At 41.3% G+C, this 72,089-nt stretch overlaps 1 pseudogene; it reads left to right on the top strand.

Moving 5' to 3' along the window:
- Positions 1-13,051: 13,051 nt before the first annotated feature.
- LOC120874076 lies at positions 13,052-59,739 on the top strand (annotated as a pseudogene).
- The last annotated feature ends 12,350 nt before the right edge of the window (positions 59,740-72,089 follow it).

The following is a 72,089-nucleotide window of genomic DNA, read 5'->3' as shown; positions in this document are numbered from 1 at the left end:
CTGTGCATTCTTGCCACCTCTTCTTAATCTCATCTGCTTCTATTAAGTCTTTGACATTTCTGTCCTTTATTGTGCCATCCTTGCATGAAGTGTTCCTCTGGTAGCTCCAATTTTCCTGAAGTGATCTATACTCTTTACAATTCTATTATTTTCCTCTAATTCTTGCAGTGTTTACTAATGAAGACTTTCTTATATCCCCTTGCTGTTCTCTGGAAGTCAACATTCCATGAGGTATATCTTTCCCTTTCTCCTTTGCCTTTCACTTCTCTTATTTTCTCAACTGTTTTTTAGGCCTCCTCAGGCAACCCCTTTTCCTTCTCACATTTGTTTTTCTTGGGGATGGTTTTGGTGACCACCTTTCATACATTGTTAAAAACCTCCATCCATAGTTCTTCAGGCTTCAAGACCTAATCCCTTGAATCTATTTTTCATCTCCACTATAAAATCATAATGGATTTGATTTAGGTCATAGCTGAATGTTCTAGTGGTTTTCCTTACTTACTTCAATTTAAGGCTGAATATTGCTTGCCTAAACATTGTTGCCAGATCACCATCCAACATTTCCAGTCGGTGTGGAGCAAAAACACACAATTTGAGGACTGTTACCCTTGGTTTGAGGCTTTTCACATGCTTAGCTGGATGACCTTGATCAAGTACTTTAACCTCAGTATTCTCATCTGATCAATGGGTACGATGATGATAATTCCATCTCTAGATGCACGTGTGCCCGCTAAGAACAATTGGCCCTGAGAGGGCTTTCTGGGTTCCTGAGTCTGGAAAAAAATATGAATTACTCTGCCACCTGGGGAGAAGGAAGTCTTCTGTTTAGAGGTAATGGGTGCCATCCCCAAGGCTAAATATTGATTGAAGCCAAATGACATCTATCTCTGAACACTGACCCAGAACTCTGACTGAGCCAATGCTTCTGTTTTCTGGGCACCGACAAGATCTAATGATTACAGGCTCAGATTGCTCCCTTCCCAGCCTTACCAGTCAGCCTTTCCTTGTCAACTACTTCTATCCTGAAATCACACTGCAAGGAGAGTTTTAAGGCTTTTCGTCTCTTTTTGGTTTCCCACATCTCCAGTGTAGCAAGAAGTAGCTGTTATGGCTACTTGTCATCGCAACAGCTATGACAACCTGTACAGTCCCATCTCAGCCTGTTAAATGAAACTGTCCCCATTTGGCCCTTCATGTTTAAATTACCTATAGTTGCCTTAGAAACCTTCCTATGCTTGCTGTTTAATGACCAAATATGTGTGAACTGGATCTAGTTTTCTTTCCCAAGCATAATTCAAGCCATGCAATGAAGTAACCAAACATTTAGTCATCTAACTACCCACAGGAATTGACAAAAGCAAACCACCCATCTGTTTCTTGCTTGTTCCAAAACAACATAGAAGTGATCTGATGAAACAATGTGATAGATTGGCATGTACATGCCAGAAGGGACACTTTTTCTGGGTTCGTTTTCCACCTAGTGCAGAATGTCTACCACAAACTTCTCCCTGCAGCGGCTGGTCACTTGATATTTGCAGACTCATCCGACTCCAGATCCATTCGACATCCCTCAATAAAATCTAGAGAACAAATTCAGTCAAAGCTCTCTTTCCTGCAGAAAAGAAATTTTGTTTTTTAGAAAACAATACTTGGTAACACATTCAAAATTTTGTGCTCCTTGACTTGCATTCAAGGACCTGCACCAGATATTTGGAAGCCTCCCCTTGCAACTAAGTCTTTCTCCACTCCAACCAGGACCAGAGCCTTCACTGGACCCTGTGTCCTCACTGGTATCATTCAGTTGCTAAGTCATGTCTGACTCTTTATGATTACATGTTTGGCAACAAAACAGGCCTCCCTGTCTTTCACTATTTCGTGTAGTTTCCTCAAATTCATGTCCTTTGAGTAGGTGTTGCCATCTCACAATCTCATCCTTTCATTCCCTCTCTTTCTGCCCAATTTTTTTTCCCAGCTTCAAGGTCTCTTCCAAAGAGCTGGGTCTTGACATCTTTGGCCTAAGTGTTGGAGCTTCATCTTGATCATCAGTCTTTCCACTGAATGTTGCTCTACCACTTAAAAACAATTCTCATGTTTCCAATCACCTAACAATATTGACCATAAAAAAGTTTAATAGAAGTGGGATCTAGTCATCTGGGAAATCCCAGCACTGCCACCCTGCTTTTCTTTTACCATTCTCTCCACCTGGCATTGAAATGCTTCCCTAAAACTTCTCCAGCTTGAAATGGCCTACTGACCCAAATTTTTCAGCTATCCAGGAATTGTTCTTTCCTCCTTCCTTAAAGACTTTTGCCTGCTCCCTGATTGTCCTCTGTACATCAGTTCAGTTCAATCTCTCAGTCATTTCCAACTCCTTGATATATATATCATGGGGTGCAGCATGCCAGGCTTCCCTGTCCATCACCAACTCCCAGACCTTGCTCAAACTCATGTTCATCAAGTTGATGATGCCACCAACAATTTCGTCTTCTGTCTTCACCTTTGTCTTCTGCCTTTAATCTTTCCCAGCATCGAGGTCTTTTAAAATGAGTCATTTCTACCCACCAATTGGCCAAAGTAATGGAGGTTCAGCTTCAGCATCGGTCATTCCAGTGAATATTCAGGACTGATTTCCTTTAGGATGGACTGGTTGGATCTCCTTGCAGTCTAACAGACTCTCAATAGTCTTGCCCAACACAGTTCAAAAGCATCAATTCTTTGGTGCTTAGCTTTCTTTATGGTCCAAATCTCACATCTGCTCATGACTTCTGTAAAAGCCATATCTTTGACTCTACAGACCTTTGCTGGTAAAGTAATGTTTCTGCTTTTTAGTATGCTGTCAATTTTTTCATAGCTTTTTTTCCAAGGACCAAGTGTCTTTTGTTATTTTTTCACAGCTGCAGTCACTATTTACAGTGATTTTGGAGCCCAGGGACATGAAGTCTGTCACTGCTTTCATTGTTTCTCCATGTATTTGCCATGAAATAATGGAACTCGATGCAATTATCTTCGTTTTTTGATCTGTATGTACTCACCAAGACCATCCCCAAGAAAATGAAATGCAAAAAGGTAAAATGGTTGTCTGAGGATGCCTTAGAAATAACTTAGAAAAGAAGAGACACAAACGGCAAAAAATAAAAGAAACACATACCAATCTGAATGCAGATTTCCATAGATAGCAAGAACAGATTTTTAAAAAGCCTTCTTAAGTGATCAGTGCAAAGATATAGAGGAAAAAATAGAATGGGAAATACCAGAGATCTGCTCAAAAAAATTAGATGTAGGGAAGGATCATTTCATGCAAAGATGGGCCAAATAAAAGACAGAAAAGGCATGGACCTAAGAGAAGTAGAATATATTGAGACGAGGTTGAAACAATATATAGAAGAACTATACAAAAAGGATATTAATGACCAAGATAACACCAACATGATGGTGTGATCACTCACGTAGAGCTGGACCTCCTGAAATGTGTAGTCAAGAAGGTCTTAAGAAGCATCATTACGAGTAAAGCTAGTGGAGGTGATGGAATTGCAGTTGAGCTATTTCAAATCCTATAAGATGATGCTGTCAAAGTGCTGCACTTAATATGCTAGCAAATTTGGAAAACTCAGCAGTGGACACAGGATTGGAAAGGTCATTTTCATTGCAATTTCAAAGAATGGCGATTTCAAAGAATCTTCAACTACCACACAGTTGCACTAATCTCACATGCTACCAAAGTAATTTCTCCAATCAAATCTTCAACAGTACATGAGCTGTGAATTTCCATATGTTCAAGTTGGATTTAGGAAAGGCAGAAGAACCAGTGATCAAATTGCCATCATCCATTGGATCATAGAAAAAACAAGATAATTCCAGAAATATACCTACTTCTGCTTTATTGACCATGCAAAAGCCTTTGACAGTGTGGATCACAACTGTGGAAAACTTACTGAGACTGGAATTCCAGACTATCTTACCTGCCTTCTGAGAAATCTTTTTTCTTTTTTCTTTTTTTGTTTGTTTTGTTTTTATTCTCATCATTCTAGATTGAAAAAGGAGATTGATTAAAAAAGAACTTGATGCAATTTATGTCAGAGTGATTTGCCTATGTTTTCTTCCAACAGTTTTATAGTATCTGGACTTATATTTAGGTTTTTAATGCATTTTGAATTTATTTTTGTGTATGGTGTCAGGGAGTGTTCTAATTTCATTCATTTACATATAACAGTCCAGTTTTCACAGCACCACTGTCTTTTCTGCATTGTATATTCTTGCCTCCTTTGTTATATAATGGGTGACCATAGCTGCATGAGTTTATCTCCAGGCTTTCTACCCTGTTCCATTGATCTATACTGTTTTTGTTTCCGTACCATACTTATTTGATGACTGTAGATTCTTAGTATAGTCTGAAGTCAGAGAGCCTTACTCCCCCAGCTCCTTTTTTCTTTCTAAAGATTGCTTTGGTTATTCAGGGTCTCTTGTATTTACCTATAAATTGTAAAAATTTTTGGTTCTAATTCTGTGAAAAAATACCATTGGAATTTGATAGGAATTTGATAGGAATGTATAAATTGCTTTGTGTAGTATGGTCATTTTCATATTTTTTATTCCAGTCTAAGAACAGGATATATATCTCTATCTGTTTGTATAATCTTTGATTTCTTTCTTTAGTATCTTATGGTTTTCTGAGTACAAGTATTTTGCCTCCTTGGGTAGTTGTATTCCCAGATAATGCAGGTCAAGAAGTAACAGTTAGAAGTGAACATGGAACAGCAGACTGGTTCCAAATCGGGAAAGGAGTATGTAAAGGCTGTATATTGCCACGCTGCTTATTTAAATTATATGCTGAGTACACCATATGAAATGCCGAACTGGATGAAGCACAAGCTGGAATCACGTTTGCTGGTAGAAATATCAATAACCTCATATATACAGAAGTCACCACTCTCATGGCAGAACATGAATAGTAACTAAAGAGCCTCTTGATGAAAATGAAAGAGAAGAGTAAAATATCTGGCTTAAACTCCATGTTTAGAAAATGAAGATCATGGCATTTCATCCCATCACTTCATGACAAATAGATGGGGAAACAATGGAAACAATGAAAGACTTTATTTGGGGGAGCTCCAAAATCACTGCAGATGATTACTGCAGCCATGAAACTAAATGATGCTTGCTTGTTTGAAGAAAAGCTAACAAGTCTAGCAGCGTTTTTAAAAGCAGGGACATTACTTTGATGAAAAACTTCAGTATAATCAAAGCTATGTTGTTTCCAGTTGTCATGTATGGATGTGACAGTTAGAATGGTAAGTAATGAAGAATTGAAAGTTTTGAGCTGTGGTGTTGGAAAGACTCTTGAGAGTCCCTTGTACTACAAGGAGATCCAAACAGTCAATGCTAAAGGAAATCAGTCCTGAATATTCATTGGAAGGACTGATGCTGAAGCTGAAACTCCAATACTTTGGCCAACTGATGTGAAGAACTTACTCATTAGAAAAGACCCTATTACTGGGAAAGATTGAAGGCAGGAGGAGAAGAAGATGACAGAGGATGAGATGATTGGATGGCATCGCCAACTCGATGACATGAGTTTGAGCAAGATCCAGGAGCTGGTGAAGGACAGAGAAGCCTGGCATGCTGCAGTCCATTGGGTTGCAGAGTCGGACATGACTGAGCAACTGAACTGAACTGAACATACCCCATAGCAAATGCTAGTTGTAATTGTCATGTTTCTCCAACAAGACGGGCCTCCCCAAATCCCCAACACATATCCCTAGTTAGTCTGCACCCATGCACAGAAGTCACTGCCTAGAATTCATAAGGCATACAGAGGGTTCTGATTGTAGGGGAACCACCATGTTGGTCGACATAGAGGAGCAAAGAACACATTTATCCTCCTGTCTCAAACAATTTGAAAGTAGAAGAGATAAATGAAAGAGCAGTTTTATACATCAAATGTCAGGAAGCAGAAGATGGCAGAGGAATAGGAGGGGGAGACCACTTTCTCCCTCAAAAATTCATCAAAAGAACATTAAAGCTGAGTAAATTCCACAAAACAACTTCTGAATGCTGGCAGAGGACATCAGGCACCCAGCAAAGCAGATCTTTGGCTTCAAAAACAGATTTTTAATCTTTGCTTTTTGGTATTTGTTGTCAATTTTGTACATGTAAAAACCCAATCTTCAGTATCCAATTTTACCTGAGAGCCAGATTACTGCCTTGACCACTCCCCCCTCCTTTGGACTCTCCTTTTTATCCACCAGGTGGCCTCTGTCTCCTCCCTCCCCCTTCTCTTCTCTACCCAACCCTGTGAATCTCTGTGTGTTCCAGATGGTGGAGAACACTCAGGGAATGGGTTACTGGCCGGATCTCTCTCTCTCCCTTTCATTTCCCTCTTGTATCCTCCTGGCCACCTCTGTCTACTTCCTCCCTCTCCTCTTCCCTGTATAACTCCGTGAACACCTCTGAGTGGTCCAGACTGTGGAGCGTACATAAGGAAGTGATTACTGGCTAGCTTGCTATCTCCTTTTTTCATCCCACCTCATCTCATTCCAGTCACCTCTAACTACCTCCCCCCTTCTCTTCTCCGTGTAACTCAGTGAACCTCTATGGGTGACCCTCAATGTGGAGAAGCCTTTCATCTTTAACCTAGATGCTTTATCATCAGTGCTGTATAGTTGGAGAAGTCCTGAGGCTAGCGTAAAAATAAAACTGAAAACCAGAAACAGGAGGCTTAAGTCCAAATCCTAAGAACATCAGAGAAATCCTGAATCCAGGGAACATTAATCAATAGCAGCTCATCAAACACCTCCATACCTACACTGAAAGCAAGCACCACCCAAGGGCCAACAAGTCCCAGAGCAAGACGTACCATGCAAATTCTCCAGCAACACAAGAACACACCCCTGAGCTTCAATATACAGGCAGCTCAAAACTACTCCAAAACCATTGATGCCTCACAACCCATTACTGGACAATTCATAGCACTCCAGAGAGAAGAAATCCAGCTCCACCCACCAGAACTCCAACACAAGCCTCCCTAACCAGGAAACCTTGACAAGCCACTGATACAACCCCACCCACAGTGAGGAAACTCCATAATAAAGAGAACCCCACAAATTCCCAGAATATAGAAAGGCCACCCCAAACGCAGCAATATAACCAAGATGAAGAGACAGAGGAATACCAAGCAGGTAAAGGAACAGGAGAAATGCTTACAAAACCAACCCAAAGAGGAGGAGATAGGGAATCTACCTGAGAAAGAATTCCGAATATTGATAGTGAAAATGATCCAAAATCTTGAAATCAAAATGGAATCACAGATAAATAGCTTGGAGACAAGGATTGAGAAGATGCAAGAAAGGTTTAACAAGGACCTAGAAGAAATAAAAAAGAGTCAATATATAATGAATAATGCAGTAAATGAGATCAGAAACACTATGGAGGCATCAAATAGTAGAATAACGGAGGCAGAAGATAGGATTAGTGAAATAGAAGATAGAATGGTAGAAATAAATGAATCTGCAAGGAAAAAAGAAAAACGAATTAAAAGAAATGAGGACAACTTCAGAGACCTCCAGGACAATATGAAACACTCCAACATTCGAATTATAGGAGTCCCAGAAGAAGAAGACAAAAAGAAAGACCATGAGAAAATTCTCGAGGAGATAATAGTTGAAAACGTCCCTAAAATGGGGAAGGAAATAATCACCCAAGTCCAAGAAACCCAGAGACTTCCAAATAGGATAAACCCAAGGCGAAACACCCCAAGGCATATATTAATCAAATTAACAAAGACCAAACACAACGAACAACTATTAAAAGCAGCAAGGGAAAAACAACAAATAACACACAAGGGAATTCCCATAAAGATAACTGCAGATCTTTCAATAGAAACTCTTCAGGCCAGGAGGGAATGACAAGACAAACTTAAAGTGATGAAAGAAAATAACCTACAGCCCAGATTACTGTATGTAGCAAGGATCTCATTCAAATATGAAGGAGAAATAAAAAGCTTTACAGACAAGCAAAAGCTGAGAGATTTCAGCACCACCAAACCAGCTCTCCAACAAATACTAAAAGATATTCTCTAGACAGGAAACAGAAAAAGGGCACATAAACCCGAACCCCAAACAATAAAGTAAATGGCAACGGGATCACATTTATCAATAATTACCTTAAATGAAAATGCGTTGAATGCCCCAACCAAAAGGCAAAGACTGGCTGAATGGATACAAAAACAAGATCCCTATATATCCTGCCTACAAGAGACCCACCTCAAAACAACGGACACATACAGACTGAAAGTGAAGGGCTGGAAAAAGATATTCCATGCAAATAGAGACCAAAAGAAAGCAGGAGTAGCAATACTCATATCTGATAAAATAGACTTTAAAACATTGGCTGTGAAAAGAGACAAAGAAGGCCACTACATAATGATCAAAGGATCAATCCAAGAAGAAGATATAACAATTATAAATATATATGCACCCAACATAGGAACACCACAGTATGTAAGACAAATGCTAACAAGCATGAAAGGGGAAATTAACAATAACACAATAATAGTGGGAGACTTTAATACCCCACTCACACCTATGGACAGATCAACTAAATAGAAAATTAACAAAGAAACGCAAACTTTAAATGATACAATAGACCAGCTAGACCTAATTGATATCTATAGGACATTTCACCCCAAAACAATGAATTTCATCTTTTCTCAAGTGCTCATGGAACCTTTTCCAGGATATATCACATTCTGGGCCATAAATCTAACCTTGATAAATTCAAAAAAAAAATCGAAATCATTCCAAACATCTTTTCTGACCATAATGCACTAAGATTAGATCTCAATTACAGGAGAAAAACTATTAAAAATTCTAACATATGGAGGCTGAACAACAACACGCTTCTGAATAACCAACAAATCACAGAAGAAATCAAAAAAGAAATCAGATTATGCATAGAAACGAATGAAAATGAAAACACAACAACCCACACCCGTGGGACACTATAAAAGCAGTGCTTAGAGGAAAGTTCATAGCAATACAGGCATACCTCAAGAAACAAGAAAATAGTCAAATAAATAACCTAACTCTACACCTAAAACAACTAGAAAAGGAAGAACTGGAGAACCCCAGAATTAGTAGAAGGAAAGAAATCTTAAAAAATTAGGGCAGAAATAAATGCAAAAGAAACAAAAGAGACCATAGCAAAAACCAACAAAGCAAAAAGTTGGTTCTTTGAGAGGATAAATAAAATTGACAAACCATTAGCTAGACTCATCAAGAAACAAAGGGAGAAGAATAAAATCAATAAAATTAGAAATGAAAATGGAGAGATCACAACAGACAACACAGAAATACAAAGGATCATAAGAGACTACTATCAGCAATTATATGCCAATAAAATGGACAACCTGGAAGAAATGGACAAATTCTTAGAAAAGTACAACTTTCCAAAACTGAACCAGAAAGAAATAGAAAATCTTAACAGACCCATCACAAGCATGGATATTGAAACTGTAATCAGAAATCTTCCAGCAAACAAAGGCCCAGGTCCAGACGGCTTCACAGCTGAATTCTACCAAAAATTTAGAGAAGAGCTAACACCTATCCTACTCAAACTCTTCCAGAAAATTGCAGAGGAAGGTAAACTTCCAAACTCATTCTATGAGGCCACCATCACCCTAATACCAGAACCTGACAAAGATGCCACAAAAAAAGAAAACTACAAGCCAATATCACTGATGAACATAGATGCAAAAATCCTCAACAAATTTCTAGCAATCAGAATCCAACAACACATTAAAAAGATCATACACCATGACCAAGTGGGCTTTATCCCAGGGATGCAAGGATTCTTCAATATCCACAAATCAATCAATGTAATTCACCTCATTAAAAAATTGAAAAATAAAAGCCATATGATTATCTCAATAGATGCAAAGAAGGCCTTTGACAAAATTCAACATCCATTTATGATTAAAAAAAAAAAAAAAAAACTCTCCAGAAAGCAGGAATAGAAGGAACATACCTCAACATAATAAAAGCTATATATGGCAAACACACAGCAAACATTATCCTCAATGGGGAAAAATTGAAAGCATTTCCCCTAAAGTCAGGAACAAGACAAGGGTGCCCACTTTCACCATTACTATTCAACATAGTTCTGGAAGTTTTGTCCACAGCAATCGGAGCAGAAAAAGAAATAAAAGGAATCCAAATTGGAAAAGAAGAAATAAAACTCTCATTGTTTGCAGATGACATGATCCTCTCCATAGAAAATCCTAAAGACTCCACCAGAAAATTACTAGAGCTAATGAATGAATATAGTAAAGTTGCAGGATATAAAATTAACACTCAGAAATCCCTTGCATTCCTATACACTAATAATGAGAAAGTAGAAAAAGAAATTAAGGAAACAATTCCATTCACCATTGCAATGAAAAGAATAAAATACTTAGGAATATACATACCTAAAGAAACTAAAGACTTATATATAGAAAACTATAAAACACTGATGAAAGAAATCAAAGAGGACACTAATAGATGGAAAAATATACCATGTTCATGGATTGGAAGAATCAATATAGTGAAAATGAGTATACTATCCAAAGCAATCTACAGATTCAATGCAATCCCTATCAAGCTACCAGCGGTATTTTTCACAGAGCTAAAACAAATAATTTCAAGATTTGTATGGAAATACAAAAAACCCCAAATAGACAAAGCAATCTTGAGAAAGAAGAATGGAACTGGAGGAATCAACTTGCCTGACTTCAAGCTCTACTACAAAGCCACAGTCATTAAGGCAGTATGGTATTGGCACAAAGACAGAAATATAGATCAATGGAACAAAGTGGAAAGCCCAGAGATAAATCCACATACCTATGGACACCTTATCTTCGACAAAGGAGGCAAGAATATACAGTGGAGTAAAGACAATCTCTTTAACAAGTGGTGCTGGGAAAACTGGTCAACCACTTGTAAAAGAATGAAATTAGATCACTTTCTAACACCACACACAAAAATAAACTCAAAATGGATTAAAGATCTAAACGTAAGACCAGAAACTATAAAACTCCTAGAGGAGAACATAGGCAAAACACTCTCCGACATAAATCACAGCAGGATCCTCTATCACCCACCTCCCAGAATATGGGAAATAAAAGCAAAAATAAACAAATGGGACCTAATTAAAATTAAAAGCTTCTCCACAACAAAGGAAACTATAAGTAAGGTGAAAAGACAGCCTTCTGAATGGGAGAAAACAATAGCAAATGAAGCAACTGACAAACAACTAATCTCAAAAATATACAAGCAACTAATGCAGCTCAACTCCAGAAAAATAAACGACCCAATCAAAAAATGGGCCAAAGAACTAAATAGGCACTTCTCCAAAGAAGACATATGGATGGCTAACAAACACATGAAAAGATGCTCAACATCACTCATTATCAGAGAAATGCAAATCAAGACCACAAAGAGGTACCATTTCACATCAGTCAGAATGGCTGCAATCCAAAAGTCTACAAGCAATAAATGCTGGAGAGGATGTGAAGAAAAGGGAACCCTCTTACACTGTTGGTGGGAATGCAAACTAGTACAGCCACTATGGAAAACAGTGTGGAGATTCCTTTAAAAATTGCATAGAGCTGCCTTATGACCCAGCAATCCCACTGCTGAGCATACACACAAAGGAAACCAGAATTGAAAGAGACACATGTACCCCAATGTTCATTACAGCAATGTTTATAATAGCCAGGACATGGAAACAACCTAGATGTCCATCAGCAGATGAATGGATAAGAAAGCTGTGGTACATATACACAATGGAGTATTACTCAGCCATTAAAAAGAATACATTTGAATCAGTTCTAATGAGATGGATGAAACTCGAGCTGATTATACAGAGTGATGTAAGCCAGAAAGAAAAACACCAATACAGTATACTGACACATATATACGGAATTTAGAAAGATGGTAATGATGACCCTGTATGTGAGACAGCAAAAGAGACACAGATGTATAGAACGGACTTTTGGACTCTGACGGAGAGGGAGAGGGTGGAATGGTTTGGGAGAATGGCATTGAAACATGTATACTATCATGTAACAAACGAAGCGCCAGTCTATGTTCGATAAAGGATACAGGATGCTTGGGGCTGGTGCATGGGGATGATCCAGAGAGATGATATGGGGTGGGAGGTGAGAGGGGGATTCAGGATTGGGAGGTGTATACAACCGTGGTGGATTCATGTCAATGTATGGCAAAACCAATACAGTATTGTAAAGTAAAATAAAGTAAAAATAAAATTAAAAAAAAATAAAGACTACTTTTGTTTTGATCAACTTTTACTTTGAAGCATTTAACCCAGAACCCAAAACACCCTTCTTCCTTATCCGTTTTTTGGATGATATAAAATATCTTGTGGATGCATATGACATATCTTCCAATACTGAAACCATGCAATTGAAGTATTGCTCTGCCATAAATCTTCGATGCAGCCTGGCATCATAGGTGCCCCTGACATCTGCCATTAGCCCCACTACCTAAAGCCAGTTGTATGTCCCTGGGCTGTCCCTGAAGTCTTCACTTTGCCACTTGACAACTTGTCTTCCTAGCAATCTCCTCTCCAATGAAGACAGCAACACATTTCTCATGAAGTGGCTAGGAAGATGACATGAAACCAAAAATATTGAGCATTGCCCTTAGTGTTAATTTTCATGATGTTCTGAGCAGTTTTTTTCTCTAGGTATGCAAGGTTCTCCATCTTCTTGGATGTCCATACAGATCAGTTTGATTTTCCAACCAAGCTTCAAGGAAGAGATTACAGTTCAATTCTCTGTATTCTGAGAAGCTTCAAAGTCCACTCGCCAAGGACACTGATGAAAGTAAACATTTTATCGAGACCTTTTTTTGTTGTTTGTTTGTTCTTTCACACCTGTTATTGGCCTAAAGGGCTAAACTAGGACATGTCAGAGCATATATAACTAGGGGCTCCTGGTCACCACTACATGATAAGAACCTGAACTTCCCTGAGTCCTTGGATACAGGAAAGAAGCATGAAGTGGCTTGTGCTCCTCGAGCTGGTGGCCTTCTCAGAGTGCATAGTTAAGTAAGTATATGGGGACTGTAAGTCTCATCATATTCCTTTCTCAGATTTTTTTAATCTGATTATTCTTCCACCCATCAGGTTTAGAAGCGAATGGAATATTTCCCAGACAATCTTAAGGTTCAACCCTTACTCATTGATAAGTACGTTGCTATAGGAACTGTGGGTCCCAAGGGACTTGGTGTAGATTTGCATAGCTGTACAACTCTTTGGGTCCAGTCATGTCATGGGCTATTGAAATTGGAACTCCTTGCAATTGTTCAGAGCACAGTCAATGCAGATGTAGGTGTAGTCCTGTGGAATAGTACTTTTCTACATTTTATTTAGCATGTTCTCTTTGTTCCCTCTCTACTTCAGTGTGTATATGTCAATGTCTGCATCTCTGTATCACTGTAATTTATCTCTCCATCTCTTTGGAAGGCTTTGAGTGTATTTCTCTGTGTGCTGTTTTCTTTTAATTTTTCATTTGACTCATCCTTCCTTCTTGAGCCTCTATATTTCCCTAACTTTTCCCTATCTCCTGGATTCTTTTTTCAGCTATCTCTTCTCTTTCAAATTGGAGAAAGATTGGGAGAACTAATTATACACTGTTTTATATCTGACAAGCAGTGTGACCACAGCCAATTCACAAGCCTCTTGCATTTCTAACTCCTCCCTTGTAAAAGAAGACAGGAATCCCCCTTCTACCTCTTTCCCTGAGCTTCTATGAGAAGGCTACAATGGAGTGGCAATGGCAATGTTAGTGGCTGTCATGTTGAGACTTCCTATTTATCAGGCACCTTATATCCATCACTTCACTATCCCCAGGATATCCTATTTGGAGGGTTTGAATCGTTACATTCCACCATTTTACCAAAGGTCCACATGGTCATATGGCTTATCCAACATTACAGAACAGAATCTTTATTCAAACCTATGTCTTTCCCATAGAATATGCATAAAATTCTTACAATAAGATGACTCATAAAAATGATTATCAAATACACAGTGACATTACAATGATAGTTATACCTTAACATGGACAGCTAATTTTAGCATCTTCTTTGTTTTCTTTGTCAAATGTTCAGTGAAAGAATACCTCTAAGGAAAGTGAAGACAATGAGAAATACCCTCAGTGATAAAAACATGCTGAGCAATTTCCTGAAGGGACATGCTTACAGACTGTCTCAGATTTCTTCTCATGGCTCAGATATCACTATTCACCCCCTGAGGAACATCATGGATGTGAGTGTTTTGGGAGGATGAGGCTCCACAGAGTCCCCTGGTGCTCTAACCTAGCACTGGAAATCATCTGGAGGTGCCACCTAGGATGTTGGGGTTGTTGCTCCTGCAGGAGGCAGACATACTGGGCTAAAGGTGCCCCATGCAGAGGAGAAGGCACTATCATTCTCAATTCTTGTCTTGGTGACTGGACCCAGAAATTACCAGGTGGCAGGTAACATCCATTTCTGTGTCAAAGATGTGTCATTAGTTTGAGGGAGATTGTTCCTTCTGAGCAGAAGGCAATGATGACCCACTACAGTCCTCTTGCCTGGCAAAACCCAAGGATGGAGAGGACTGGTAGGCTGCAGTCCATGGGGTGGCTAAGAGTCAGACACGACTGAATGAGTTCACTTTCATTTTTCACTTTCCTGAATTGGAGAAGGAAATGGCAAGCCACTCCAGAGTTCTTGCCTGGAAAATCCCAGTGATGGGGAAGCCTGGTGGGCTCCTCTCTATCAGGTTGTGAAGAATCAGACATGACTGAAGTGACTTAGCAGCAGCAGCAGCAGCAGCAGATCCTTCTGAACTAAGGGAGTCACTCAGTTATGGATGAAGAGTGAACCATCTCTGATCAAAAAGTAGATCCAACTGCAAAGTAATTGTGAATCCCCAGGCATAGGAATTCAGTTTCTACAGATGCAAGAACCACAGCAGTAAAAAGTTACTGAACCCGTATTCCGTGTAAGGCCATAAGACTTTAACACAGTGTTTACTGTTTTCAGATTAGAAAAGGGCTTATTTTGTCTTCAAAAATGCCCATGCCAGCCTGAGAGATATGCAAAGAGTAAATGCATGTCAAAGAAAAGGGTCACCTGTGTGGTGTTGATTGGATGTGGTCTGAGTTTGGAGGGAAGTGGCTGGGGTTGATCAAGAAGGACTTCCTGGAGAAGGGGATTCTAAGTCTAGGTTTCAAGAGACTACAGAGCTTCTCCAGTGAAGGCACCAGGACTTCCCTGGGTGTCCAGCTGTTCTGGAGGCCCAGTGGTTATGCCTCTGGGCTTCTCATGCAAGAGGTTCCACTTCAAAGTCTGGTCATAGAATCAATATCCTGCATACAATGTAGCACAGGGAAAAAATAAATGCAAGCACCTCTGTGATCAAATACTGTGAGCTACACAGTGGTTAGAAAGTGATCTCAAGAGATATGTGACACCCAATGGGAGGTAGTAGTGTGGGAATAGAGGGTAGCCAGTTCTGCATTAACCCATTCCCTCCTTCTCCCTGTAGATGCTCCATGTCGGTAACATCACCATTGGAATAGCCTCTCAGGAATTCCAGGTTGTCTTTGATACAGGCTCATCTGACTTGTAGGTGCCCTCCCTCTTTTTCCCCAGACTTCCACTGCAGATGGTGACTGAAGCCATGAAATTAAAAGATGCTTGCTCCTTGGAAGGCAAATTATGACCAACCTAGATAGCATATTGAAAAGCAGAGACATTACTTTGTCAACAAAGGTCCGTCTAGTCAAGGCTATGGTTTTTCCAGTGGTCACGTATGGATGTGAGAGTTGGACTGTGAAGAAAGCTGAGTGCTGAAGAATTGATGCTTTTGAACTGTGGTGTTGGAGAAGACTCTTGAGAGTCCCTTGGACTGCAAGGAGATCCAACCAGTCCATTCTGAAGGAGATTGGTCCTGGGTGTTCTTTGGAAGGACTGATGCTAAAGCTGAAACTCCAGTACTCTGGTCACCCCATGCGAAGAGCTGACTCATTGGAAAAGACTCTGATGCTGGGAGGTATTGGAGGCAGGAGGAAAAGGGGACGACAAAGGACGAGATGGCTGGATGGCATCACTGACACGATTGACGTGAGTTTGAGTGAACTCCAGGAGTTGATGATGGACAGGGAGGCCTGGCATGTTGCGATTCATGGGGTCACAAACAGTCGGACATGACTGAGACCCTGAACTGAACTGAACTGAACTGAGCCTGTTGTGAATACAGACACCCTGTACCTCGACTACCTTTCACTTGCTATGCCACCCTGTTCCCACCTTTGGCACCTGATGACACTCATCTCTTGTGTCTGCAGCTATACAAGTTAAGTTCAGACATTAAAATTCTTCCACCTTCCTGCCTACTCAAAAGACCTTCAGGATTGCTTATGGATCTCGGAACATGATGGGATCTCTTGCTTATGACACTCTTTGGGTAACATGTAAACAGAAGCTGAGACAGGATTGACTATGGAGTGACAACTGCTTGCAAGACAGATGCAAGACCATCTGACAGGATCCTCCGTAACCTAACTCCCATAGATATTGGCCATCTTACACACAGGATCATGTCTCTGGGGAAGCAGTGCCCCTGGTGACACAGGAACAAACGGATTAGCTAACCCAGAGAATGGCTTTAGGTGTGGACTTGCAGCTCCTTTGCCCATGAGCAGTTCAAGGCTCATTTTTTGGGAGTAGGAAGAGGGGGGAAAAGCACCCACTTTTATATTCACAGACTCTTCCAGGCACTTTCAGTTAATAACTTGTTTAATCCTGCAACAACCCCACACAGCAGTTACTCTGATTAGCTCATGAGACATATGAGGAAACTGAGGTGCAGACAGCAAGGGCCTTGCTGAGGGCACACATGTGGTAAAAGGTGGAATTAGGGTGGCTTTTCAGGACTGAAGTTGCTGTGGGGTGTTTGGGGACAGGAATTATAAGATGACCAACTGTCCAGTGGTACCTGAGACCAAGGAAGTTCTCAGTACAGATAAATATCAGTTTAAAAACAGGGCACATCCTGAGCAAATGGGGGAAACTGGTCTCCTTAGGGAGCAGCTACCCAGCAGTGGAGAGATTTTGGCTCGGGCTTAACATTTGAAAGCAACTAATAAAAAATAAACTACACGTACCTGGGCACACAGTGGGGCAGGGGCTATAACAGAGAATCAGGAAGGTGGGATCCAGGAGTGACCTGAGGACAAGAGGCATAATTGATAGGATTCTATGTGATACCCTCAGAAAAAAACTGACCTGTCCTTTGGAGTTTCTGTGGGCTTGTCATGTATTTCCTGGACAGGGTCTCAGGGTCTGAGCTGGTTGTAGCAGTGCTGGGAGACACCCTCTCCCAGAGGAGCCCCTCTCTCTCTCTCCATTTTGAGGATCTACTGTCCCTATGAATCTCCATGTTCACTCTGTGGTTGACCCATTATTTGTTCCCCACCAGATACAGCTCTCTGGAAGTTTCTCATTCATTAATTTCACAGTCTCCATTCGCTCACCAAACAGACAAGCATTGGGCATCCACTGTGTGCCAGGCACTTTACGGAGGCAATGAGAATAAAACTTGCTCTCACATCTAAGGCAGATGCAGAAGAATTGACATACACAGACTATGTGTGTGTGTCATGAGCACATACCAAAGTCACAATTCACTATGTGTGTGTGTGTTATTTCTTGTGCATCTGCCTCCTTAGATGCGAGGGCAACATAGTGAATTGTGACTCTGGTACATGAGAGACATCCTACTCCAGTACTCTTGCCTGGAAAATCCCATGGATGGAGGAGCCTGGTAGGCTGAAGTCCATGGGGTCACGAAGAGTCAGACATGACTGAGTGACTACACTTTCACCCCATGGAAAAGAAATGCAGAAAAGCAAAATGGCTGTCTGGGGAGGCCTTACAAATAGCTGTGAAAAGAAGAGAGGTGAAAAGCAAAGGAGAAAAGGAAAGATATAAGCATCTGTATGCAGAGTTCCAAAGAATAGCAAGAAGAGATAAGAAAGCCTTCTTCAGCGATCAGTGCAAAGAAATATAGGAAAAGAACAGAACGGGAAAGACTAGAGATCTCTTCAAGAAAATTAGATACCAAGGGAACATTTCATGCAAAGATGGACTCGATAAAGGACAGAAATGGTATGGACCTAACAGAAGCAGCAAATATTAAGAAGAGGTGGCAAGAATACACGGAAGAACTGTACAAAAAAGATCTTGACCCAGATAATCATGATGATGAGATCAGTAATCTAGAGCCAGACATCTTGGAATGTGAAGTCAAGTGGGCCTTAGAAAGCATCACTATGAACAAAGCTAGTGGAAGTGGTGGAATTCCAGTTGAGCTGTTTCAAATTCTGAAAGATTATGCTATGAATGTGCTGCACTCAATATGCCAGCAAGTGTGGAAAACTCAGCTGAGGCCACAGGACTAGAAAAGGTCCATTTTCATTCCAATTCCAAAGAAAGGCAATGCCAAAGAATGCTCAAACTACCGTACAATTGCACTCATCTCACATCCTAGTAAAGTAATGCTCAAAATTCTTCAAGACACACTTCAGCAATATGTGAACCGTGAACTCCCTGAAGTTCAAGCTGGTTTTAGAAAAGGCAGAGGAACCAGAGGTCAAATTTCCAACATCCGCTGGGTCATGGAAAAAGCAAGAGAGTTCCAGAAAAACATCTATTTCTGCTTTATTGACTCTGCCAAAGCTTTTGACTGTGTGGATCACAATAAACTGTGGAAAATTCTGAAAGAGATGGGAATACCAGACCACTTAACCTGCCTTTTGAGAAATCTGTATGCAGGTCAGGAAGCAACAGTTAGAACTGGACATGGAACAACAGACTGGTTTCAAATAGGAAAAGGAGTACGTCAAGGCTGCATATTGTCGCCCTGCTTATTTAACTTATATGCAGAGTACATCATGAGAAACCCTGCACTGGAAGAAACACAAGCTGGAATCAAGATTGCCAGGAGAGATATCAATAACCTCAGATATGCAGATGACAGCACCCTTATGGCAGAAAGTGAAGAGGAGCTAAAAAGCCTCTTGATGAAAGTGAAAGAGGAGAGCTAAAAAGTTGGCTTAAAGCTCAACATTCAGAAAATGAAGATCATGGCATCTGGTCCCATCACTTCATGGGAAATAGATGGGGAAACAGTGGAAACAGTGTCAAACTTTATTTTTGGGGGCTGCAAAATCACTGCAGATGGTGACTGTAGCCATGAAATTAAAAGACGCTTACTCCTTGGAAGAAAAGTTATAACCAACCTACATTGTATATTCAAAAGCAGAGACATTACTTTGCCCACAAATGTCCGTCTAGTCAAGGCTATGGTTTTTCCTGTGGTCATGTATGGATGTGAGAGTTGGACTGTGAAGAAGGCTGAGCACTGAAGAATTGATGCTTTTGAACTGTGGTGTTGGAGAAGACTCTTGAGAGTCCCTTGGACTGCAAGGAGGTCCAACCAGTCCATTCTGAAGGAGATCAGCCCTGGGATTTCTTTGGAAGGAATGATGCTAAAGCTGAAACTCCAGTACTTTGGCCACCTCATGCAACGAGTTGACTCATTGGAAAAGACTCTGATGCTGGGAGGGATTGGGGGCAGGAGGAGAAGAGGACAACAGAGGATAAGATGGCTGGATGGCATCATGGACTCGATGGACATGAGTCTGAGTGAACTCCGGGAGATGGTGATGGACAGGTAGGCCTGGGGTTCTGTGATTCATGGGGTGGCAAAGAGTCGAACATGACTGAGCGACTGAACTGAACTGAACTGAACTGAACTGAACTGAACTTTCATGCATTGGAGAAGGAAATGGCAACCCACTCCAGTGTTCTTGCCTGGAGAATCCAAGGGATGGGGGAGCCTGGTGGGATGCCGTCTATGGGGTTGCAGTCAGACACGTCTGAAGTGACTTAGCAGCAGCAGCAGCATACATGAGAAAGGGTCTACAGAAATTGACCAAGACAGGAGACTGATAAGCACCGAGGGAAATTCTTACCTGAATCAATGACAATTAACGTGGGATCTGAGAAGTTGAAAAGAAATTTGCTAGTCAAAGGGGAGGGGACTTTTCTAGGAAGGAAGACCAGCTTGTGTCAAGATACAAAATATCCTGGTGTATTCAAGTACTGCATTCAAGGATGTCAAGGAAGGTGCCATGTGGAGAGCAAAGAAAAGAGTCAGTGCAAAAGATGGAGGGCTGTTTAAGAGACAGTCAGGAAGGGGGCAGCTCTGGGGAGACTCAGAGTGGCCTTAATGCCCGCTTCGTCGCACTGTCTCTCAGCATCTCCATGAAAAGAAAGATTATTGCTTCTTTTTGCGGCTGCGAGAGCCTTGTGGACATTAGGACATCACTGATCCTTGGCCCAAGAAGACTGGTCAATAACATCCAGAAGCTCATTGGCGCCACACCGCAGGCTTCCGTGGTGAAGGGTCATGCCCCAGGGTCACTCCCAGTCTCCACACACAAGAAGGATCTCCAGGGCCAACCTCTCTCCCTCTCTCTCTAACAACACTACGTTTCATGTTTTGGGGTCAATACCCTGCCCTCTATTATCTTCACTATAAATGGTATCAAATACCCAGTGCTAGCTGGAGCCTACATCCTCAAGGTGAGGGGAGAACCCTAAGGGGTGGTTCTCAAATAGGAACTTTCAGGAACCCTTGGGCTGCTGCTGGGAGGAGGGCGCCCTCTACAGGCCTTCTCGCACTATTGCAGATACAGCTGAGCCCTGTTGCTGGGCCAGAGCCTCCCACAAGAAGACCACTTGACAGTAAAGGCCATCTGAAACACTGATCATCCTGAAATAAATGTGGAGATGCTACACCATGCTGGCATGGTGGGAGTCACAAGGAGAGGGGAACACCATGGTCCTCAGTCCTCAAAGAGCTTCAATTCAATCTGAAACCTCAGATGTGTGAACATGAAAGTTAGCTCTAGCGGTCACTGAAATAGGCCATGTGACAAGGAGAAGGGCTGGGGATATTCACAGTGTGCTGTCCCACCATACGGATTAACAGTCTCCCTTCCCTTCTAGCAGTTTTCCCAGTTTGGATGATAAATTACATGGTCACCCTAGTTCTCTGATGCATCTTCCCCTTGCTTTGGCCGGGTGCCCCCTTTGTGAGTTGGGATAGGCGACCCCTCTGTGGGGAGGCTGGATGCTAATGTGAATAAAGGTGCACAGTGACTGCTCAGCCCTGGCACAGGGTGGAGGCTTCATGTCAGCTCCCTGTGGGAGTTCAGAGCCGGCTGATGGGCTCAAAGAAGGGTTTGAGGAAGCGAGGGAATTTCAGGAATTCTAAAACTGTGAACTCACGGAACCATGTGGAGGGTTTCTTGGTTCTAGGCAAAACTGCACTGGATTCCATGCAAATGGCATCCCAAGGTGCTCTGCATTGGGCCACTGGGGACTTAGTAGGGGTGATGAGGGCTATGGACTGAACAGTGGGATGGGGAAGGAGAGTATGTTACCCAACCAAGCCCAGAGTGGCCAAAGAGGATGAGTGTGGGCCGAAGGAAGCTTCCCAGAGTTCCTGAGTTAAGTTTTCAAGAACATATTGTGGGCACTGCTCTATTTAAGATGGATAACCAACAACATGTTACTGTGTAGTACAAGGGACTCCGCTCAGTTATCTGACAACCTGGATGGGAGGGGTATCTTTTGGACCAGGATACACTGACACATACGGTTGAGTCCCTTTACTGTCCACATGAAACTCAGAATATTGTTAATCAGCTATACCCCAATGCAAAATCAAGGCTTTTTTTTTTTTTTTTTAAATAAAGTACGGATTGTGGTGATGCAGGAGGAGAACCAGCATTATCTGCAGAGAAAACAACAGGCAGGAATCAGAAGGAAAAAACAGGGAATGAGGAGAACTATGGACACAATTGTTCTTTTCTAAAAATTTTATTGAAGTATGGGTGATCTTCAGGGTTGCATTAAGTTCTGCTGCACAGCAATGTGACTCAGTTACACACTTAAGATATATACATTCGTTTAGGGATATTCACTGGATATTAAATATAGTTACTTACGCTCTACAGTAGGACTTTGTTTCTTATCATTTTGCTGTATCCCCAGCTCCTAGTCCCTCCCCTCCCTGACACCTTCCTTCATGGCAATCGGATGGTCTTGTTCTGTTTTGATTTTGGATGAACTCTCACATCCCCTGCTGCTCATAAAACCCCTTGGTACTTACCAAAAGAGGGAAATAAAACCAAGAATTGTGCTAGGTCTGAATATAGGCGGGAGTCACAGGTAAGAGCTCAGGCTGACTGATGTGTGTGTCTTGGACTCTTCTAGGATTCTAGAACCACTGCTATACCACCTTTAAAGAGAACGCTGTGAGTATATCTGCAGAGACCTGGATCTTGGGTGATGTCTTCCTGAGGCAGTACTTCTCGGTTTATGAATGAGGAAATGACAGAAGATTGGCCTGGCACAGGCAGTGTAAATCCTTGGTGTGGCTCAGGAATCAGTAAGGCTCCTCCGAGCAATCACTCACACTTAGAGCACTCTTGCCCAGATGCTGGTGAACTGTATTTGGCGGGTTGCAAACCCTATTCTCATTAAAGAATAAAGGGTTTCACTCGTAATGCTGCTGAAATAAATGGGTGTCTCTGTTTGAGACTGGGAGGTGTACAATGATTGGGAAGGATTTAGAACAAAGTCTGAATCACAGTTGAGAGGAGCCCACGTCCAACTGGCTTCAAGGAAAGGGGAGACTCATTGAAATGATTCTGGGAATTCAAGACACAAAATCAGAGCAAATACAAAGATCTCAGTGACTGGACCCAAGAAATCAGAAGTCATCAATTCTCTCTCACCCTGGCTCTTCCCCTTCCCTCTTCTTTGATGGTATTAGCCTGAAAACTTTCTTGCTTAAGGCTTCTACACATAGTGAGGAAGTCCAAGCTATCTGCCCTAGGGCTTTATATGCCGAGGCATCTCCTAATAAGGAAAGAAGCTCAGAGCCATTAGAGTTCAAGGGTGTTCTCTGAATGATCCATCTCAGTTCACATGTACAGCCCTAGATCATCCATCCTGGCAGGGCCATGTGGTCCTATGATTGGCTTTACATGGTCATTGGCCCTGACTCAGCAGCACACATGATTGTCAGTTTTCTCCAGAACTACATGGCTGAAGCTGGGGAAAGACAGCCCCAAGGATAATGCCTGGGGGGATGGTCTAGGCCATGGAAGAATTTGTGATGACCCACTAACTCCACAACCTCCTCATTCAGAGGAATTATAAGGGGTAATCAAATAGACTCTCTTTGTCCCATCTCAGATGATCTTATCTCTAGGCTTCTCCTCCAGGGGATTTTGGGTGAGGTACTTCATGCAGAGCTGGTTCACTTTTGTTCCCACACCCCAGTCACCAGCTCTATGCCACATATGCTTGCTCTGTCCTTTCCAGGCCTACTTGGTAAGTGGTAGCCCCAGTGGATCCCTGAGCCATTCTCCTCCTCCAGGGCCCAGAATGCCCCTTCCTTGGACTCCAATGCTGCTGGGGAGAATGCAATGCATGTATTGGGGGACCCAGTGTACATAGAGCCTTCAGCCTTTCTGAGCTTCCTTCAGGGTTGGAGCTACAAACTATTTGCTTGGAGCTGCCAGGGTTAAGCACTTTTGCAGGGGAAGTATCCATTTTTTCTACCTGGAGACCCTCAGTAGATACCTCAGCTGAGATAGCAGGGGTCAGAAATTGATTTCCTTTCAGATTGACTGTTTTGATCTCCTTGTTGTATAAGGGACTCTCAAGAATCTTCCCAAGAACCGCAGTTCAAAAGCTAAATTTTTGGCATTCACCCTTTCATATGGTCCACATCTGACATCCATACATAATTACTGGAAAAAGCATAGCTTTGACACTGCAGACTTCTGTAGCAAAGTGAGTCTCTGGTTTTTAATACACTATCCAGATATTTCATAGCCTTTCTTCCTTCCAAGGAGCAAGTGTCTTTTAATTTTGTGGCTGCAGTCAAGGTCCATAGTGATTTTGGAGCCCATGAAAATAAAATCTGCCACTGTTGCCACTTCTCCCTCATCTATATGCCATGAAGTGGTGGGACTGAATGCCATGAATGTTGAGTGTTTTTTTGTGAATAATTTTTTGAATGTTGATTTTCAAGCCAGCCTTTTTAACCTCCTCTCCTTATCAATTGGTCTTTAGTTACTTGCTTTCTGCCATTAGGATGGTGCATTTTCATATGTGCAGATGTTGATATTTCTCCCAGCAATCTTGATTCCATCTTGGGATTTATGCAGTCCAGCATATAGAATGATCTTTCCTACATACAAGTTCAATTACCAGAGTGACAGTGTATACCTTGTCATGCTTTCTTCCCAATTTTAAATCTTTTAGTTGTTCCGTGTCTGATTCTAACTGCCAATTTTTGACCTACATACAGACTTTCAAGAGACAGGTAAGGTAATCTGGTATTCCCATTTCCTTAAAAATTTTCCAGTTTGTTGTGGTCAACACAGTGAAAGGCTTTAGCATAGTCAGTGAAGCAGATGTAGATATTTTTATGGAATTCCCTTGCTTTCTCTATGGTCCAATGGATGTTGGAAATTTGATCTCTGGTTCCTCAAACCAGTTTGTACATCTGGAAGTTTTCAGTTCATGTACTGTGAAACTTAGCATGAAGGATTTTGAGCATTACCTTGCTAGCAAGTGAGATGAGCACAATTGCAAGATACGTTGAACATTCTTTGGAATTGCCTTTCTTTTGGATTAGAATGAAAACTGACCTTTTCCAGCACTGTGGCCATTGTTGCATTTTCCACATTTTGCTGAAATACTGTATGCAGCACTTTTACAGCTTCATTCTTTAGGATTTTTAAATAGCTCAGCTGGAAATCCATCACCTCTCCTATCATTGTTTGTAGTGATGGATCCCAAGGCCCACTTGACTTCATACTCCAGTATATCTGGCTTTACATGAGTGACCCAAGCATCATCCCTATCCCAGTCTTTATGACCATGTTTCTACAGTTCTTCTGTGCATTCTTGCCACCTCTTCTTAATCTCATCTGCTTCTGTTAGGTCTTTGACTTTTCTGTTCTTTATTGTGCCCATCCTTGCATGAAATGTTCCTCTGGTAGTTCCAATTTTCCTGAAGCAATCTATGCTCTTTACAATTCTATTATTTTCCTCTAAATCTTGCAGGGTACACTTATGAAGACTTTCTTCTCTCTCCTTGCTATTCTCTGGAAGTCTGCATTTCATTGGGTATATCTTTCCCTTTTTTGTTTGCTGTTCACTTCTCTTATTTTTCAGCTGTTTTGATGGCCTCCTCAGGCAACCACTTTGCCTGCTCACATTTGTTTTTCTTGGGGATGGTTTTGGTCACCACTTCCCAGACAATATTACAAACTTCCATCCATAGTTCTTCAGGCTACCAGACCTAATCCCTTTAATCTGTCTTTCCTCTCCACTGTAAAATCACAAGTGATTTGATTTAGGTCATAGCATAATGGTCTAGTGGTTTTCCTTGAAGCCTGAATATTGCTTGCTTCTGTCTAAGCAGTAGTGCAAGATTACCACCCACCACTCCCAGTGGGTATGGAGCAAAAAAAACACAATTGAAGACTATACAATGGAGGTGAGAAATAGATTTAAGGGACTAGATCTGATAGACAGAGTGCCTGATGAACTATGGATGGCGGTTCATGACATTGTACAGAAGACAGGGATCAAGACCATTCCCATGAAAAATAAATGCAAAAAAAAGCAAAATGGCTGTCTGAGAAGACCTCACAAATAGCTGTGAAAATAAGAGAAGTGAAATGCAAAGAAGAAAAGGAAAGATATAGGCATCTGAATGCAGAGTTCCAAAGAATAGCAAGGAGTGATAAGAAAGCTTTCCTCAGCGATCAATGCAAATAATAGAGGAAAACAACAGAATGGGAAAGACTAGAGATCTCTTCAAGAAAATTAAAGATACTGAAGGAATATTTCTTGCAAAGGTGGGCTTGATAAAAGAAAGAAATATTATGGACCTAACAGAAGCAAAATATATTAAGAAGTAGTGGCAAGAATACACAGAGGAACAGTACAAAAAAGAGCTTCATGACCCATATAATCACGATGGTGTGATCACTCACCTAGAGCCAGACATCCCAGAATGTGAAGTCAAGTGGGCCTTAGAAAGTATCACTACGAACAAAGTAAGTGGAGGTGATGGAATTCCAGCTGAGCATTTCGAATCCTGAAAGATGATGCTGTGGAAGTGCTGCACTCAATATGCCAGAAAATTAGGAAACTCAGCAGTGGCCACAGGACTGGAAAAGGTCAGTTTTCATTCCAATCCCAGAGAAAGGTAATGCCAAAGAATGCTAAAATACCACAAAGTTGCACTAACCTCACATGATAGTAAAGTAATGCTCAAAATTCTCCATGTCAGGCTTCAGCAGTACGTGAACCATGAACTTCCAGATGTTCAAGCTGGTTTTAGACAAGACAGAGGAACCAGAGATCAAGTTTCCAACATCCCCTGGATCATGGAAAAACCAAGAGGGTTCCAGAAATACATATATTTCTGCTTTATTGACTATGCCAAAGGCTTTGACTGTGTGGATCACAATAAACTATGGAAAATTCTGAAAGATATGGGAATACCAGACCACCTGACCTGCCTCTTGAGAAACCTGTATGCAGGTAGGGAAGCAATGGTTAGAACTGGACATGGAACAACATAATGGTTTTCAATAGGAAAAGGAGTATGTCAAGTGTGTATATTGTCACCCTGCTTATTTAACTTATATGCCGAGTACATCATGAGAAGCACAAGATGGAATCAAGATTTCCATGAGAAATAGCAATAATCTCAGTGATGCAGATGACACCACCCTTAAGGCAGAAAGTGAAGCGGAACTAAAAAGCCTCTTGATGAACATGAAAAAGGAGAGTGAAAAAGTTGGCTTAAAGATCAACATTCAGAAAACTAAGACCATGGCATCTGGTCCCGTCACTCCATGGGAAATAGATGGGGAAACAGTGCAAACAGTGTCAGACTTTATTTTGGGGGGCTCCAAAATCATTGCAGATGGTGATTGCAGCCATGAAATTAAAAGACACTTACTCCTTGGAAGGAAAGTTATGACCAACCTATATAGTATATTGAAAAGCAGAGATATCACTTTGCTAACAAAGGTCTGTCTTGTCTGCTTTGGTTTTTCCAGTGGTCATGTATGGATGTGAGAGTTGGACTGTGAAGAAAGCTGAGTGCCAAAGAAGTAATGCTTTTTGAACCTTGGTGTTGGAGAAGACTCTTGAGAATTCCCTGGACTGTAAGGAGATCCAGCCAGTCCATCCTAAAGGAGATCAGTCCTGAGTGTTCATTGGACGGACTGATGCTAAAGCTGAAGCTCCAGTACTTTGGCCACCTCATGTGAAGAGTTGACTCACTGGAAAAGACCATGATGCTGGGAGTGTTTGGGGGCAGGAGGAGAAGGGGACGACAGAGGATGAGATGGCTGGATGGCATCATCCGACTCGATGGACATGAGTTTGAGTGAACTCCGGGAGTTGGTGATGGACCGGGAGCCCTGGCATGCTGTGATTCATGGGGTCGCAAAGAGTCGGACATGACTGAGCGACTCAGCTGAATTGACCCTAGGTTTGTTTTGGCATTTCACATACTTTGCTGTGTGACCTTGATCAAGTCCCTTAACCTGAGATTTCTCATCTGGAAAATGGGCACCATGATGTTACTTCAAACATTTAGATTGCATACGTGCCTTCAAAGAGCAGGTGGCCCCAACAAGGCTTTCTGGGTTCCTGAGTCTGGAACAAATATGAATTATTCTGCCACCTGGGGAGAAGGAAGTCTTCTCTTTAGAGGTTATGCCTGCCATCACCAAAGTTAAATACTGATTCAAGCCAAATGACATCTATTTCTGAACCATAACACAGAACTCTGACTGAGCCGATGCTTCTGTTTTCTGGAGTCCCACAAGAGCTAATGATTACTGTCTCATTACTCCCTTCCTTAGCCTTACCAGTCATCCTTTGCTTCCCAAATACTTCTAGCCTGAAATCAACTGCAAGGAGAGTTGTAAGGTTTTTCGTCTCTTTTAGGTTTCCCACATCTCAGACAAGGCAAACAAGTAGCTGTTATGGCTACTTGTCATAGCAAAAACTGTGGTAACCTGCATCATCCAATCACAGCCTGTTAAATTAAACTGTCCCTATATGGCCCCTCATGGTTCAAAGACCTGCAGTGGATTTAGAAACCTGCCTATGCCTGCTGTTTATCAGGATATATGTGTGGACCTGATCTAGTTTGCTTTCCCAAGCTTGATTCCAACCATGCATTGAAGGAACCAGACATTTAGTCATCTAACTACCCTCAGGAATGGACAAAAGCAAACCACCCATCGTGTATTTCTCACTTACCTCAAAACAATATTGAAATTATCTGCTGCAACAATCTGATACATTGGCATGTACACTCTAGATGGGACAGTTTTCCTCTGGATTCGTTTTCCATCTGGTGCAGAATGTCTACCATGAGCCTGGCCTTGTAGCAGCTGGCCACCTGGTTTTTGCAGACTTAGCCCACTCCAGATCCCTCCCATATCCGTCAGTAAAATCTATAGAACAAACTCAGTCAAAATTCTCACTCCTGCAGAAGACACCTTTTGTTTCTTTAAAATACAATATTTGGTAACACATTCAAAATCTTGTGCTCCTTGCTTTGGATTCAAGGACTTGTACCAGAGGATGGGAAGCTTCCCCTTCCACCTAAATCTTTCTCTACTCCCACCAGGGCCAGAAGCCTCACTGGACCCTGTGTCCTCACTGGTATTGTTCAGTTGCTAAGTCATGTCTGACACTTTGTGATTACATGTACGGCAACAAAACAGGCTTCCTTGTCTTTCACTGTTTTGTGGAGTTTCCTCAAACTCATGTCCATTGAATCGGTGACGCCGTCTCATCATCTCATCCTTTTGATACCTCTCCTTCTGTGAACAATCTTTTCCAGCATCAGGGTCTCTTCCAATGAGCTGGCTCTTCACATCAGGTGGCCTAAATGTTGGAGCTTCATCTTCAGCATCAGTCTTTGCATTAATTATTGCTCTACCACTTCCAAAACAAAACTCATGTTTCCAATCATCTAACAATATTGAGCATTGATAGGTTTAATAGAACAAGGATATTTTCCCTTGGGAAATCCCAGCACTGCCACCCTGCCTTTCTCTTGCCATTCTCTGAACCTGGCATAGAATTTCTTCCCTAGAGCTTCTCTTGCTTGAAAAGGCCTACAAACCTATCATTGTCACCTATTTAGGAACTGTTCCTTCCTCCTTCCCAAAGACTTCTGCCTGCTCCCTGTTTGTCCTCTGTACATCAGTTCAGAAGACTTGCTATATCATGCTAACTTCTTGCTGTATCATACAGTGCAACACACCAGGCTTCCCTGTCCATCACCAACTTCTGCAGCTTGCTCAAACTCATGTTCATCAAGTTGGTGATGCCACCAAACAATTTCATCTTCTGTCTTCCCCTTTACCTCCTGCCTTTACTCTTTCCCAAAATCGGGGACTTTTCCAATAAGTCAGTTCTTCCCATCAGGTGGCCAAAGTATTGGAGGTTGAGCTTCAGCATCAGCCCTTCCAATGAATATTCAGGACTTACTTCCTTTAGGGTGGACTGGTTGGATTTCCTTGTAGTCCAAGGGACTCTCAAGATCCTTGTCCAACACCACAGCTTAAAAGCATGAATGCTTTGGTGCTCAGCTTCCTTTATGGTCCAACTCTCACATTCATCACAACTTCTGGCAAAACCGTAGCTTTGACTATGCAGACTTTTGCTTGTAAAGCAATGTCTCTGCTTTTTAGTATGCTGTCTATATTTTTTATAGCTTTATCTTCCAAGGATCAGCATCTCTTTTTTCACAGCTGCAGTCACTACCTCCAGTGATTTTGGAGCCCAGGAAGATAAAGCTTGTCACTGTTTTCAATGTTTCTCCATGTATTTGCCATGAAGTAATATAATGGAATGTCATGGTCTTCGATTTTGTGACCTGTACATACCATATCAAGACCATCCCTAAGAAGAAGAAATGCAAAAGGTTGTCTAAGAAGGCCTTACAAATAACTTACAAAAGAATAGAAGCAGGAGGGAAAGGAGAAAAGAAAGACATACTGCCGGGGTCCAGCCCCGGTGGATCCAGGGAATTCGAAGGTGGGGACGGCATCAGCGTCTTTGGAAAAATACATATTTAATTACAGATATATAGAGAGATTAGAAATGGATAGTGTAGTAGGAGATTTAGTGGAGAAAAGAGGCTGAATTCAGCCAGAGAAACGGGAGCAAGAAAGAAGCGACATGGTGGAATCAGTCTTTCCGGAAACTCATCTGATTTCTTTATTTTGGGGTTTGCTTATATACCTTTTGTTACACATAGGGATGAATACAGAGTCACGCGGGGGTCTTAGGGATATTACATCATCTTCTGGCCATGAGTGAGACCTGCTGACATTCTATGACCCTTTCTTTCTGATAACTAAAAACCTTATTTCTTCCAAGGGTGTTTTTTCTTAAACCAGGCACCACCCTCCAAATAAAGTTGCATTCCTATAGGGTGAGGGTGTAGTGAGTTACAATCAAGAAAGGAATTTATTTAACCCAAGGTTAACAGGATTAATCTTAAAGGTTAATACCTATCTCTCCTATATGCTTAAAGGTTAATACTTATTTCTCCTATATGTTAGTTATATTCATTATAAGGGCAGGGAATATGGAGATTTAGCAGCAAACAGCCCAACAAATGAAAAACCCTTCACCAATATAATTCCTAACCAACTCACTATACTAATAATTTCTAATTCCCCAAAAGAATTTGCCTTTAGTAAGTCTAAAACATCTCATGCCTCTCAGATTGGGAGGCTGTAAACAATCACATGTGGCCGGATGAACCTATACAGGCGGGCTAGATAACCTTCAGAGGAGTTCGTAAGCTGAAACACTCTTGTCACGCCCAGGAATTTTTATTGCCTTGGAGCTGCACGTTAACTCCTTCTCCGAGAGAAACGGTTATGGGGGAGAGCCCCCCGTAAAGTCAGATGTGTAGATGAGAGCATAAAACAGACTCTGGTTTTGGGGTAGATGCTCGGGGACAGGGGGTTTCCTGAGGCTTGATCACGCCTTTGCGTATGCCAAGCCTCTTTCCTCATAACCTTTGCCATGGGTGGAGTTCCTCACACTGGCCCCCAACAACATACCCATCTGAAGGCAGAGTTCCAAAGAATTGCAAGGAGAGATTTTTAAAAAGCCTTCCTAAGTTCTCAGTGCAAAGAAATAGAGGAAAACAACAGAATGGGAAAGACCAGAGATCTCTTCAAGAAAATTAGAGATAGGGAGGGAACATTTCATGCAAAGATGGGCACAATAAAGGACAGAAATGATATGGACCTAATAGAAACAGAAGATATTAAGAAGAGGTTGAACAAATACATAGAACTGTACAAAAGAGATATTAATGACCCAGATAACCAGGATTGTGTGATCACTCACCTAGAGCTAGACATCCTGAGATGCACATCAATTGGGCCTTCAGGAGTATCACTAGGAGCAAAGGAAGTGGAGGTGATGGAATTGCAGTTGAGCTATTTCAGATCTTAAAAGATGATGCTGTTAAACTGCTGCACTCAGTATGCTAGCAAATTTGGAAAACTCAGCAGTGGCCACAGAACTGGAAAAGTCGTATTCATTCCAATCTAAAAGAAAGGCAATTTCAAAGAATGTGCATCTCCTACAGAAGTTGTGCTCATCTCACATGCTACCAAAATAATTTCTCCAAGCAAGTCTTCAACAGTACATGCACTGTGAAATTCCATATGTTCAAGCTGGATTGAGAAAAGGCAGAGGAACCAGAAATCAAACTGTCAACATCCGCTGGATCATAGAAAAAGCAAGAGAATTGCAGAAAAACACCTACCTCTGCTTCATTGACTTTGCAAAAGCCTTTGACTGTGTGGTTTACAACAAACTGTGGAAAACTTACAGAGATTGGAATGCCAGACCATCTTATCTGCCTTCTGAGAAATCTGTATGCAGGTCAAGAAGCAACAGCAAGAACTGAACATGGAACAACAGACTGATTCCAAATCAGGAGAGGGTATGTCAAGGCTGTATATTGTCACCCTGATTACCTAACTTATATGCAGAGTACATCATGAGAAACGCCCAACTGGATGAAGCAAAAATTGGAATGAAGATTTCCAGGAGAAATATCAGTAACCTCTGATATGCAGATGACACTACCCTCATGGCAGAAAGTGAAGAACTAAAGAGCCTCTTGATGAAAGTGAAAAAGGAGAGTGAAACATCTGGCTTAATCTCCCCATTCAGAAAATGAATATCATGGCATTTGGTCCTATCAATTCATGGCAAATAGAAGACAAAACAATGGAAACAGTGAGAGGCTTTATTTTAGGAGGCTCCAAAATCACTGCATATGATGACTACAGCCATGAAATTAAAAGATGCTTTCCTCTTTGAAGAAAAGCTGTGACAAACCTAGACAGCATTTTTAAAAGCAGAGACATTACTTTGCTAAAACAGTTCAGTATAATCAAAGCTCTGATTTTTCCTGTTGTCATGTATGGATGTGACAGTTGCACCATAAGGAGTGGTGAGCGATGAAGAATTGATGCTTTTGAACTGTGGTGTTGGACAAGACTCTTGAGAGACCTTTGGACTGCAAGGAGATCAAACCAGTCAATGCTAAAGGAAATCAATCCTGAATATCCATTAGAAGCGCTGAATCTGAATGTGAAGCTCCAGTACTTTGGCCAACTGTTGTAAAGAACAGACTCATTAGGAAAGACCCTGTTGCTGGGAAAGCTTGAAGGCAGGAGAAGAGGACGACATAGGATGATATGGCTGGATGGCATCACTGACTTGATAGACATGAGGTTGAGCAAGCTTCTGGAGTTGGTGAAGGACAGGGAGGCCTGGCGTGCTGCAGTCCATGGGGTTGCAAATAGTCAGATATGATTGAGCGACTGAACTGAACTGAACATACCCCATAGCAAATACTATTTGTAATTGGCATGTTTCTCCAGTGAGACTGGGGCTCCCTACGGCCCCTACACTTATCCCCAATCAACTCTGAACCCATGCACAGAAGTCAGTGAGTTCTGATTGCAGGGAGACTTCCATTTTGGTAGACATAGAAGAGCAAAGGATATGTTTATCCTCCTGTCTCAAACAACTCCAAAATAGACAAGATAAATGAAAGAGTAGTTTTTTACATCAAACCTCTGGTAGCAAAGAATGGGTTCCTGGGAGGGGTGCTGGGGTGGGGGGCAAGGAAGGTGAGTTCTACAATTGCCCCAACTCTAGAAATAGTTTCCAATGTATACATGGACGGGGTATCTAGGCAGAGACAGTCTCCTCAAGAATAGAGATTTGAGACTCTAGATAGCTAAGAGTTCACAGGAGAAAGCTACACAGATAGAACTGTGGGAAGGTACAGATGATACCCCTCCAGTTTTCAGTGGAGAGTTGATTGTACTGGTCAGAATTATAGGGAACAACCCTTGAGCCTCAAATTGAGCCAAGTCTAATTGTGTCCTCACCCACAAGAGTGGAAATTATTCATAATTCCCATGACATCAGTAGGGCCTTGAAGACAATATTGCCTTGCTAGTGGGAATAATAAACTTCGTCTAAAGACTGGGCTCATCTCAGCTTAAAAAACTGAACAGCAAGCCTTCAAAAAGTCCAACTATTTCCAAGAAATTAACAATGCTTGCAAACAGTGGCAGGAATAATTTATAACAATTAAAAAACATCCAGCATCCAAAGGGTAAAAATGACCACATTCAACATCCAATTTAAAATTTCCATATAGATAGTGAAAGTATTTGTCCTATTTCCTTAACAATATTGTAAAATAATTATCCTCTAACTAAGATATATAAATTTAAAAAGAAAAAAAAATTCCAGATGTGCAAAGAACCAAGAAAATATCCTAAATGAGGGGAAAATCAATAGGTAAAAACACGCTCAATCACTACAAACAAATCTGGTTGATATTTGCCGAGTCTTTCACATACACCAGTGAAAAATTGTTTCCTCCTCTTTTACACTTATGGCTTGTTTCAACCAATCATGGCCCTTGTGCCACCTCCTGGAAATTGGTCCTCTGTCATTTGCAGTGATGTACTAGTTCCATCAGTATATTGTAAAGTAATTATCCTCAAATTAAGATAAATAAATTTTAAAAGGAAAAATTCTGGATGTGCAAAGAAGCAAGGAAATATTCATAATGATGTAAAAATCAATTAGTAAAAGCACACTTAAAAATGTACATTACATAATTAGCAAGCAAGGGCATTAAAATGCTTACTATAGCAATAATCCTTATACTTATGACGCTGAAGAGTACTGAGTATGTTAAATAGAAACATGGAAAATAGTAATGGAAAGAATGTGGGAAAAAATTAATTGTCCATCACAGAACTTTGAAAAAACTTTAAAACTACTAAAATGTATGTAGATGGAATTCAACAGGAAGTTAAAGACAGGAGAATAGAGAAAAGAACTTCATAATTACTGGCTAAAAAATCTCTAGATATGATGAAAGCTTTAAACCCACAAACCCAGAAGCTCAATTAACTCAAGGAGAAGAATTATGATAATTATACAAAGGCACATCATAATTCGTTCCTTGAAACAATCAGCCAAAGAAATGTAACCAGGGGGAAAAACAGACACAGCAAAACAAAAAATGGGAATGACAGCATATTAGGCATATGAAACAAAGTTAGCCAGAGGACACTGGCACCACATCTTACAGTGCTGAGAGAAATAGAATTGACTCAGAATTCTATGCCCAAGAAAAATACATATCAAAAACAAGATAAAATACTTTCTCAGATGTATAACAACTATAAGACTGCATTACCATGAACAGACCAATGTAATAAGTGTTTCATAAAAGGTCTCAAGTCAGAAGGAATTTTAAAGGAAGGGGAAATCTGGATATACAGGAGGAAGGAACAGTAGCCCCAATGATCAACATGTAATATATATTAAAAGGTAATTATAATGACTTTCCCAGTGGTCCAGTGGTTAAGGATCTGTTTTGCAATGCAGGGGATGGTGGTTTGTTTCTTTACCAGAGAACTAAAATCCCACATGCCACTGAGCAACTAGGCCTGCATGTCTCAAATAGAGTTTACAAGTACTGAGCTTACCTTCTTCACTTTCACTTTTCACTTTCATGCATTGGAGAAGGAAATGGCAACCCACTCCAGTGTTCTTGACTGGAGACCCCAGGGATGGGGGTGCCTGGTGGGCTGCTGTCTATAGGGTCGCACAGAGTCAGACACGACTGAAGCGACTTAGCAGCAGCAGCAGCAGCAACAACAATCAATAATGATAGACTGGCAAGTTAAAGATGCATACCATGGATCTTGAAACTACTTCACAAAAGTTACAGTTAATAAACTGACAAAGTCTATAAAAGGGAGTCATAAAAACCACTCATTCACAAAGAAATCAGGGACAAAAAGAGACATGGGAAGAAAGAACATGGGAAAAACTGAAGATAAAGAGCAAGATGATAGAATTAAACCCAACTAGAGTTAACCCCTCAGATGTGAACCCAGACTGAAGATATACCCCAGGCCTCAGACGACAGCAGATCACCATACACTGCACTCTGCAGCTGAAACAGAGCCTGCCAGACTCCAGGGCCCCTTTGCCTGGGCACAGAGAGGCACCAAAAGTTTATATGGAACAGTAAATTAGAAGCCTTCAATCATAAGAAGTACATCCTCTGTTTATAAAGAAATGGCATTAGCAATCAATGTTCACTGGACAGAAGAAGAATGTGCTACCATAGTGCGTACCTTCCCTCTTTTACTACTCTAATTCTTTCCAGAAAGGAGCAGATAAATTGACAGGACTTACATCTCTTCATTACTAGATATACTTGACCTGGGACAAATGTTCAATTTTCATGGTTCATTCTCCTCTCTTTGCTAATACTGAGCAACAGAGACTGCTCCTCTAAACTACAAACAAATCCAGATGATATTTGCTGAGTCTTTCACATAAACCAGTGAAAACTTGTTTCCTCCTGATTTGCACTCCTGGCTCTTTTCAACCAACCATGGCTCTTTTGCCACGTCCTGGAATCCTGGTCCTCTGTCGCTTGCAGCGATGTTCCCATACACTGAGCCTCAATTATGCTCAATGGAATTCCTTTTCAGAGTGGCCATAATACATGCAAAAATGGAAACAATAGGCAGCTCCTTACTCACCTCTCTTGTTCATTCACTACATGCAATCATTGAACACCTGTGTAGCAAGTCTGTTACAAACAAACCTTCAAGTTGAAAATTTTCAAACATGTTAAAGTGCATTTGCATGTGCAATCACATCACTTAGTTCACAGATCTGGCACACGTTGTCATGGGCACATCCAAGAGAGGTGGGTGTGCTTTTGTGTACTTTACTGTACAGAACTGTATGGAGTAAAACAAGTATTAGTCACTCAGTCAGGCCTGATTCTTTGCGACCCCATGGACTACAGCCCACCAGGCTCCAATCTCCATGAGATTTTTTCAGAAAGGATACTGGAGTGTGTTGCCATTTCCTTCTCCAGGGGATCTTTGCAACCAAGGGATTGACCACGGGTCTCCTGCATTGCAGGCAGATCCTTTACCGACTGAGCTACAAAGGAAGCTGATGGAGTACAGTAGTGCAGTATTTTTATTTCAAGCCTAAGATATCTGAAAGGAACCAAAAATGCAGTGGTAATCTAGATGATACTACTATTCTATTTTTAAAGGTGTGCTTAGTTGCTCAGCTGTGTTCAACTTTGGCAACATATGGACTGTAGTCAGCCAGGCTCCTCTTGCCATGGGGATTTTCCAGACAAGAATACTGGAGTGGGTTGCCATGCCCTATCCAGGTACTGAAAGATTAAAAATGTCTCTTTTATTGTTTATGTCTGTTTTTTATGTATTATTTGTGTGAAAACTATCATAAATCTATTAAGCAGAAGTAACATAGAGCCATTTGTCTTAGTTGGCTGTCTAAGTAACTTTGCTGGACTTATGAATAAATTGGGATTTTTGAACACCCTTTTGAAATGTAACTTATTCATACACAGGGGACTTACTGTCCTGCTAAGACCTGTGGATCCAAAAGTAAGCTCATCCCCTCCAGGACCAAGGAAGTCACATTCTTGGTTGGGAGTTTAGAGGAAACATGAGATCTCCATAATTCTAGGCATATCAGTCCTTCAATAGACCTTGATCATGCGAAACTAATATTAAAGCAGAAATAGTCATTGTGTTTCTACACACTTCTAGAAAGTGTTCCTAACTCCTCAGTACTGGATCTTGTAATGCTGTTGACTGGATGGTGAATTAATGTGAACAGAAATAAGGAAGGTGAGACAGAAAGTTCAGATTGTGAGGTAACAAAAACAAGGTATCTAGAAGCTGAAGAATTGAGAGAGATTTGGGACCTGAGTTGAAAAAGCAGTTTTAAAAACAAATTGGGTCCTGTGGTATGTATAATCTTCACTTTAGTCCTTAGAAGATTTTCTGCTAAGATGGCGGAGGAATAGGAAGGGAAGACCACTTTTTCCCTCACAAATTCCTCAAAAGATCATTTCAACGTGGAGCAAACTCCACAAAACAACCTCTGAATGCAGGCAGAGGACATCAGGCAACCAGAAAAGCAGATCATTGTCTTCAAAAACAGGTAGGAAAAAATGTAAAAGACGAGAAAAGAGACAAAGGAGGTGGGGAGGGAGCTCCGTCCCGGGAAGGGAATTCTAAGAGAGGTTTCCAAACACAAGGAAACACTCTACCTGCCGAGTCTGAGGCGAGCCTTGGAAACACAGAGGGCAACATAACAGGAAGGAAAAACAAATAAATAATTAAAACCAACAGATTACAAGCCCAACAGTAACTCCCCCAGCGGAAAAGCAGCGCAGACGCCTGCAACCGCCACTAGCAAGTGGGGGCAGGGCAGGGAAGCGCGGGAGACGCGGGCTGCCGAGCTCGGTAAGAAGCAGGCAGAAACGCCCCATGCGTAACTGGAGCGATCGAACTTGGGCTAGCAAACCAGACTGGGGGATAGCTACCACGCGAAAAGCTGGAACATAAGACCCCGCCAGGACCGTGCACAGAACAAAGGCCTGAACGGAAATAGCCGGCTGCCGACCATCCCCTGCCGGGGACAGGCAGCCAGAGCTGTAAGGGCTGGAAAGGGGCAATCGCAGCCCCAGAGAGACTTTACCTAAAAAGCTGCAGGCAGGCTTCTTTGCTGAGACTTCAGGGGATGCAGGACAGTCACCATCCGCCTCACAAGGAGCGCCAGCAGTACACCCAGAAAACTGAGCAGTAGAGTCAGAGAAGGGGGACAAGTCGCGGCGACCGCGCTCGCCAAGCTCCCGAGCTGCTCTGACCCGGGAGGGGTGCAGAGCACAGTCCCAAACAAGTTTGTGCCTCTGAGGGTTACCTGGGTGCCAAACCTGAGCAGCTTGGACCGGGGAGGTGCGCGAAACCTGGGGCCGGCCTCGGATGGTTCCCGGCTGAGCTCCGTGGAGCCGGAGCGGTTTGTGTGTTGTGGGGGGAGACAGGTCCAGCGGGGTTGAGACGCTGTGTGCCCACGACAGTGCTATTTGTTTGCAGCATCCCCACCTCCCCACAGCGCGACTGAACTAGTGAGCCTAAAAAAAAAAAAAAGTGTCCACCACCGCCCCCATGTGTCAGGACAGAATTCAGACACTGAAGAGACCAGCAAACAGAAGTTAAACAGAGGGAACCGCCTTGGAAGTGACCCCACACGGCCCACATCAGAGAAGGGCCAGATACATCTTCACAATTTTTACAATCATTCCTTTTTTTTTTTCTTTTTTTTTCTCTAACTTTTTTTTAATTGTTGTCTTCTATTTCTCTACTTTTTATTTCTATAACTATTACTTTTCAAAAAAAAGACTCTACTTTTTTAAGGCAAACACCATATATAGTCTTCATGTGGTTGTTGTTGGTATTTCTTTTTTTAATCTTGTGGTTTGTTTGTTTTTTTCCTTATTTTTTTTCTTATTATTTTTTTTTCTTTTTTCTTTTTTTTCTTTCTTCCTTCTGCTTCATCTCTTTAATATTGTATTTTTAAAAATCTAACCTCTACTCTAGGTTTTTTATCTTTGCTTTTCGGTTTTTGTTGTCAATCTTGTACATTTCATAACCCAATCTTACCTGACAACGAGATTACTGGCTTGACCACTCTCTCCTCCTTTTGGACTCTCCTTTTTCTCCACCAGGTGGCCTCTGTCTCTTCCTCCCGCCCCCATCTCTTCTATATCCAACTCTGTGATTCTCTGTGTGTTCTAGATGGTGGAGAACACCTAAGGAACTGATTACTGGCTGGACCTGTCTCTCTCCTTTTCATTCCTCTCTCTTACCCTCCTGGCCACCTCTGTCTACTTCCTCTCTCTCCTCTTCCCTGTATAACTCCGTGAATACCTCTGAGAGGTCCAGACTATGGAGCGCACATAAGGAAGTGACTATTGACTAGCTTGCTTTCTCCTCTTTCAATCTCACTGCATCTCATTCCAGTCACCTCTAACTACCCCCTCCCTCTTCTCTTCTCCATGTAACCCAGTGAACCACTCTGGGTGCCCCTCAATGTGGAGAAACCTTTCATCTTTAGCCTAGATGCTATATCATTGGCTCTGTATAGATGGAGAAGTCTAGAGACCACTGTAAAAATAAAACCAAAAACCAGAAGCAGGAGGCTTAAGTCCAAAGCTTGAGAACATCAGAGAACTCCTGAATTCAGGGAACATTAAGCAATAGGAGCTCATCAAATGCCTCCAAACCTACACTGAAACAAAGCTCCACCCAAGGGCCAACAAGTTCCAGAGCAAGACATATCACACAAATTCTCCAGCAACACAGGAACACACCCCTGAGCTTCAATATACAGGCAGCTCAAAGTTACTCCAAAACTTTAGACATCTCATAACCCATTACTGGTCACTCCACTGCACTCCAGAGAGAAGAAACCCAGCTCCACCCACCAGACCTCCAACACAAGCCTCCCTAACCAGGAAACCTTGACAAGCCACTGATACAACCCCACCCACAATGAGGAAGCCCCACAATAAAGAGAACCCCACAAATTACCAGAATATAAAAAGGCCATCCCAAACGCAGCAATATAACCAAGATGAAGAGACAGAGGAATACCCAACAGGAAAAGGAACAGGAGAAACGCCCACCAAACCAGACAAAAGAGGAAAAGATAGGGAATCTACCTGAGAAAGAATTCCTAATATTGATAGTGAAAATGATCCAAAATCTTGAAATCAAAATGGAATCACAGATAAATACCCTAGAGACAAGGATTGAGAAAATGCAAGAAAGGTTCAACAAGGACCTAGAAGAAATAAAAAAGAGTCAATATACAATGAATAACGCAATAAATGAGATCAGAAACACTCTGGAGGCAACAAATAATAGAATAACGGAGGCAGAAGATATGATTAGTGAAATAGAAGACAGAATGGTAGAAATAAATGAATCAGAGAGGAAAAAAGAAAAACGAATTAAAAGAAATGAGGACAATCTCAGAGACCTCCAGGACAATATGAAACGCTCCAACATTCGAATTATAGGAGTCCCAGAAGAAGAAGACAAAAAGAAAGACCATGAGAAAATCCTTGAGGAGATAATAGTTGAAAACTTCCCTAAAATGGGGAAGGAAATAATCACCCAAGTTCAAGAAACCCAGAGAGTCCCAAATAGGATAAACCCAAGGCGAAACACCCCAAGACACATATTAATCAAATTAACAAAGAACAAACACAAAGAACAACTATTAAAAGCAGCAAGGGAAAAACAACAAATAAAACACAAGGGGATTCCCATAAAGATAACAGCTGATCTCTCAATAGAAACTCTTCAGGCCAGGAGGGAATGGCAAGACATACTTAAAGTGATGAAAGAAAATAACCTACAGCCCAGATTACTATACCCAGCAAGGATCTCATTCAAATACGAAGGAGAAATCAAAAGCTTTACAGACAAGCAAAAGCTGAGAGAATTCAGCACCACCAAACCAGCTCTCCAACAAATGCTAAAGGATATTCTCTAGACAGGAAACACAAAAAGGGAGTATAAACCTGAACCCAAAATAATAAAACAAATGGCAACGGGATCATACTTATCAATAATTACCTTAAACGTAAATGGATTGAATGCCCCAACCAAAAGGCAAAGACTGGCCGATTGGATACAAAAACAAGAACCCTCTATATGCCGCTTACAAGAGACCCACCTCAAAACAAGGGACACATACAGACTGAAAGTGAAGGGTTGGAAAAAGATATTCCATGCAAATAGAGACCAAAAGAAAGCAGGAGTGGCAATACTCATATCTGATAAAATAGACTTTAAAACAAAGGCTGTGAAAAGAGACAAAGAAGGCCACTACATAATGATCAAAGGATCAATCCAAGAAGAAGATATAACAATTATAAATATATATGCACCCAATATAGGAGCACCGCAATATGTAGGACAAATGCTAACAAGTATGAAAGGGGAAATTAACAACAACACAATAATAGTGGGAGACTTTAATACCCCACTCACACATATGGACAGATCAACTAAACAGAAAATTAACAAAGAAACACAAACGTTAAATGATACATTAGACCAGTTAGACCTAATTGATATCTATAGGACATTTCACCCCAAAACAATGAATTTCACCTTCTTCTCAAGTGCTCATGGAACCTTCTCGAGGATAGATCACATTCTGGGCCATAAATATAACCTTGATAAATTCAAAAATATCGAAATCATTCCAAGCATCTTTTCTGACCATAATGCACTAAGATTAGATCTCAATTACAGGAGGAAACCTATTAAAAATTCCAACATATGGAGGCTGAACAACACGCTTCTGAATAACCAACAAATCACAGAAGAAATCAAAAAAGAAATCAAAATATGCATAGAAACTAATGAAAATGAAAACACAACAACCCAAAACCTGTGGGACACTATAAAAGCAGTGCTAAGAGGAAAGTTCATAGCAATACAGGCATACCTCAAGAAACAAGAAAAAAGTCAAATAAATAACCTAACTCTACACCTAAAGCAACTAGAAAAGGAAGAATTAGAGAACCCCAGAGTTAGCAGAAGGAAAGAAATCTTAAAAATTAGGGCAGAAATAAATGCAAAAGAAACAAAAGAGACCATAGCAAAAATCAACAAAGCCAAAAGCTGGTTCTTTGAAAGGATAAATAAAATTGACAGACCATTAGCCAGACTCATCAAGAAGCAAAGAGAGAAAAATAAAATCAATAAAATTAGAAATGAAAATGGAGAGATCACAACAGACAACACAGAAATACAAAGGATCATAAGAGACTACTATCAGCAATTATATGCCAATAAAATGGACAACCTGGAAGAAATGGACAAGTTCTTAGAAAAATACAATTTTCCAAAACTGAACCAGGAAGAAATAGATAATCTTAACAGACCCATCACAAGCATGGAAATTGAAACTGTAATCAGAAATCTTCCAGCAAACAAAAGCCCAGGTCCAGACGGTTTCACAGCTGAATTCTACCAAAAATTTCGAGAAGAGTTAACCCCTATCCTACTCAAACTCTTCCAGAAAATTGCAGAGGAAGGGAAACTTCCAAACTCATTTTATGAGGCCACCATCACCCTAATACCAAAACCTGACAAAGATACTACAAAAAAAGAAAACTACAGGCCAATATCACTGATGAACATAGATGCAAAAATCCTCAACAAAATTCTAGCAATCAGAATTCAACAACACATTAAAAAGATCGTACACCATGACCAAGTGGGCTTTATCCCAGGGATGCAAGGATTCTTCAACATCCGCAAATCAATCAATGTAATTCACCACATTAACAAATTGAAAAATAAAAACCATATGATTATCTCAATAGATGCAGAGAAGGCCTTTGACAAAATTCAACATCCATTTATGATAAAAACTCTCCAGAAAGCAGGAATAGAAGGAACATACCTCAATATAATAAAAGCTATATATGACAAACCCACAGCAAACATTATCCTCAATGGTGAAAAATTGAAAGCATTTCCCCTAAAGTCAGGAACAAGACAAGGGTGCCCACTTTCACCACTACTATTCAAAATAGTTCTGGAAGTTTTAGCCACAGCAATCAGAGCAGAAAAAGAAATAAAAGGAATCCAAATTGGAAAAGAAGAAGTAAAACTCTCACTGTTTGCAGATGACATGATCCTCTACATAGAAAACACTAAAGACTCTACCAGAAAATTACTAGAGCTAATTAATGAATATAGTAAAGTTGCAGGATATAAAATCAACACACAGAAATCCCTTGCATTCCTATACACTAATAATGAGAAAGTAGAAGAAGAAGTTAAGGAAACAATTCCATTCACCATTGCAACGAAAAGAATAAAATACTTAGGAATATATCTACCTAAAGAAACTAAAGACCTATATACAGAAAACTATAAAACACTGATGAAAGAAATCAAAGAGGACACTAATAGATGGAGAAATATACCATGCTCATGGATCGGAAGAATCAATATAGTGAAAATGAGTATATTACCCAAAGCAATCTACAAATTCAATGCAATCCCTATCAAGATACCGGCGATATTTTTCACAGAACTAGAACAAATAATTTCAAGATTTGTATGGAAATACAAAAAACCACGAATAGCCAAAGCAATCTTGAGAAAGAAGAATGGAATTGGAGGAATCAACCTGCCTGACTTCAGGCTCTACTACAAAGCCACAGTCATCAAGACAGTATGGTATTGGCACAAAGACAGACATATAGATCAATGGAACAAAATAGAAAGCCCAGAGATAAATCCACACACATATGGACACCTTATCTTTGACAAAGGAGGCAAGAATATACAATGGAGTAAAGATAATCTCTTTAACAAGTGGTACTGGGAAAACTGGTCAACCACTTGTAAAAGAATGAAACTAGATCACTTTCTAACACCGCACACAAAGATAAACTCAAAATGGATTAAAGATCTAAATGTAAGACCAGAAACTATAAAACTCTTAGAGGAGAACATAGGAAAACACTCTCCGACATAAACCACAGCAGGATCCTCTATGATCCACCTCCCAGAATTCTGGAAATAAAAGCAAAAATAAACAAATGGGATCTAATTAAAATTAAAAGCTTCTGCACAACAAAAGAAAACATAAGCAAAGTGAAAAGACAGCCTTCCAAATGGGAGAAAATAATAGCAAATGAAGCAACTGACAAACAACTAATCTCAAAAATATACAAGCAACTCCTGAAACTCAATTCCAGAAAAATAAACGACCCAATCAAAAAATGGGCCAAAGAACTAAATAGACATTTCTCCAAAGAAGACATACGGATGGCTAACAAACACATGAAAAGATGCTCAACATCACTCATTATTAGAGAAATGCAAATCAAAACCACAATGAGGTACCACTTCACACCAGTCAGAATGTCTGCAATCCAAAAATCTGCAAGCAATAAATGCTGGAGAGGGTGTGGAGAGAAGGGAACCCTCCTACACTGTTGGTGGGAATGCAAACTAGTACAGCCACTATGGAGAACAGTGTGGAGATTCCTTAAAAAATTGCAAATAGACCTGCCTTATGACCCAGCAATCCCACTGTTGGGCATACACACAGAGGAAACCAGAATTGAAAGAGACACATGTACCCCAATGTTCATTGCAGCACTGTTTATAATAGCCAGGACATGGAAACAACCTAGATGTCTATCAGCAGATGAATGGATAAGAAAGCTGTGGTACATATACACAATGGAGTATTACTCAGCCATTAAAAAGAATGCATTTGAATCAGTTCTGATGAGATGGATGAAACTGGAGCCGATTATACAGAGTGAAGTGAGCCAGAAAGAAAAACACCAATACAGTATACTAACACATATATATGGAATTTAGAAAGATGGCAATGATGACCCTGTATGCAGGACAGCAAAAAAGACACAGATGTGTATAGCAGACTTTTGGACTCAGAGGGAGAGGGAGAGGGTGTGATGATTTGGGAGAATGGCATTGAAACCTGTATAATATCATGTAAGAATCGAATTGCCAGTCTATGTCTGATGCAGGATATGGCACGCTTGGGGCTGATGCACGGGGATGACCCAGAGAGATGTTGTGGGGAGGGGGGTGGGAGGGGGGTTCATGTTTGGGAACGCATGTACACCTGTGGTGGATTCATGTCAATCTATGCCAAAACCAATACAGAATTGTAAAGTAAAAAATTAAAAATAAAAAAAAATGGGTCCTGTGGTATGTATAATCTTCACTTTAGTCTTTAGAAGATCTCTACTGACCAGTCTGTCTTTTTTTTTTTTTTTTCTGGATCACAGTTCAGATCCATCCAGCTGTCTCTCATTGCTGCTCCTTCCTCCTGGCTCCCACACTGTGCCCAGATGTTCAGCCTGATATATTCAGAAAAGGTTTGTTCTTTAAGGCAGACACTGCTGGCTGCCTACAAAATTATCTATTCTCTGCTTGTCTTTCAAAACTGAAAATAGTTTGTTATATAGTCATGAGTCAAGTACCTACAGGACTCCATTTCCTACCCACCCGTGATCTGCATCAAGAGAAACACAGGCTTGAAAAGCCAGTGTACTGCAATTACAGAGTAGCCCCAGCTCTTTGCAAATAGAGAAGTCCTAAGCTGCAATGAAGACCCAGTTCAGCCAAAGTTTTTTCAAAAAAAAAAATAGGGAAATTAACAATAACACAAGAATTGTTGGAGACTTTAATATCTCACTCACACCTATGGATAGATCAACTAAACAGAGAAATAACAAGGAAACACATACTTTAAATGATACCTTAGACCAGTTAGACCTATTTGATATCTATAAGACGTTTCACAACAAAACAATGAATTTCACCTTTTTTGGAGGTGCACATAGAACCTTCTCCTAGATAGAGCACATCCTGGACCATAAATCTAGCCTTGGCAAATTCAAAATAATTGAAATAATTCCACACATCTTTTCTGGCCACAATGCAGTAAGATTAAATGTCAATTACAGGAGAAAACCTATTAAAATTCCAACATATGGAGGCTGAACAACACGCTGCTGAATATCAAACAATTCACAGAAGAAATAAAAAAGGAAACCAAAATATGCATTCAGTTTAGTTCAGTCACTCAATCGTGTCCGACTCTTTGCAACCTCATGAATCATGGCACATCGATCCTCCCTGTCCATCACCATCTCCTGGAGTTCAATCAGATTCACATCCATCGATTTGGTGATGCCATCCAACCATCTCATCCTCTATTTGTCCCCTTTTCCTCCTGCCCCCAATCCCTCCCAGCATCAGTCAACTCTTTGAATGAGGTGGCCAAAGTATTGGAGTTTCAGCTTTAGCATAATTCCTTCCAAAGAACACCAGGAACGAATAAAAATGAAAACACAACAACCCCAAAACTATGGGACACTGTAAAAGCAGTGTTAAGGGAAGTTTCATAGCAATACAGGCTTACCTCAAGAAACAAGAAAAAACTCAAGTAGATAACATAACTTTACACCTAAGACAACTAGAAAAGGAAGAAATGAAGAACACCAGTGTTAGTAGAAGGAAAGAAAACTTAAAAATTTAGGCAGAAATAAATGCAAAAGAAATAAAGGAGACCATAAGAAAAATAAACAAAGTCAAAAGCTGGTTCTTTGAGAGCATAAATACAATTGAAAACCATTAGCCAGACTTATCAAGAAACAAAGGGAGAAGAATCAAATCAACAAAATTAGAAATGAAAATGGAGAGATCACAACAGAAAACACAGAAATACAAAGGATCATAAGAAACACTATCAGCAACTATACACCAATAAAATGGACAACTTGGAAGAAACAGACAAATTCTTAGAATAATAACTTTCCAAAACTGAACCAGGAAAAAATAGAAAATCTTAACAGACCCAACACAATCACAGAAATTGAAACTGTAATCAGAAATCTTCCAGCAAACAAAAGCCCAGGACCAGACGGCTTCATAGCTAAATTGTACCAAAAATTAGAGACGAGGTAACACCTGTCCTACTCAAACTCTTCCAGAAATTTGCAGATGAAGACAAACTGCCAAACTCAGTCTATGAGGCCACCATCGCCCTAATACCAAAACCAGACAAAGATGCCACCTATAGGCTCATATCACTGATAAGCATAGATGAAAAACCTTAACAAAATTCTATCAAAGAGAATCCAACAACATATTAAAAAGATCATACATCATGACCAAGTGGCATTTATCCCAGGGATTCAACGAGTTTTCAATATCTGCAACTCAATCAACATAATGCATCACATTAATAAACTGAAAAATAAGAACCATATGATTATCTCAATAGATGAAGAGAAGGCCTTTTAAAAAATTCAATATCCGTTTATGATCAAACCCTCCAGAAAGCAGGAATAGAAGGAACATACCTCAACATAATAAAAGCTATATATGACAAACCCATAGCAAACATTATCCTCAATGGTGAAAAATTGAAAGCATTTCCCCTAAAGTCAGAAATAAGACAAGGGTGCCCACTCTTACCATTACTATTCAACATAGTTTTGGAAGTTTTGGCCACAGAAATCAGGGCAGAAAAAGAAATAAAAGGAATCCAGACCAGAAAAGAAGTAAAACTCTCACTGTTTGGAGATGACATGATCCTCTACATAGAAAACCCTAAAGACTCCACCAGAGAATTACTAGAGCTAATCAATGCAGAAAGTAAAGTTGGAGGATATAAATCAACACACAGAAATCCCTTGCATTCCTATACACCAAAAATGAGAAAATAGGAAAAAAAATTAAGAAAACAATTCTATTCACCATGGCAATGAAAAGAATAAAATACGTAGGAATATATCTACCTAAAGAAATAATGTGTTCCACTGGAGAAGGGAATGGCAAACCATTTCAGTATTCTTGCCTTGAGAACCCCACAAACAGTATGAAAAGGCAAAATGATAGGATACTGAAAGAGGAACTCCCCAGGTCAGTAGGTGCCCAATATGCTACTGGAAATCAGTGGAGAAATAACTCCAGAAAGAATGAAGGGATGGAGCCAAAGCAAAAACAATACCAAGCTGTGGATGTGACTGGTGATAGAAGCAAGGTCCAATGTGGTAAAGAGCAATATTGCATTGGAACCTGGAGTGTCAGGTCCACGAATCAAGGGAAATTGGAAGTGGTCAAACAGGAGATGGCAAGAGTGAATGTCAACATTCTAGGAATCAGTGAACTAAAGTGGACTGGAATGGATGAATTTAACTCAGATGACCATTATATCTACTACTGCGGGCAGGAATCCCTCAGAAGAAATGGAGTAGCCATCATGGTCAACAAAGATTCTGAAATGGAGTACTTGGATGCAATCTCAAAAACGACAGAATGATCTCTGTTTGTTTCCAAGGCAAACCTTTCAATATCACGGTAATCCAAGTCTATGCCCCAACCAGTAATGCTGAAGAAGCTGAAGTTGAACGGTTCTATGAAGACCTACAAGACTTTTTAGAACTAATACCCAAAAAAGATGGACTTTTTCATTATAGGGGACAAGAATGCTAAAGTAGGAACTCAAGAAACACCTGAAGTAACAGGCAAATTTGGCTTTGGAATACGGAATGAAGCAGGGGAGAGACTAATAGAGTTTTGCCAAGAAAATGCACAGGTCATAGCAAACACCCTCTTCCAACAACACAAGAGAAGACTCTACACATGGACATCACCAGATGGTCAACGCCAAAATCAGATTGATTATATTCTTTGCAGCCAAAGATGGAGAAGCTCTATACAGTCAACAAAAACAAGACAAGGAGCTGACTGTGGCTCAGATCATGAACTCCTTATTGTCAAATTCAGACTGAAATTGAAGAAAGAAGGGAAAACCGCTATTTCATTCAGATATGACCTAAATCAAATCCCTTATGATATACAGTGGAAGAGAGAAATAGATTTAAAGGACTAAATCTGATTGATAGATTGCCTGATGAACTATGGACGGAAGTTCGTGACATAGTACAGGAGACAGGGATCAAGACCATCCCCATGGAAAAGAAATGCAAAAAAGCAAACTGGCTGTCTGAGGAGGACTTACAAATAGGTATGAAAAGAAGAGCAGTGAAAAGCAAAGGAGAAAAGGAAAGTTATAAGCATCTGAATGCAGAGTTCCAAAGAATAACAAGAAGAGTTAAGAAAGCCTTCCTCAATGATCAATGCAAAGAAATAGAAGAAAACAACAGAATTGGAAAGACTAGAGATCTCTTCAAGAAAATTAGAGATACCAAGGGAACATTTCATGCAAAGATGGGCTTGATAAAGAACAGAAATGTTATAGACCTAACAGAAGCAGGAGATATTAAGAAGAGGTGGCAAGAATACATGGAAGAACTATACAGAAAAAGATCTTCACGACCAAGATAGTCACAATGGTGTGATCATTCATCTAGAGCCAGACATCCTGGAATGTGAAATCAAATGGCCCTTAGAAAGCATCACTATGAACAAAGCTAGTGGAAGTGATGGAATTCCACTTGAGCTATTTCAAATCCTGAAAGATGATGCTGTGAAAGTGCTGCATTCAATATGCCAGAAAATTTGGAAAACTCAGCAGTGGCCACAGGACTGGAAACGGTCCGTTTTCATTCCAATCCCAAAGAAAGGCAATGCCAAAGAATGCTCAAACTACTGCACAATTGCACTCATCTCACATGCTAGTAAAGTAATGCTCAAAACTCTCCAAGCCAGGCTTCAGAAATACGTGAACCATGAAATTCCAGATGTTCAAGCTGAAGGCAGAGGAACCAGAGATCAAATTGCCAACATCCCCTGGATCATGGAAAAAGCAAGAGAGTTCAAGAAAAACATCTATTTCTGCTTTATTGACTATGCCAAAGCCTTTGACTGTGTGGATCACAAGAAACTGTGGAAAATTCTGAGAGAGATGAGAATACCAAACCACTTGACCTGCCTCTTGAGAAATCTGTATGCAGGCCAGGAAGCAACAGTTAGAATTGGACATGGAACAACAGACTGGTTCCAAACAGGCAAAGGAGTACGTCAAGGCTGTATATTGTCACCCTGCTTATTCAACTTATATACAGAGTACATCATGAGGAATGCTGGACTGGAAGAAGCACAAGATGGAATCAAGATTGCTGGGAGAAATATCAATAACCTCAGCTATGCAGATGACACCACCCTTATGGCAGAAAGCGAAGAGGAACTCAATAGCCTCCTGATGAAAGTGAAAGTGGAGAGTGAAAAAGTTGGCTTAAAGCTCAAAATTCAGAACACGAAGATCATGACATCTAGTCCCATCACTTCATGGGAAATAGATGGGGAAACAGTGGAAACAGTGTCAGACTTTATTTTGGGGGACTCCAAAATCACTGCAGATGGTGACTGCAGCCATGAAATTAAAAGACGCTTACTCCTTCGAAGAAAAGTTGTGACCAACCTCGATAGCATATTCGAAAGCAGAGACATTACTTTGCCAACAAGGGTCCATCTAGTCAAGGCTATGGTTTTTCCAGTGGTCATGTATGGACTGTGAAGAAGGCTGAGTGCCGAAAAATTGATGCTTTTGAACTGTGGTGTTGGAGAAGACTCTTGAGAGTCCCTTGGCCTGCAGAGAGATCCAACCAGTCCATTCTGAAGGAGATCAGCCCTGGGGCTTCTTTGGAGGGAATGATGCTGAAGGTAAAACTCCAGTACTTTGGCCACCTCATGTGAAGAGTTGACTCATTGGAAGACTCTGGTGCTGGGAGGGATTGGGGGAGGGAGGAGATGGGGACGACAGAGGATGAGATGACTGGATGGCATCACTGATTTGATGGACACTAGTCTGGGTGAACTCCAGGAGTTGGTAATGGACAGGGAGGCCTGGTGTGCTGCAGTTAATGGGGTCGCAAAGAGTTGGACATGACTGAGCGACTGAACTGAACAGAACTGAAAGAAACAGAAGACTTTATATATATATAAAATACACTGGTGAAAGAAATCAAAGAGAACACTAATAGATGGAGAATTATACCATGTTCATGGATCAGAAGCATCAATATCGTGGAAATGAGTATACTATGCAAAGCAAACTATAGATTCAATGCAATCCCTATCAAGCTACCAATGGTATTTTTCACAGAACTAGAACAAATAATTTCACAACTTATATGGAAATACAAAAATCCTCTAATAGCCAAAGCAATCTTGAGAAAGAACAATGGAACTGGAGAAATCAACCTGCCTGACTTCAGGCTCTACTACAAAGTTAAGGACCAAGGTAACCAAGTTTAATAAATGGCTACCCTTCCACTGCCAACCCAGAAGAAACAGCCCTGAATATTGCTTTCCTGCTGCTACATGGAGGCAGATCTGCTGAGAAAATCTGAATGAGACTTGAGGGGCAAAGGGAAAGGAACTTCAACTCTGGTGCTTGCAGACATCTGAGAGCTACCCAACAGTGGATGCAATTGCGCGTTCTCTCATCTTTCCCTTCCTGGAAGTCTCCTAGCCTAGAAACCAGAGTTCCTGGGTCCCAAGTCTTCACTAAGTTACCTGCAGCCTTAAGGTGAGTCATACACCCCAGGGTTCAGTTTCCCATCTCTTGGATGAGGGAGACGGGACTTGCTCCAGAGCATTTGGTCCAAACTGAAGCTCAGTGCCAATCAGTGGAAAATGGCTCAGAGGTGGGTGTTGCTGAGGATACTGAGGCTGCCTCTGGTGGGCAGGGGGGCTGTAACTTTCTGGTGATATTCATGGGTCCTGGGCTTAGGACTGTGAGTGGTAGACCACTTCACACACAGCTGCTGTGACACTGAGGACCTTAGAGGCCTTGCCCCCTGGAGCTTACCATCATTTAGGTTCTGTGTGATGAGATCAGGTATTTATAAGTCAAAAGATACCAATGGGGAAGCTTGTAGAATCCATAGCAGAACCCAAATTAGGCCAACGAATCATCTCTCCTAAAAAACTCTGGGAACAAGATATGCCAGGACTCTTAGACAAATTTTGTAGTATTTTAAATACTATTTAAAGTAGGTCATCTTTTGGATGACCTGCCATTTGCTCCCTGCCTTGGGATGATACCCACAGTTAGAGTGGAATCCAAGGGCTCCTGGGGGAGGCTGTCCCTCTCACCGTGACTCATTAGCAGTGAGTACACCTCTATCCCCTCCATATCTGGAGGAGAAATTAAAGAAGGAAGGATGTGACCTCCAAGTTTAACAGGAAGACTCAAGTAGGTCTGGCCCTCAGGTAGGCACTATTCTTTTCCCAGTGCTTCTTCCTTCCGTCCTGGGTCCTGTGCAAGCTGCCCACCTCCTGGTTATTGGGTTGTGAATTCCTCCTCCCTTCTCTTGCAAATATCCATGCAGTCTCACTTGTGGTTTCCTCTTTAGCCAGGCCCTATCCCTCACCTGCATATGGCAATAAAGAAGAGAAAACCAAGCTGGGATCTGCCCAGATCATTCTTTCTAAAAATGTATGCATTCTCTCTCCTTTCAGACCCTGTCCTGAATCAGCAAGATCTCCAACTAGATGACTCAGTAGCTTAGCAGGGGAGTGGCGACGCAGATGATGTTGGAGGTAAGGTTGTCAGGTATGGGGGGGATGGTTTTCAGATGACAAGAGAAGAGTTGGAGGAAGGAGCATGTGATCCTCCAACCATTCACTCATCGGGGAACTGCCTGAATCTGCTATCTTGGACCCTCAGGGTATCACTAAGACAGAAACTTCATTCCATAAATTTCTTAGTGCAAAACAATTTCAAACATAACTAATTTAAGAAAGAAGAGGGTCATGAACCTTATATTTCATCATTTAGCATCAACAACTACAAAACTAACCTCTTAGTCCCACAGATTGTCATAGACCAGAGACTATGCAACATCAAGGTGGTGTAAAATTGAGTTGCATCAGGTCTTGACTTGCATCAGGTCTTTTTCTTTTGCTATGTTCTCATTTGTGGTAAGGGAAGGGAAGTAGGAAGAGGGAGAATAAGACAGAAAAAGAGGGAGAGGATAATCCCATCATGAGGAACCACCATCAAAACCCCATGTCAACTTGGGTACCTCCCAAAGGCCCTACTTCCTAATACCATCACATTGGGAGTCAAGGGTGGACACAATTCAATCCATAGCAGCTATGAAGATCTGTTTTTAAATCAAGACAGACCCTCATTTCATTCTATCTTTTACTCCTTATTCATTTTTCCTGAAGTGTTTTATGGACGAGATGAACATTTCACAATATATATATAATGAGTATTCGGGGTAAAATGATAGGATGTGAAAAAAATGCTCTTTTGTTCCCAATAAAATTAACATCTAATACCCAGTCCATATACAAATTTCCCTGATTCTCAAAAAGCAGATGTCTTTTCACATTTTATTGAGAGAATGTAGCCATATGTTGCACTTGGTTGTTCTCCTTTAAGACTAAATGACTGTTCCTTTTCAAATTTTAATGCCATTTATTTGTACAGAAACTGGGCAAAGGCACAGTGGTTTGTCTTACAGAATGTCCCACTATTGGATTTAGAGAACGAGTCCAAAATACAAGCACAGTGGGTCAGGACCAGTACCAGTCCTTGGTCTATTAGGAACCTGACCTCCACAACAGGAGATGAGCTGCAGGCCAGTGAATGAGGCTTCATCTGTATTATAGCTGCTCCCCATCACTCTCTCCTCATCCCCAGAAGGAACAGTCTAGAACTGTTTGTAGTTACATAACCTATGCATAATAGAAACAAAAATAGTATAAATATTGATGATTATTTTCCTTTCTCAGTGCTCAGAATGGTGGGTTGGTGCCCTAGCAGTCTATCACAGTGACAAATTAGAAGTTGCCTATTAACATTTAGATGCATTGAACCAGCTTAAAATTACATATTAAAAAACTAAGATCATGGGATCCAGCCCCATCCTTCATGGCAAATATAAGGATAATTTTTCAGAGGGGCAGATGTTTTAAAATTCACAGCCTCTGTCAAATGGAATCCAAATTCCCCTCCCAGCTTGGTCTAATGGTCTGTGGGCCACTGAAGACAGAGCCCAGCCTCAATTCTTCTCTGAGGATCTTAAGGCAGTGCACCCCAGCCCAGTCCTAGCCACACTTCATGTATCTATAAGTGGGAAACTCTTCTCTCCCACACATTACAGACCTAGTAAGTACTTACCAGCTGTTCCGTCTAACTTTCATAGAATCCTGGTTTGAGACGCCTTTTGATGGCATCTTGGGCTTGAACTACCCCAACATATCCTTCACTGGAGCCATCCCCATCTTTGACAACCTGAAGAATCAAGGTGTCATTTCTGAGCCTGTTTTTGCCTTCTACTTGAGCAAGTAAGTCTGAGATGGACAATCTCTGTCTCCAAATTAGCTGTAAGATGCTTTCTGTTGCATGAAAATTATAGAACATTTGATAAAGAAGTATCCTGAGAGATAATCTAACTCACAAAAACTATGGCCCCAGGGCCCTACCTGACATCACCCCCTGGCTTTTATAAATAAAATTTTATTGGAACATAACCCAGATCCTGGGCTCAGGACCAGTAACTTGGTCTAGGGGGATGAGTGATGAGGAAGGCTAGTGGAAGGCAACAGGAAACAAGTTGAAGGACAAGGCATTAGGATTTGCTTATGAATTTTATAAGGAAGGAAGGAGAAGGATGGTCAATATCTTTCCTTCTTCATTATCATTTCACTTGGAGCCCAGGTCCAGCTACCCAATTTGTAGGAGCCAGTGGAAAATGAAAGTGTGGAACCTCTTGTTCAATAAATATTAGGCATTCAAGACAGGGAAAGCAGATGTGGGTTTCCTTCTCAGTGTGGGGCCCTTTGGACAGTAGAGGTCACAGGCCAGTGGAGCCAATTCTGGGTGACCTGAACCCACACCCTTAGAACTCGCAGGCTTTATTTTACTGAAAAATGACAAGGTGGACAAGGAGAAAGTCAATATGCTTCAGCACCATGTCCTCTGAATGTGTCTGAGCATTCAGGCCGCAGGAGGTTGGGCATCTTCAGAAGATAGAGTGGGTGGATCCCAATCAGGTGACTCAGCTTCTAACCTCCTCTGTGCCACTCACTAGTCAGTAACCGACCTCGGTTTGGATCTCAATTGCTCCTAGCCTCAATTTCAGCATCTGTATATGGGGACCTTATTAGGGCCTTGATGGATGGACTAGCACAGCTCTCAGACAGTGCTGTTGTTACTGTCCTCCAAGGATACCCCCCTCTCTTCTCTCTACACATGCAGGACGAAACGCAGTGTGGTGATGTTTCATGGGGTGGATAAATCCTACTACCAGGGAGTGCTCAACTGGGTACTATTGTTCCACACGGGTGACTGGAGTGTACACATGCACCGGTAAGCCTCTCCCTCTGAGGGTCAGCCCAAGTGATGCTCCCGCTACTGTACATGGACACAGGCAGACACACACAAATACATTATCAGACACACCATCACACAGACATACACCACCCACAATGACACAGACACATGCAAACACACAAGCAGACACATATAAACATACACAGAGACACATATAAACATGCATAGCTAGTCAGAGACACACAAGCACACACAGAGACACAAACAAACACACATAGAAACAAACACACAAGCAGATATATATGCAAACAACCCATGGGTTCATAATCCCCAGGCCTTCTGACCAGGGCTCTGACAAGGGTACTAAAAAGGTCCGGAGAGGTCTGTGCAGCTGGGAGAGGATTGCACCCTCTGCCCCGTGAGGCATGGAGTATGGTTAGAGGACTCTACAGTGTGGTGAACCGAGGTATAAGATGACCAACTGTCCAGGGCTACCTGGGACATAGGAAGTTCTCAGTACAGATAAATGTCAGTTTAAAACAGGGAAAGTCCTGAGCAAATGGGGAGACTGGTTTCCTAAGGGAGCAACTACTGAGCAGGGTAGAGAGATTTGCTGAAGTCTTAAGACGTGAAAGCAACTAATAAAAAAGACACCCCACGTTCATGGGCACACAGTGGAGCAGGGTCTATAACAGAGAATCAGGAAAGTGGGATCCAGGAGTGACCTGAGGAGAAGAGGTATAATTGATAGGATTCTGTGTGATACCCTCAGACAAATGCTGACCCATTCTTTGGAGTGTTTGTGGGCTTGTCATATATTTTCTGGCCAGGGACTGAGGGTCTGAGCTGGTTGTAGGAGCAGTGCTGAGAGACACCCTCTCCCAGAGGAGCCCCTCTCTCCCACCACTATGAGAATCTACTGCCCTCGTGAATCTCCATCTTCACTCTGCGACTGACCCATTATTTGTTCCCCACCAGATACAGCTCTCTGGGTATTTCTCATTTGTTATTCTCACAGTCTTCATTCACTCACCAAACAGACAAGCCTTGGGCATCCACTGTGTGCCAGGCACTTTAGGGAGGCAATGAGAATGAAACTCCCCCTCACATCTAAGAAGGCAGATGCAGAGGAAATGAAACACACACATAATTAATTGTGACTTTTGGACATGCTAGGCATGAGGAAGTGTCTACGGAGATTGTCAAGGAAGGAGACTGATCAACACAAGGGGAAAAACTTCCCTGAAACCATGACAATTAAGCTGGAATCTGGAAGATGAGAAGAAATTTGCTAGTCAAAGGGGAGGGGGCTCCTCTAGGAAGGAAGACGAGCTTGTGTCAAGGTGCAAAAGAGCTTGGTGTATTCAAGTACTGCATTCAAGAATGTCAAGGAAGGTGCCATGTTGGGAGCAAAGGAAAAGAGGGCAAGAGACAAAGGGCTGTTTAGGAGACAGTCGGGAAGGCGACAGCTCTGGGGAGACTCAGGGTGACCTTGATCCCTGCTTTGTCACACTGTCTCTCAGCATCTCCATGGAAATAAAGGTTATTGCTCATTCTGGCGGCTGTGAAGCAGTTGTAGATACTGTGATATACTGATCCTTGGCCCAAGAAGACTGGTCAAAAACAAACAGAAGCTCATCGGTGCCACACAAGGAGGTTCCGTGGTGAAGGGTCATGCTGCAGGGTCACTCCCAGTCTCCACGTGCAAAAAGGGCCAACCTCTCTCCCCAGGGCCAACCTCTCTCCCTCTCTCTCTAACAGCACTACGTTTCATGTTTTGCAGTCAATACCCTGGCCTCTATTATCCTCACCATCAATGGTATCAACTACCCAGTTCCAGCTCAAGCCTACATCCTCAAAATGAGGGGAGAAGCCTGATGGGTGGTTCTCAAATAGAAACTTGAAATAACACTTGGCCTGCTGCTGGGAGAAGGGCGCCCTCTGCAGGCCATTCCGCACTATTGCAGATACTGCTGAGCCCTGCGGCTGGGCCAGAGCCTCCCGCAACATGAACCAGTTGAGAGTAAAGGGCCATCTAGGACACTGATCATCCTGAAATAAATGTGGAGACACCACGCCATGCTGGCATTCTGGGAGTCACAAGGAGAGGGGAACACTCAGGTCCTCAGTGTTCAAAGAGCTTCAGTTCAATCTGAACCCTCAGATGGATGAACATGGAAAGTCAGCTCTAGTATTCCCTGAATAAGTCATGTGACAAGGAGAATGGCTGGGGACAGTCCTAGTGTGCTGTCCGACCATAGGGATTAGCAGTCTCCCTTCCCTACCCGCAGTTTTCCTGGTCTGGATGATAAATTAAAAGGTCACCCTAGTTCTCAGATGCATCTTCCCATAGCTATTGCCGGGTGCCACCTTTGTGAGCCAGGCTACCCGACCCCTCTGTGGGGAGGCTGGATGCTAATGTGAATAAAGGATGCACAGTGACTGCTCAGCCCCGGCACAGGGTGGAGGCCTCATGTCAGCTACCTAGGGGTGTTCAGAGCTGGCTGATGGGCTCAAAGAAGACTTTGAGGAAGAGAGGGAATTTCAGGAATTCTAAAACTGTAAACTCATGGGCCATATGGAGGGTTGCTTGGTTCTAGGCAAAAGTGCACTGGATTCCAAGCAAATGGCATCCCAAGGTGCTCTGCACTGGGGCACTGGGGACTTACTCGGGGTGATTAGGGCTATAGACTGACCGGTGGGGATGGGGAACCAGAATACATTACCCACCCAAGTCTGGAGTCACCAAAGAGGATGAGAGCATATCAAAGGAGGATTCCCAGAGTTCCTAAATGAAATCTTCAAGAACGTGTTGTGGGCACTGCTCTGTATAAGATGGATAACCAACAACGAGTTACTGTGTAGCACAGGGAACTCTGCTTAATTATATGACAACCTGGATGGGAGGGGTATTTTTGGGACCAGGATACATGGGTACATATGGTTGAGTCCGTTTACTGTCCACCTGAAAATCGGAATATTGTTAATTAGCTATACTCCAATACAAAATAAAAATGTTTAATAAAGTATGGATTGTGCAGATGCAGGAGGAAAACCAGCGTTCTCTGAAGAGGAAACAACAAGCAAGAGTCAGAAGGAAAGAAACAGGGATAGAGGAGAACTATGGGCACTCTTTTTCTTTTCTGAAATTTTTATTGAAGTGTGGCTAATCTTCAGTGTTGCGTTAAGTTCTGCTGCACAGCAATGTGACTTAGTTATACACATACAGAAATATGTATTCTTTTTCATGTGGTTTATGACTGGATAGTTAATATATTTCCTTATGCTCTACAGTAGGATTTTGTTGTTTATCATTCCTCTGCATCCCCAACTCCCAGTCCTTCCCTCCCCCACACCCCTCCTCATGGCAACCTCACGTCTTGGCCCTTTTTGGTTGTGGATGAACTCTCGTATCCCCTGCTAAGGAGAAACTCCCTTGATACTTACCAAAAGAGGGAAATAAAATCAAGAATTGTGCTACGTCTAGATATTTGTGGGAGTCGCATATAGGGCTCAGGCTGACTGGTGTGTATCGCTGACACCCCCAAGATTCTAGAGGCCACCTCTATACCACCTTTAAAGAGAACACAGTGAGTATTACTCAGCCATTAAAAAGAATACATTTGAATCAGTTCTAATGAGCTGGATGAAACTGGAGCCGATTATACAGAGTGAAGTAAGCCAGAAAGAAAAACACCAATACAGTATAATAACACATATATGGAATTTAGAAAGATGGTAATAATAACCCTGTATGCAAGACAGCAAAAGAGACACAGATGTATAGAACAGACTTTTGGACTCTGGGAGAGGAAGAGGGTGGAATGATTTGGGAGAATGGCATTGAAACATGTATAATATTATGTTAGAAACAAATCGCCAGTCTAGGTTCAATGCAGGATACAGGCTGCTTGGGGCTGGTCCACTGGGATGACCCAGAGAGATGGTATGCAGAGGGAGGTGGGAGTGGGGTTCAGGATTGGGAAATCATGTACACCCGTGGCGGATTCATGTTGATGTATGGCAAAACCAATACAGTATTGTAAAGTAAAATAAAATAAATATAAATAAATAAAAATGAGAACACACGCACACACACAAAAGAGAACACAGTGAGGACACCTAGAGAGACCTGGATCCTGAGTGAATCTTCCTGAGGCTGTATTTCTCAGTCTTTGATCAAGAAAATGACAGGATTTGCCTGGCACAGGTAGTATAAATGCTTGGTGTGGTTCAGGAATCAATAAGGACGCTCCGAGCAAACACTAAATCACACTTAGGGTACACCTGCCCAGGATGCTGGTGAACTGTATTTGTTGGTCTGCACACCCTATTGTCAGTAAAGAATAAAGGGTTTCACTCATAATGGTGCTGAAACAAACAGGTGTCTCTGTTTGTATCTGGGAGGTGTAAAGTGATTGGGAAGGATCTAGAACAAAGTCTGAATCACAGTTGAGAGGAGCCCACCTCCAACTAGCTTATAGGAAAGGGGAGACTCTGAAATGATTCTGGGAATCCGGACACAAGAATCAGAGCAAATACAAAGATCTCTGTGATTGGACGCAAGAAATCAGAAGTTATCAGTTCTCTGTTTCACACCCTCACTCTTTCATTCCCTCTTCTTTGATGGTCTGAGCCTGACAACTTTCTTCCTTAAGGCTTCTACACCTAGTGAGGGGTTCCAGGATACCTGCCCTAGGCATTTATATCCTGAAGGCATCTCCAATAAGGAAAGAAAAGATTAGAGACATCAGAGTTCAAGGGTGTTCTCTGAATGACCCACCTCAGATCACATGTGCAGTCCTAGATCAGCCATCCTGGCAGGGCCATGGGGTCCTACAACTGGCTTTACATTCTCTTGGGGTCTGACACAGCAGCACACATTATTGTCAATTTCCTCCAGAACTACATGACTGAAGCTGGGGAGAGGAAGTGCCAAAGAAAATGACTGGGAGATAGTCTAGGCCACGGAAGAGTTTGTGATGACCCACAAACTTCACCATCTCCTCATACAGGGAATTATAAGGGGTAATGAAATAGACTCTCTTCATCCCATCTCAGATGAAGTTATCACTGGGCTTCACCTCCCGGGGAGTTTGGGTGAGGTACTTCATGGAGAGCTGGTTCCCTTTTGTCCCATACCCAGTCACCAGCTCTCTGCCACATATGCCTGCTCTGTCCTTTCTAGTCCTACTTGGTAAGTGATGGCCCCAGTGGATCCCTGAGCCATCCCCCTCCGCCAGGGCCCAGAATGTCCCTTCCTTGGCCTCCAATGTTACTGGGGATAATGCAACGCATGTATCGGGAAACCCAGGGAACACAGAGCCTTCAGCCTTTCTGAGCTTCTCCATGGGTGTGGCTATAAACTGTTTCCTTGGAGCTGCCATGGTTAGGCACTTTTGCAGTGGAAGCATCCGTTCTTTCCATCTGGAGGCCCTCAGTAGATGCCTCAGCTGAGACAGCAGGGGTCAGAGGTTGGTTTCGTTTCAGATTGACTGGTTTGATCTCCTTGTTGTATAAGGGACTCTCAACTATCTTCGGAAGCACCAAAGTTCAAACGCTCAATTCTTCAGCATTCTCCCTTTCTTATGGTCCAGATCGCTCATCTGTACATGATTACTGGAAAAACCATAGCTTTGATATGACAGACCTCTGTAGCAAAGTGAGTCTCTGCATTTTAATACACTGGGCAGGTTTTTCATAGCCTTTCTTCCTTCCAAGGAGCAAGTATGTTTTAATTTTGTGTCTGCAGTCAAGGTCCATAGTGATTTTGGAGCCCAAGAAAATAAAATCTGCCAATGTTTCCACTTTTCCATCATCTATATGCCATGAAGTGGTGGGACTCGATGCCTTGAATATTGAGTATCTTTTTGTGAATAGTTTTTTGAATGTTGAGTTTAAGCTAGTTTTTTCATCTCCTCTCCTCATCACGAGGCTCTTTAGTTTTTCTTTTCTTTCTGCTATTAGGGTAGTGTCATCTTCATATCTGCGGATGTTGATACTTCTCCCAGCAATCTTGATTCCAGCTTGGGATTTATCCAGACCAGCATATTGAATAATGTATCTTATATATAGGTTAAATAACCAGAGTGACAATGTATACCTTGTCATCCTCCTGTCCCAATTTTAAATCTTTCAGTTGTTCCGTGTCTGACTCTAACTGCTGCTTTTTGACCTACATGCAGATTTGTTAGGGGAAAGGTAAAGTGATCTGGTACTCCCATTTCCTTAAGAATTTTCCACAGTTTCTTGTGGTCTATGCAGTGAAAGGCTTTAGCATAGTCAGTGAAGCAGATGGAAATGTTTTTTTCTGGTATTACCTTGCTTTCTCTACGATCCAATGAATGTTGGCAATTTGATCTCTGGGTGTTCAAACCAGTTTGTATATCTAGAATTTCTCATTTCATGTACTGTTGAAACTTAGCTTGAAGGATATTGAGCATTACCTTGCTAGCAAATGAGATAAGTGCAATTGCATGATAGATTGAACATTCTTTGGAATTGCCTTTCTTTTGGATTAGAATGAAAATTGACCTATCCCAGCACTGTGGTCGCTGATGAGCATTCCAAATTTGCTGACATATTGAATGCAGCACATTTAAAGCCTCATTCTTTAGGAATTTTAAACAGCTCAGCTGGAATTTCATCACCTTCCCTAGCATTTTTTTGTAGTGATGCTTCCTAAAGCCCACTTGACCTCATACTCCAGTATCTGGCTTTATGTGATGACCCCAGCAACATCCCTATCCCAGTCATTATGACCATTGTTGTGTAGTTCTGTGCATTCTTGCCACCTCTTCTGATCTCATCTCCTTCTGTTATGTCTTTGACTTTTCTGTCCTTTATTGTGTCCATCTTTGCATGAAGTGTTCCTCTGATATCTCCACTTTCTTGAAAAATCTATACTCTTTACAATTCTCTTGTTTTCCTCTAATTCTTGCACTATTCACTTATGAAGACTTTCTTAGCTCTCCTTGCTATTCTCTGAAAGTCTGCATTCCATTGGGTATATCTTTCCCTTTCTCCTTTGCCTTTCACTTCTCTTATTTTCTCAGCTATTTTTAAGGCCTCCTCTGGAAACCACTTTGCCTTCTCACATTTGTTTTTCTTGAGGATGGTTTTCATGACCACCTCCTGTACAATGTTACAAACCTCCATCCGTAATTCTTCAGGCTACCAGACCTAATCCTTTGAATCTATTTTTCATCCCCACTATATAATCATAAGGGATTTGATTTAGGTCATAGCTGAATGTTCTAGTGGTTTTCCTTACTTTCTTCAAATTAAACGTGAATATTGTTTGCTTCTGCTTAAGCATTGCTTCCAGGTCACCACCCACCACTCCCAGTGGGTGTGGAGCAAAACCACACAATTTGAGGACTGTTACCCTGGGTTTGTGCTTGGCTTTTCACATGTTTAGTTCTGTGAGCTTGATCAAGTATCTTAACCTCAGTTTTCTCTTCTGGAGAATGGGCACCGTGATGATAATTCCACCTTCTAGATTGCATGTGTGCCTGCGAAGAGCAAGTGGCCCTGAGAGGGCTTTCTGGATTCCTGAGTCTGGAACAAATATAAATTATTCTGCCACCTGGGGAGAAGGAAATCTTCTGTTTAGAGGTTATGGCTGCCATCCACAAGGCTAAATATTGATCTGTTTCTGAACCCTGACCCAGAACTCTGACTGAGCCTATGCTTCTGTTTTCTGGGCTCACATGAGAGCTAATGATTATTGTCTCTGATTACTCCCTTCTTCAGCCTTACCAGTCAGCTTTTCCTTGTCAACTGCTTCCCCCCTGAAATCTCACTGCAAGGAAAGTTGTAAAATTTCTTGCTCTCTTGTCAGTTTCCCAAATCTCCAGAAGAGCAACAAGTAGCTGTTATGGCTAATTTTCATAGCAACAACTATGGTAACCTGTACAGTCCAATCTCAGCCTGTTAAGTGAATCTTTCCCCATTTGGCCTCTCATGTTTAAATTACCTATAGTTGCCTTAGTAATCATCCTATGCTTGCTGTTTAATGGTGAAATATGTGTGGACCTGATGGAGCTTTCTTTCCCAAGCATAATTCCTATCATGCAATTAAGTAAGCAAACATTAAGTCATCTAACTACCCACAGGAATTGACAAAAGCAAACTACCCATCATGCATTTCTTGCTTGCCCCCAAACACCACTGAAGTGATCTACTGAAACAATGTGATACATTGGCCTGTACACTCCAGAAGGGATACTTTTTCTCTGGATTTGTTTTCCACCTAGTGCAGAATGTGTACCATAAGCCTGGCCTTCCAGCAGCTGGTCATCTAAATTTTCAGACTCAGCCCACTCCAGGTTCCTTCCACATCCCTCAGTAAAATCTAAAGAAAAGACTCAGTCAAACTTCTCACTCCTGCAGAAAGCAGTTTTTTGGGTTTTTTTAGAAAACAATATTTGGTAACACATTCAAAATCTTTTGCTCCCTGCCTTGGATTCAAGCACCTGCACCAGACGATGGGAAGCCTCCCCTTCCACCTAAATCTTTCACCACTCCCACCAGGGCCACAGGCTTGACTGGACCCCAAAGACTTCTGCCTGCTCCCTGATGTCCTCTGTACATTAGTTCAGTTCAGTCCCTCAGTCATGTCCAACTCTTCTATATCATGGGGTGCAGTATGCCAGGTTTCCCTGTCCATCACCAACTCCCGGAGCTTGCTCAGACTCATGTTCATCAGGTCGGTGATGCCATCAAACAATTTCATCTTCTGTCTTCCCCTTTGCCTCCTGCCTTTAATCTTTCCCTGCATCAGGGTCTTTTCTAATGAGTCAGTTCTTCCCATCAGGTGGCCAAAGTATTGGAGGTTCAGCTTCAGCATTGGTCCTTCCAGTGAATATTCAGGACTAATTTCCTTTAACGTGGACTGGTTGAAACTCTTTGCAGTCCACGGGACTCTAAAGAGTCTTATCCAACACTACAGTTTAAAAGTATCACTTCTTTGGTACGCAGCTTTCTTTATGGTCCAACACTCACATCCACTCACGATTTCTGGCAAAACCATAGCTTTGACTATACAGAGACTATACATTTGCTGGTAATGTCTCTGATTTTTAGTATGCTGTTGGGTTTTTCATGGCTTTTCTTCCAAGGAGCTAGCGTCTTTTTTTCCCACAACTGTGGGCACTGTCTACAGTGATTTTGGAGCCTAGGAAAATAAAGCCTGTCACTTTTTTCATTGTTTTTCCAGGTATTTGCCATGAAGTGGTGGAACTGGATGCCATGATCTTCATTTTTTTTGATCTGTACATACCACATCAAGACCATCCCAAAGAAAAATAAATGCAAAAAGGCAAAATGGTTGCCTGAGGAGGCCTTACAAATAACTTAGAAAAGAAGAGAAGCAAAAGGCAAAGGAGAAAAGAAAGACATACCCATCTGAAGTTCCAAAGAATAGCAAGAAGAGATTTTAAAAGAGCTTTCCTAAGTGATCAGTGCAAAGAAATAGAGGAAAACATTAGAATGGTAAATTTTTCTCTTCAAGAAAATTCTATATAGGGAGGGAATGTTTCAGGCAAAGATGGGCACAATAAAAGAGAGACACGGGATGGACCTAACAGAAGCAGAATGTATTAAGAAGAGGTTGAAAGAATACATAGAAGAATTGCACAAAAAGATATTAATGACCAGATAACCACGATGGTGTGATCACTCACCTAGAGCTAGACAATCCTGAAATGCGAAGTCAAATGGGTCTTCAGAAGCATCACTAAAAGCACATCTAGTGGGTGTGATGGCATTGCAGTAGAGCTATATCAGATCCTTAAAGATGATGCTGTTAAAGTGCTGCACTCAATATGCCAGCAATTTTGGAAAACTCAGCAGTGGCCACAGCAATGAAAAGGTCATTTTCCTTGCAATCCTCATAAAAGGTGATTTTAAAGAATGTTCAACTACCACACAGTTGCACTCATCTCACATGCTACCAATGTAATTTCTCAAAGCAAATCTTCAACAATACATGAACTGTGAAATTCCATATGTTCAAGCTGGATTTAGAAAAGACAGAGGAACCAGAGATCAAACTGCCAACATTCAATGGATGATAGAAAAAGCAAGAGGATTCTAGAAAAACATCTACTTCTGCTTTATTGACCATGCAAAAGCCTTTGACTACATGCATTACAACAAACTGTAGAAAACGTACAGAGATGGGAATAGCAGACTACCTTACCTGCCTTCTGAGAAATCTGTATGCAGGTCAAGAAGTAACAGTCAGAACTGAACATGGAACTGCAGACTGGTTCCAATTCGGGAAAGGAGTATGTAAAGGCTGTATATTGTCACCTTGTTTATATAACTTATATGCAGAGTACATCATGTGAAATGCCCAACTGGATGAAGCACAAGCTGGAATCAAGATTGTTGGGACTTCAGATATGCAGAAGACACCACCCATATGACAGAAATTGAAGAGGAACCAAATAGCCTCTTGATGAAAGTGAAATAGGAGAGTGAAACATCTGGCTTAAACTCCCCATTCAGAAAATGAAGATCATGGCATTTGGTCCCATCACTTCATGGCAAATAGATGGGGAAACAATGGAAACAGTGAGAGACGTTATTTTCTGGGGCTCCAAAATCCCTGCAGATGATGACTGCAGTCATGAAATTAAAAGATGCTTGCTTGTTTGAAGAAAAACTATCACAAAATTATACAATATTTTTAAAAGTAGAGACATTACTTTGCTGAAAAAGTTCAGTATAATCAAAGCTATGATTTTTCCTGTTGTCATGTATGGATGTGACACTGGCTCCATAAATAATGGTGAGTGATGAAGAATCGATGGTTTTGAACGGTGGTGTTGCACAAGACTCTTGAGAGTCCCTTGGACTGCAAGGAGATCTGTACAGTCATCCTAAAGGAAATGAATCCTGAATATTCATTGGAAGGACTGATGCTGAAATTGAACCTCCAATTATTTTGCCAACTGATGTGAAGAACTGACATACTGGAAAAGACCCTGTTACTGGGCAAGATTGAAGGCAGGAGGAGAGAGGATGACAGAGGATGAGATGGTTGGATGGAATCACCAACTCCATGGACATGAGTTTGCCCAAGCTCCAGGAGTTGGTGATGGACAGAGAGCCCTGGTGTGCTACAGTCCATAGGTTTGCAAAGACTCAGACATGACTGAGCGACTGAACTGAACAGAACATACCACATAGCAAATACTATTTGTAATGAGCATGTTTCTCCAGCAAGAATGAGGCTCCCCATGGCCCCAACATAGATCCCCAATCAAGATTGCACCCGGGCACAGAAGTCAGTGCCTAGCATTCACAAGGCATTCAGTGAGTTCTAATTGCAGGGGGACCTCCATTTTAGTTGACATAAAGGATTAAAGGACGCATTTATCCTCCTGTCTCTAATAACTCCAAAGTAGGAAAGTCAAATGAAGGAGCATCGTTTTACATCAAACATCTGTCAGCAGAGAATGGATTCCTGAGGTGGGGAACAAGCGAGGAGAGTCCTACAATTGCCCCAACTCTAGAAATAGTTTCCAACACATACATGGAAGTTGTACCTAGGCAGAGACAGTTTCCCCAAGAAGAGATATTTATGACTCTATATAGTTAGAGTTCACAGGAGAGAGCTACATACAGAGAACTGTAGGAAGGTACAGGTGACACCCTTCCAGTTTTCTGCAGAGAGTTGATAGTACTGGTCTGAATTATAGGGAACAATCCTTGAGTCTCAAATTGCACCAAGTCTAATTGTGTCTTTACCCACCAGCATGTAATTTACTCATTTTTAATGTAAATTTATTTATTTTATTTGGAGGCTAATTACTTTACAATATTGTATTGTTTGCCATACATTGACATGAATCCACCACGGGTGTGCATGTGTTTCTCATCCTAAACCCCCCTGCCCCCTCTCTCCCTATACCATCACTCTGGATCATCCCAGTGCACCAGCCCCAAGCATCCTGTATCATGCATCGAACCTGGACCGGTGATTCATTTCACATATGATAATATACAAGATTCAATGCCATTCTCTCAAATCATCCCACCCTTGCCCTCTCCCACAGCATCCAAAAGACTATTCTATACATCAGTGTCTCTTTTGCTGTCTCGCATACAGGGTTATTGTTACCATCTTTATAAATTCCATATATGTGTGTTAGTATACTGTATCGGTGTTTTTCTTTCTGGCTTACTTCACTCTGAATAACAGGATCCAGTTTCATCCACCTCATTTGAACTCATTCAAATGCATTGGTTTTAATGGCTGAGTAATACTTCATTGTGTATATGTACCACAGCTTTCTTATCCATTCATCTGCTGATGGACATCTAGGTTGTTTCCATGTCCTGGCTATTATAAACAGTGGTGTGATGAACATTGGGGTACACATGTCTCTTCAATTCTGGTTTCCTCGGTGTGTAATCCCAGTAGTGGGATTGCTGGGTCATAAGGCAGTTCTATTTCCAGTTTTTTAAGGAATCTCCACACTGCTTTCCATAGTGGCTGTACTAGTTTGCATTCCCACTATCAGTGTAAGATATTTCCCTTTTCTCCACAACCTCTTCAGCATTTATTGCTTGTAGGCATTTGGATAGCAGCTATTCTGACTGGAGTGAAATGGTAGGTCATTGTGGTTTTGATTTGCATTTCTCTGATAATGAGTGATGTTGAGCACTTTCTCATGTGTTTGTTAGATTCAATGCAATCCCTTTCAAGCTACCAATGGTGTTTTTCACAGAGCTAGAACAAATAATTTCACAATTTGTATGGAAATTAAAAAAAAAAAAAACTTGAATATCCAAAGCAAGAATGGAACTGGAGGAATCAACCTGCCTGACTTCAGGCTCTACTACAAAGCCACAGTCATCAAGACACTATGCTACTGGCACAAAGACAGAAATATAGATCAACGGAACAAAATAGAAAGCCCAGAGATAAATCCACGCACCTATGGACACCTTCTCTTTGACAAAGGAGGCAAGAATATACAATGGAGAAAAGACAATCTCTTTAACAAGTGGTGCTGAGAAAACTGGCCAATGACTTGTAAAAGAATGAAACTAGAACACTTTCTAACACCATACATAAAAATAAACTCAAAATGGAATAAAGATCTAAACGTACAACCAGAAACTATAAAACTCCTAGGGAAAACATAGGCAAAACACACTCTAACATAAATCACAGCAGGATCCTCCATGACCCACCTCCTATAATATTGGAAATAAAAGCAAAGTAAACAAATGGGACCTAATTAAAATGAAAATCTTCTGCACCACACATAAACCATAAGTAAGATGAAAAGACAGCCTTCAGAATGGGAGAAAATAATAGCAAATGAAACAACTGAAAAGAACTAATGTCAAAAATATACAAGCAACTCCTGCACCTCCATTCCAGATAAATAAATGACCCAATCAAAAAATGGGTCAAAGAACTAAACAGACATTTCTCCCAAGAAGACATACAGATGACTAACAAACAACTGTGTCTTTCAATTCTGGTTTCCTTGGTGTGTATGCTCAGCAGTGGGATTACTGGGTCATGTGGAAGTTCAGTTACCAGTTTTTTAAGGAATCTGCACACTGTTCTCCAGAGTGGCTGTACCTGTGTGCATTACCACCAACAGCATAAGAGGGTTCCTTTTTCTTCACACCCTCTCCAGCATTTACTGCTTGTAGACTTTTGGATAGCAGCCATTCTGACTGGCGTGAAATGGTACCTCATTGTAGTTTTGATTTACATTTCTCTGATAATGAGTGATGTTGAGCACCTTTTCATGTGTTTATTAGCCATCTGTATGTGTTCTTTGGAGAAATGTCTGTTTAGTTCTTTGGCCCATTTTTTTTAAGGTGTCATTTATTTTTCTGGAGTTGAGCTGCAGGAGTTGCTTGTATATTTTTGAGATTAATTCTTTGTCAGTTGCTTCATTTGTTAATATTTTCTCCCATTCTGAAGGCAGTCTTTTTCACCTTGCTTATAGTTTCCTTTGTTGTGCAGAGGCTGTCAATTTTAATTAGGTCCCATTTGTTTTCTTTTTGCTTTTATTTCCAATATTCTGGGAGGTGGGTAATAGAGGATCCTGCTGTGATTTATGTCGGAGAGTGTTTTGCCTATGTTTTCCCTAGGAGTTTTATAGTTTCTGGTTGTACATTTAGATCTTTATTCCATTTTGAGTTTATTTTTGTGTATGGTGTTAGAAAGTGTTCTAGTTTCATTCTTTTACAAGTCATTGGCCAGTTTTCTCAGCACCACTTGTTAAAGAGATTGTCTTTTCTCCATTGTATATTCTTGCCTCCTTTGTCAAAGAGAAGGTGTCCATAGGTGCGTGGATTTATCTCTGGGCTTTCTATTTCATTCCGTTGATCTATATTTCTGTCTTTGTGCCAGTAGCATAGTGTCTTGATGACTGTGGCTTTGTAGTAGAGCCTGAAGTCAGGCAGGTTGATTCCTCCAGTTCCATTCTTTTTTGTCAAGATTGCTTTGGATATTCAAGGTTTTTTTAATTTCCATACAAATTGTGAAATTATTCGTTCTAGCTCTGTGAAAAATACCATTAGTGGCTTGGTAGGATTTCTGTGTGTTGATTTTATATCCTGCAACTTTACCGTATTCATTGTTGAGCTTTAGTAATTTTCTGGTGGAGTCTTTAGAGTTTTCTATGTAGAGGATCATTTCCTCTGCAAACAGTGAGAATTTTACTTCTTTTCCAGTTTGTATTCCTTTCATTTTTTTTTTTTCTGTTCTGATTGCTGTGGCCAATACTTCCCAAACTATGTTGAATAGTAGTGGTGAGAGTGAGCACCCTTGTCTTGTTCTTGACTTTAGGGGAAATGCTTTCAATTTTTCACCATTGAGGATAATGTTTGTGGTGGGTTTGTCATATACAGCTTTTTATGTTGAGGTATGTTCCTTCTAGTCCTGCTTTCTGGAGAGTTTTTTTATCAAAAATGGATTTTGAATTTTGTCAAAGGTTTTCTCTGCATCTATTGAGATAATCATATGGCTTTTATTTTTCAATTTGTTAATATGGTGTATTGCCGGGAGCCAGCATGAGGAACTCTGCCCGTGGCAAAGGTCATAAGGAAGGAGGCACGGCATATGCAAAGGCAGGATCGAGCCTCAGGAGACCCCTATTCCCGATCATCTACCCCCAAAACCAGAATCTGCCTACTATACTGCTTTATGCTCTCACCTATAACTCTGACTTTATGGGGGGATATCCCACACCACCTCTCTCTGAAAATGAGTTAACTTAGAGCTCCAGTCAATAAATTCTTGGGCATGACAAGAGTGTTTCAGTTCACAAACTCCTGTGAAAGTTCTCTAGCCTTCCTGACAGGCTCGTCCAGCCACATGTGATTGTTCACAGCCTCCCAACCGTGGGAGGCATGAGATGCTTTAAACTTTCTAAATACAGATTCTTTTGAGAAGTTAGAAAAATTATTAGTATAGTATTAGTGGGTTGGTTAGAAATTATACTGGTGAAGGGTTTTTCATTTATTGAGCCAATGTTTGCTGTTAAATCCCCTGCCCTTATACAAATATATAACTAGCATATAGGAGAAACAAATATTAACCTTTAAGATTAATCATATTAAACCTTAGGCTAAGTAAATTCCTTTATTAATTGTAACCCACTATGCCCTCACCCTATAGGAATGCAACTTTATCTGGTACCTTTGGAGAGTGGCACCTGGTTTAAGAAAAATCACCCCTGGAAAAAAATAAAATAAGTTTTTTGGTTGACTGACCGTTATCAGAAAAAAAGGGGTCATAAAATGTCAGCAGGCCTCATGGCCAGAAGATGATGTAAATCCCTTAAAACCTTTGTATACATCTGTATAAAGCACCTGATTTTGATAAGATTCAAGTCTGCTAACCCCCGTGTGACTTTGTATTCTATCTCTATGTATAACAAAAAGTATATAAGCAAACCTGAAAAATAAAGAAAATGGATCAGTTACTGGAAAGACTGATTCCCCCATGTGGTCTCTTCTCATTCTCTTCTTTTCTGGCTGAATTCCCATCTGGAGTGTGGATGCCCACCAAGCCTGCTAATTATGCCTGGGCTATTAAGATCTGACTGGGGAGGCCTCAGTGTTTCCTCTCCTTTGGGAGAATGGAAAGAGGCTTGTGGCCTACGTAGGTGGTGCAAACCTCTTGTCTCGAGGTTTTATTGGTATTCCACTTAAACCAAGTTATTCAGCCCCTTTTCTCCACTAATTTTCCTACTACACTATTCTTTCCTAATCTCTCTTTATATTTCTAATTAAATAGCTCTTTCCTAGGATGCTGACTCCATCTCCCCCTCCAATTACCCTGGGTCCACTGGGGCTGGACCCCAGAAGTGTATTACTTTGATTGATTTGTGGATATTGAAGAATCCTTGCATCCCTGGGATAAAGCCCACTTGGTCATGATGTATGATCTTTTTTAATGTGTTGTTGGATTCTGACTGCTAGAATTTTGTTAAGGATTTTTGCATCGGTTTTCATCAGTGATATTGGCCTGTAGTTTTCTTTTTTGTGGCATCTTTGTCAGGGGTTGGTATTAAGGTAATT

The sequence above is a fragment of the Oryx dammah genome, unplaced genomic scaffold (genome assembly GCF_014754425.2).
Source record: "Oryx dammah isolate SB20612 unplaced genomic scaffold, SCBI_Odam_1.1 HiC_scaffold_15, whole genome shotgun sequence".
Lineage (NCBI taxonomy): Eukaryota > Metazoa > Chordata > Mammalia > Artiodactyla > Bovidae > Oryx > Oryx dammah.
The sequence above is the reverse complement of the archived record's forward strand: the minus strand, read 5'-3'. Positions and strand labels throughout refer to the sequence as shown.